This window comes from Oncorhynchus nerka, linkage group LG2, assembly GCF_034236695.1.
Source record: "Oncorhynchus nerka isolate Pitt River linkage group LG2, Oner_Uvic_2.0, whole genome shotgun sequence".
NCBI lineage: Eukaryota > Metazoa > Chordata > Actinopteri > Salmoniformes > Salmonidae > Oncorhynchus > Oncorhynchus nerka.
Genome location: NC_088397.1, coordinates 28,284,052 through 28,356,140, shown reverse-complemented (window position 1 = coordinate 28,356,140; position 72,089 = coordinate 28,284,052).

Below are 72,089 nucleotides of genomic sequence, written 5' to 3'. Positions count from 1 at the left end.
TCATTATTTGATTAATGAAAGCATAAAGATGCCATTATTAGTTACATTGTTTAAGTTTGAACGTGCAGACTGACACTAAGAACAGAACAGCGAACGTTTCCCTAGTCAGCGCCATTATTAGCGCAATGCCCCTTAATATTTTGGAGATGATTTTGCTTTCAAATAACGTAAGATGAGCGAGAAAAATGACATTCTTGAACATGGGGTGAGACATTGTTACTAATTTGTAAATAAAGCCAGCTTAGTATTTAGAATAATTGATTTATGTTTTTAGTGGGAGAAAACCAAAAACCTACAGCCATCAAATTACCTCCAAATCCCGCAGCGTAAACTCGCAATTTTTTAAAGGAGGAACCACTGTACACCCAGCCTGGTAAACAACAACATTGCAATCACAGTTTGACACAATGGTTGGCCTAGTTCAGTAATTATGTTATACTGTTAGTTTTTATTTTGAGTACGTTTTTGCTTTGCAGGGTCTTTGAGCTTGGTTCTTTGAGATTTACCAGAGAGAAATACCACATACAGATGGACCATGCAGTGCTGCTATCTATATATAGACAGGGGGAAGTTCCCTAGCCTCATACAGGGTTGCTGCTGGTGTTTCATTCGTGACTTAACTAGGCAAGTCAGTTAAGGACAAATTCTTATTTAAAAGGACAGCCTACTCCTTCCTCCCCATCGGGGAATTGAACCCCAGTCTCCTGCAGGACACTGGATTCTTTAGCTAATAAGCCCAGTACTGTACTCCCAACCGTCACGTTGTACAGCGCCATATTTTTCCTTTCATCCTAACGGAAACCAATAGGGTTTTTTGATTTCCTTGGAATAGAAACACCATAATATTAATCAAATGAATCCCAAACTCTAAAAGTAATTGGAAAGGTAGATACAAATGATTTGTGACATTGTGGTTACAATAAGGAATGTAAACAAGATGTTAAATAGATGCTGTGTTTTTATTTACAGTAGTGATGGACAGCTGTTGGCATTTTGGAAACAGGTTTTCAAACACTTGTAGCCCAAATAGCAGGACAATAGACTCTTTATAGCCTGGCTACTGTAGGTGTGAACATCCCCCTACCTGCAATGTATTCGATGCTTAAGTACTCTGAAGTGTTATATTTCTAACTAAAAACAGCAATACAGTATTTCTTCATCAACGTCTTTATACTTTCATTAATAAAATAATAATAGAAATTCTCTTTCAAAATGCTGATGTTTATTTAGTTATGGATCCATAACGAATTGCTATGGGAATAAATATCAGTGAACTACAGAAATATTGGAAAAAAGTTGTCTAATGAAGGTAAACAATTTTTACTTACTAGAAAAAACTCTTTCAAACACACAGTCACGTTGTACAGAGCCATTATGGCTATTAGCAGGGCTATATTTAGGCCTTTACACAATTTGGGAGGCCCTGCATTTCTCTCCCTCTAAAAACAGAAATAAATGTTTTGGCCTTTACAAATATTATTTTGCCCTTTATTCAGATTACAATCACTCTCTTTCGTTTAAAAAACCCCAAAATGACCTACAAAATATCGTTATATATTATCAAGTTGATGACACAGTCATATTGCCGGCACCTACAGTACATAAAGTTGAGTGACTCACTCATTCATGGCTTTGAATCAAAATAAGTACCAACATTATTTCTGATAGTCTTTAATAAAGAAATGTTTTGGTTATCCTGACCTGGACACCATGTACAGTATTATTATAGGCCATTATGGGCTATTACCAGGACAATATACCTTTACCTACATAAGGGACGCCGATGACATTACCCGTATGGTTGATGAGGATCTCAATATTGCAAATGTACGGTCCATTACTAGATGTCCACGAGTGCTATTAAAATAGGCATACGGAGGTCGTACCCCAGGGCCATCAAATAAATTCTCTTGGACATTTCGTTTTATAAAATTGTTCATTTTTGGTCATTTTTCTGCTGTTCTGGAAAATTCCACCAGATGGCGACTGGCTGCTTGTTGCAAATGGAAAAACATCACATCAAAGTGACGTGGCCATTTCTCCTAAATGGAAAGGCCTTCGAAGACGGAACTCGGTGAGCACAGGTTTGGACAAATGGGCTTTTAACCCAGAAACAAGATGGCATTGAGGCCTCAAAGATTTTTGAGTTAAGGCCCATTTTCAGGGATTAAAGGTAAAAAATGGTAATAGAACACTAATTTGACCACTTCACGTCAAAGTCAAATCAAATCAAATGTATTTATGTAGCCCTTCGTACATCAGCTGATATCTCAAAGTTCTGTACAGAAACCCAGCCTAAAACCCCAAACAGCAAGCAATGCAGGTGTAGAAGCACGGTGGCTAGGAAAAACTCCCTAGAAAGGCCAAAACCTAGGAAGAAACCTAGAGAGGAACCAGGCTATGTGGGGTGGCCAGTCCTTTTCTGGCTGTGCCGGGTGGAGATTATAACAGAATGGCCAAGATGTTCAAATGTTCATAAATGACCAGCATGGTCAAATAATAATAAGGCAGAACAGTTGAAACTGGAGCAGCAGCATGGCCAGGTGGACTGGGGACAGCAAGGAGTCATCATGTCAGGTAGTCCTGAGGCATGGTCCTAGGGCTCAGGTCCTCCGAGAGAGAGAAAAAAAGAGAGAAAGAAAGAGGGAATTAGAGAGAGCACACTTAAATTCACACAGGACACTGAATAGGACAGGAGAAGTACTCCAGATATAACAAACTGACCCTAGCCCCCCGACACATAAACTACTGCAGCATTAATACTGGAGGCTGAGACAGGAGGGGTCAGGAGACACTGTGGCCCCATCCGAGGACACCCCCGGACAGGGCCAAACAAGAAGGATATAACCCCACCCACTTTGCCAAAGCACAGCCCCCACACCACTAGAGGGATATCTTCAACCACCAACTTACCATCCTGAGACAAGGCCGAGTATAGCCCACAAAGATCTCCGCCACGGCACAACCCAAGGGGGGGCGCCAACCCAGACAGGAAGATCACATCAGTGACTCAACCCACTCAAGTGACGCACCCCTCCTAGGGACGGTATGAAAGAGCCCCAGTAAGCCAGTGACTCAGCCCCTGTAATAGGGTTAGAGGCAGAGAATCCCAGTGGAAAGAGGGGAACCGGCCAGGCAGAGACAGCAAGGGCGGTTCATTGCTCCAGAGCCTTTCCGTTCACCTTCCCACTCCTGGGCCAGACTACACTCAATCATATGACCCACTGAAGAGATGAGTCTTCAGTAAAGACTTAAAGGTTGAGACTGAGTTTGCGTCTTTTACATGGGTAGGCAGACCATTCCATAAAAATGGAGCTCTATAGGAGAAAGCCCTGCCTCCAGCTGTTTACTTGGAAATTCTAGGGACAATTAGGAGGCCTGCGTCTTGTGACCGTAGCGTACGTGTAGGTATGTACGGCAGGACCAAATCAGAGAGCTAGGTAGGAGCAAGCCCATGTAATGCTTTGTAGGTTAGCAGTAAAACCTTGAAATCAGCCCTTGCCTTGACAGGGAGCCAGTGTAGGGAGGCTAGCACTGGAGTAATATGATCAAATTTTTTGGTTCAAGTCAGGATTCTAGCAGCCGTATTTAGCACTAACTGAAGTTTATTTAGTGCTATATCCGGGTAGCCGGAAAGTAGAGCATTGCAGTAGTCTAACCTCGAAGTGACAAAAGCATGGATACATTTTTCTGCATCATTTTTGGACAGAAAGTTTCAGATTTTTGCAATGTTACGTAGATGGAAAAAAAGCTGTCTTTGAAAAGTACATGGACCTACGGTGTAAGGGAAAAAGAACCAGCCATTTATCTATCATACTTTAAGAGAAATAATTCAATGTCCGTTCGGTGATGGTTAAAGAAATGTGTTTTCCTCCCAAAAAGTCAGAGATCCAGTTGCGGCGTGTTCAGACTGTTTCTGTGATTTTCTGTACTCACACACACACACAGTCAATGGGGAGTAACATAGTGGGAGGCTTACAGACAGACAGAGCCTGCAATAGTTACCTGCGTTCAAACTATCAAAGAACTGTCAGACCTAGAGCTCTGAAACTTTATATACATGTCCTAGAGCTTAACTTCTTGCGTCGAGCCATCCCGGATCCGGGATCGTGACTACAGCCTCAAGCCCATTACCATAACGCAACGTTAACTATTCATGAAAATCGCAAATGAAATGAAATCAATATGCTAGCTCTCAAGCTTAGCCTTTTGTTAACAACACTGTCATCTCAGATTTTCAAAATATGCTTCTCAACCATAGCAAAACAAGCATTTGTGTAACAGTATTGATAGCTAGCGTAGCATTTAGCGTAGCATTTAGCGTTAGCATTCAGCAGGCAACATTTTCACAAAAACCAGAAAAGCATTCAACTAAAATAATTTACCTTTGAAGAACTTTGGATGTTTTCAATGAGGAGACTCTCAGTTAGATAGCAAATGTTCAGTTTTTCCTGAAAGATTATTTGTTTAGGACAAATCGCTCCGTTTTCTGCGTCACGTTTAGCTACGAAAAAAACCTGTATCCAGGATTGTGTAAATCTATCCGCAAGCTCATTAGCATAACACAACGTTAACTATTCATGAAAATCGCAAATGATGTGAAATCAATATGCTAGCTCTCAAGCTTAGCCTTTTGTTAACAACACTGTCATCTCAGATTTGAAGAACTTCGGATGTTTTCAATGAGGAGACTCTCAGACTCTCCAAAAATATTCTTTGTACAGGAGAAATCGCTCCGTTTGGTACATCACGTTTGGCCACCAAAAAACCCCGAAAATTCAGTCATCAAAACGCCTAACTTTTTTCCAAATTAACTCCATAATATCGACTGAAACATGGCAAACGTTGTTTAGAATCAATCCTCAAGGTGTTTTTCACATATCTCTTCAATGATTTTTCGTTCGTGGAAGTGTGCTTTCCCCTCTGAATCCCATGGGAAAATGCCTGCAGCTGAAGATTACGCACCAATTTAGACAAAGGACACCGGGCAGACACCTGGTAAATGTAGTCTCTTAGCCAATCTTCCAATGATATGCCTACAAACACGTCACAATGCTGCAGACACCTTGGCGAAATGACAGAAAGGGCAGGCTCATTCCTGGTGCATTCACAGCCATATAAGGAGACAATGGAAAACAGAGCCTCAAAAATTCTTCTCATTTCCTGTTTGAAGTTTCATCTTGGTTTCGCCTGTAAGCATCAGTTCTGTGGCACTCACAGATAATATCTTTGCAGTTTTGGAAACGTCAGTGTTTTCTTTCCAAAGCTGTCAATTATATGCATAGTCGAGCATCTTTTTGTGACAAAATATTGAGCTTAAAACGGGCACGTTTTTTTTATCTAATAATGAAATAGCGCCCCCATAGGTTGAAGAGGTTAAGTCGATAGTGCATGGTGGGTTATGTGGCTCTAGAAGGTTCTCAGGCCGAGAAACAGCCTCGTCCATTTGCATGAGTTCAATTCATTTTGATCATCGCAAAACTGACAACATTTAGAAAAGTCCCAAAATCACAAAACTAGATGAATTAGAACTGCCTCAGCCCATAGAGACAGACCCTAAAGTTTCTGTCCGATAGCTCATTCAGGGACCCCGTAGCAGCGCCCGGAAAAAATGAATTTCTAGCAGAAATTAAGGTCGCTGATCGGGCTCCGAAAGAACTATCGAGCCGAAACTCGGGATTCGGGGTTGCCGCAGCTAGGCCTACACATAATGTCAGAACTGGACCCGCAGCTAGAACGTAACTACGTGCTTTAAGTTTTTATTATGGTTTAACTTGTTGAGTGTAGGGGGCAGTATTTAGATTTTTTGGGATGAAAAACGTACCCATTTGAAACTGCCTATTTCTCAGGCCCAGAAACTAGAATATGCATATAAGTGTCAGATTAGGATAGAAAACACTCTAACGTTTCCAAAACTGTCAAAATATGGTCTGTGAGTATAACAGAACTGATATTGCAGGCGAAAACCCGAGGAAAATCAAACCAGGAAGTGGCTTCTATTTTGAAAGCTCCATGTTGCATAGCCTGCCTTCGCTCCATTTAAAGGGATATCAACCATATTCCTTTTCCTATCGCTTCCCCAAGGTGTCAACAGTCTTTAGACATAGTTTCAGGCTTTTATTTTGAAAAATGTGTGAGAAAGATAACATTGCGTCAGTGGACAGCTGGGTGTTCGCATGAGTTTTACTTGTGAAACAGAGTGGGGCAGCCATTGTCTCCCCCTCTCCTATTGAAAGAGCGATTGTCCCGGTTGATATATTATCGATTATATATTTTAAAAACAGCCTGAGGATTGATTATTAAAAACGTTTGTCATGTTTCTGTGGACATTACGGATACTATTTGGATTTTTCGTCTGCGATGTTGTGGACGCTCGAGCCTGTGGATTTCTGAACATAACGCGCCAAACAAATGGAGGTATTTTGGATATAAAAATAATCTTTATGGAACAAAAGGAACATTTAATGTGTAACTGGGAGTCTTGTGAGTGAAAACATCCGAAGATCATCAAAGGTAAGCGATTAATTGTATTGCTTTTCTGATTTTCGTGACCAAGCTACTTTGAAGCTAGGTGTTCATAATGTTTTGTCAAGTGATCGATAAACTCACACAAACGCTTGGATTGCTTTCGCTGTAAAGCATATTTTCAATATCTGACACGACAGGTGGATTAACAACAAGCTAATCTGTATTTTGCTATATTGCACTTGTGATGTCACGAAAATTAAATATGTTTAGTAATGTTGTTTGAATTTGGTGCGCTACAATTCAGCAGGTGTTGATGAAAATGATCCCGCTAACGGGATGGGGTGCATCAAAATTAAACAAGGCATTGTGAATTTTGGGCCTGCTCTGAAACGTGTTGGGCAAAGTGGGTTTGGTGTCAGTGTGTATCAGTTTGGTGTCAGCATGATATCTTATTGACTGATGGTTGACTGATGGATGCTGACTTTATGGCTGACGTTTGTCCATTTGCAATAAGTTTAAACATTGATGAGCCATCACCAAATGGATATGCTGGAATCAACACCAACGAGCGATGGAGAGGAACCACTATCACTGCTCGACCATCCCGAGTTCAACTGGCCAGTCAATTGGGAACTTCTGCAGTATATTAGAGCATGTCAAATTCGTGATGGTAAATGCCCATTGTAAGACATTGCAAATGGACAGCTGTATGCCGGGTAATCTGAACGGATTACCAGTAGCACATTTTTCGAATGGTTTTAAAATGCCTTTAGGGGGTGCAAGGGGTCCATGACCGGGTAGGGAGCACTCCCCACCCGTGCCCATCCAATAGACATTTTTCAAAAAATCTTCAGAAAACGTTCCACTTCTCTCTCATTGCACCAAATTCTTACTGCCTATGACTTCCTATGATCAAACATAGACCCAGAAAAATAGACCTTTTAGGTTGATTCATAGTGAAATACTGAAATATGTCATTTGGTCAGTATAAAGGCCATTTGGACATTTCTTATGCCATTTTGACATGGTTTACTTCCTATGATCATGTATGGCAAATGGGCATAACATCCTGATTTGGTACTTTCAATACTTATTTATGGAATTTGGACATTTCTTATGCCATTTGGCCGTGGTTCATTGACTTTTGGGTTCGGAAGCCGATTTCCTATGATCATATATTGCAAATGGACAAGACATAGGCCTTATTGACAAACTCAATAAAATAAGACAAATGTATGTTCATACGGTTAATGCATATGTATAAAAAAAAAAACATTTTTTTTTTTGATTTTCAAAACTTGCCATTTGAAAATCTACGTTGGAGCGCGCTCGCCATCTTTGGGATTTTTGGGGTATGGCACTTGGCATTTGCCATGTTCTACATGCCATATGGTTTGGATGAACTGCCATCCATTTAGTGGTATTTGCGATTGTGTATACATGGTTCACCCAATGGCAATAAGTTGCCATTAATTTTTGTCCATTTCATGGGGGTCTTCCCTTACCAACACCTCTCTATTTTGATACTTTGTGGACGGGGGCTCCGGAGTGCATGGGGGATCCCGCAGTGCAAAATGCGTTGCTACAGATGCAGGTTCGATACCCATGCTGGCCACCACCGGGAGACCCATGAGGTGGTTTTTGATTTTAATTTAGAATCCTCCAATCCTCTACATGTAATTATTGGCGGAGAGTCACGTCATATTTTTCGATATACTGTAGGCCTACCGTAGGCAACATGAGTCTCACTAGTGTTGAGTAATGTGTTGTTTATAGTGGTGTTGGTCTTATTTATTTAAAGAGCATATTGAAGTTAGAAGCAATAGGATTTGAAGCAAAAGCCTACAACTATTTTAGCACCATTTCGTGCTGCTCTGAGACAAGCATAGGTACAGGTCTTGATAAATCAATGAGATTTTTATTTTCACTTAATCTCTGTTTGTGTATTGGTTAGACTAGAATAAACAAATTAGGGTGCAGAAATGTTATTCTCTTAGTGTAAAAATGTTTTTAACTAGGCAAGTCAGTTAAGAACAAATTCTTATTTACAAGGAAAGCCTACTCCTTCCTCCTCATTGGGGAATTGAATCCCGGTCTCCCGTGAGCCCTGCCCGCACGACATGGGGATTCTTAAGCTAAATAACTGCCAACCATCACATTATACAGCACCATATTTTTTGTCCCATCCTAACGGAAACCCAGAGGGTTTTTCATTTTTCTTGGAATAGAAACACCATAATATTAATCTTATTAATTAAGCAAGTACCAATCAAAAGTTTGGACACACCTACCATTAAGATCTCCAGCCCTGGTAAGTAGGTTAGTAGTTAGTAGTCCTATGGGGTGGCATTTGGAACACATCTACAGAATCCCCTCAAACTGAAGTAGCACACTCAGATAGTTTTCAGACCAGTCTATCAAGACTAAACGATGGCTCCATCGCTGACTGACTTAGGAGGTTAAAATGGATAAAACTGGTAACAGAACATTCGAAGATATTCAAACTGCTTCTTTTTCAATCTACTGTATGTGTATGCAGTCACTCCTCTGCAAGCTCTGTCGAGCATAACATACACTAGATGCAGTTTGTGACAATTATAGAATTACTAGAATGGGCATTGCCACTCAGATTCCTTCTAGTTATAATTTTTCTATGGTGACCATACACTTGCCCTCCATGAGACCGGTCTGGCAGCTTGTCGATGTCATTATCCAATGTCTTTATTGAATTATGCTAATAGTCGGAATTCTCTGCAATCTGCAAAACACTGATTGGCTCTAATTATATCCTGCGTCTCATTAAACCCCTCTCTCTCAACACTAGCGATATAGCACTTAACTCAAAGCTTTTATATTTTATATCTGCTGCCTATAGGACCAGACCTGCATGGTGTACTTATCTATTCTCCGCATACAGTACCAGTCAAAACTTTGGACAGTCTTTAAGTAGTTCCCACATATGCTGAGCACTTGTTGGCCTTCACGAACCAGGGTCTGTAACGACGCCACTAGCACTGTGATGCAGTGCCTTAGACCACTGCGCCACTCGGGAGTCATCTGATGCAGCACTCCATCACCCTCCTTCTGGGTCAAATAGCCCTTGCACAGTCTGGAGGTGTGTTTTGGGTCATTGTCCTGTAAAAAAAATGATAGTCCCACTAAGCGCAAACCAGATGGGATGGCTTTTCGCTGCAGAATGCTGTGGAAGCCATGCTCATTAATAAGTATGCCTTGAATTTTAAATCTATCACTGACAGTGTCACCAGCAAAGCACCCCCACACCCTCACACCTCCTCCTCCATGCTTCAAGGTGGGAACCACACCTACTCTGTGTTTCACGAAGACACAGCGGTTGGAACCAAAAATCTTGAATTTGGACTCATCAGACCAAAGGACAGATTTCCTCCGGCCAGATGTCCATTGCTCGTGTGTCTTGGCCCAAGCAAGTTTTTTCTTGTTATTGGTGGTCTTTAGTAGTGCTTCTCAAATGTATTGTTTTATGCATTCTCCACAATCTTGTCCTCACAAAAATGTACTCAAGAGAACGAGGTCAGAGAATGCACTCGGAGCATGGGAGTATGGAGCACGGTAGTATGCATATTGAGAAACACCCAGTATGTAGTATTTCTCTCAAATGTTGTGAACAAATTTGTTAACATCCCTGTAAGTGAGCATTTCTCCAAGATAATCCATCACCTAACAGGTGTGGCATATTAAGAAGCTGATTGAAGAGCTTGAGCACAGGTGCATCTTGTGCTGGGGGCAATAAAATGCCACTCTAAAATGTGCAGTTTTGTCACACAAGGCCACAGATGTCTCAAGTATTGATGGAGTTTGCAATTGCCATGCTAACTGCAGGAATGTCTACCAGAACTGTTGCCAGGAATGAATTTAATGTTCATTCCTCTACCATAAGCTGCCTCCAACGTCGTTTTAGAGAATTTGGCAGTATGTCTAACCAGCCTCATAACCGCAGACCACGTGTATGGCGTTGTGTGGCTGTGCTACATGAAATGACGCTGGAGAGACTAAGCAGGTACGGGGAATAAAACATTTAATAAATAACGGACATGGAACGAGACAGGAACACTGTCAGCAAACAGGTAACACAAACAAATGATAATCAATGCAGCAATGGGGAAAAGAACTGGGGAACTGACATATAGGGGAGGTAATAACAGGTGATGAATGAGTCCAGGTGAGTCCAATATCGCTGATGCGGGTGACGAGGGAAGTCAGGTGTGCGTAAATGATGGAAGGATTGCGTGATGCAGGGCAGCCTGGCGCCCTCAAGCGCCGGGGGGGAGAAGAGTGGGAGCAGACGTGACAGTACCCCCCCCTCTCAGGGCGCCACCCAGCGTCCCACCTGGGCGAACCGGCCGAGACGTGGGCGCTGTGCAAGCCGCCTGAGGCATGGAATCCCAACAATCTGATTGAGGCTAGACGCCTGTCAATCCTGCTGCCGCAAGGGAGCCCGATGATCTGGTGGAGAGTGACATAGGATGGGAAGCCGCCGAGCCAACCGAGGCAAGGAAACCTCTCAAGCCAGTCAGGGCGTGAAAGCCCAACGAGCTGGCTTAGGCACCCCCGGTTCCATCGGCGGTGGAATCCACCCCGACGTCACCAACAAAATAATAAAAAATACATTTAAATAATCCTGGACCGGCTGGGCGAACAAGAATTTACGTTCTGGCTGAGGCCTGACGTGGGATGGGCGCCATCCAAGCCAATCGGGGCAAGGAAAACTCTCGAGCCAGCTAGGGCGTGGAAGCCCGACAAGCTGGCTAGGTACCCCCGGAGCCGATGCCACCATACCAACCGGAACGCCAGTACTCCCCGATGCATCATGTGATGGCTGCTGCATTCTGTCATGTGGTGACGCACAGCATACAAGAAAACAAAGACAAAAAACAATCAACGCAGCAGCGAGAACAGAACTGGAGAACTGACAAATATAGGGGAGGTAATAAACAGGTGATTGAGTGAGACCAGGTGAGTCCAATATTTCTGATGCGCGTGACGAAGGAAGGCAGGTGTGCGTAAATGATGGAAGGAGTGCGTGATGCAGGGCAGCCTGGCGCCTTCAAGCGCCAGGAGGGGAAAAGCAGGAGCAGATGTGACAGGGTGAGCGGTTTGTTAATGTCAACGTTGTGAACAGACTGCCCCATGGTGGTGGTGGGGTTATGATATGGGAAGGCATAAACTACAGACAATGAGCACATTTGCATTTTATTTATGGCAATTTCAATGCACAAAGATACTGTGACGGGATGCTGAGGCCCATTGTCGTGCCATTCATCTGCCGCTATCCCCTCATGTTTCAGCATGATAATGCACAGCCCCGTGTTGCAAGGATCTGTACACAATTCCTAGAAGCTGAAAATGTCCCAGTTCTTCCATGGCCTGCATACTCACTAGACATGTCATCTATTGAGCCTGTTCGGGATGCTCTGAATTGACGTGTATGACAGCGTGTTCCAGTTCCGGATAATATCCAGCAACTTTGCACAGCCAATGAAGAGGAGTGGCACAAAATTCCACAGGCCACAATCAACTGCCTGATCAACTCTATGTGAAGGAGATGTGTCACGCTGCATGAGGCAAGTGATGGTCACACCAGACACTGGCTGGTTTTCTGTTCCACGCCCTACCTTTTATCTGTGACCAACAGATGCATATTTGTATTCCCTGTCATGTAAAATCCATAGATTAGGACCTAATGAATTTATATAAATTGACAGATGTTCTTATATGCTTTGCAACTAGGTAAAATATTTGAAATTGTTGCATGTTGTGTTTATATTTTTGTTCGGTATATGTAAGCTCGGAGCATCTGAAAAAGTGCTATATAAATACAATTAACTACTATTATGTAGCTTACTGGTGCTTAGGAAAAGTGTGGAGATGGCCGATTTTATGAACAACAACAGAAATCTGAAATATGAGCAACAGTCTGGTCCACTAATGGCATCAATTATGTGATAATTTTCTTCTTGGCAGGGGGCTTCTTCGAAAGGTACAAACTGTTACTCTAAAGAGAGTAGGATGGAAGAGTGATAAAAATAGAGAGCATGCCTTTGGCGTACACAGTCAGTGATGGCTCGAAAGATGCACTTGACACAAAGAAATAGAATGTTGTGTGCAGATTGTGATAATTGTTTGGAGACCACATGCAGGCACAGTTATCCAGCGCAGCAGCCTGAATGCATCTTATAAGTCCACTATTTATGTGACACACAACCGAGTTTCTGATCATCCGATCCAGGTTTATTTCTCAGGGTAGAGGAGGGGACGGAAGAAAAGAGGAACAGCTAGGTTGTTGTTAAGGGGTGGAGTGAAGAGATGGAGAGGCAGTAGAGAGGTGAGGTGGATGGAAAAATGGAATGCTGGCTTGTTGAATAGGGAGACCCAATATCTTAGGTTGCTGTTGAGGGATGGAGGGATTGAGGAGTGGGGTGAAGGGGAGGAGAGGCAGTAGAGAGGTGAGGTGGATGGAAAAATGGAATGCTGGCTTGTTGAATAGGGAGACCCAATATCTTAGGTTGCTGCTGAGGGATGGAGGGATTGAGGAGTGGGGTGAAGGAGTGAAGGGGAGGAGAGGTGGAAGGGAAGAAGGAAAGTATATTTGTTTTTAGGGAGACCTAATATCCTAGCAGTTTGGAGGGTCAGCACATTTACAAGATAGATGAGGGCCAGAGGGCAACTTGGGTAATTCACAGTTAAATGCAACGCCGACATGCCCTTGATCTAATTTCCTAAGGAACTGGCATTTTTAATATACAGTGCCTTGCGAAAGTATTCGGCCCCCTTGAACTTTGCGACCTTTTGCCACATTTCAGGCTTCAAACATAAAGATATAAAACTGTATTTTTTGTGAAGAATCAACAACAAGTGGGACACAATCATGAAGTGGAACGACATTTATTGGATATTTCAAACTTTTTTAACAAATCAAAAACTGAAAAATTGGGCGTGCAAAATTATTCAGCCCCTTTACTTTCAGTGCAGCAAACTCTCTCCAGAAGTTCAGTGAGGATCTCTGAATGATCCAATGTTGACCTAAATGACTAATGATGATAAATACAATCCACCTGTGTGTAATCAAGTCTCCGTATAAATGCACCTGCACTGTGATAGTCTCAGAGGTCCGTTAAAAGCGCAGAGAGCATCATGAAGAACAAGGAACACACCAGGCAGGTCCGAGATACTGTTGTGAAGAAGTTTAAAGCCGGATTTGGATACAAAAAGATTTCCCAAGCTTTAAACATCCCAAGGAGCACTGTGCAAGCGATAATATTGAAATGGAAGGAGTATCAGACCACTGCAAATCTACCAAGACCTGGCCGTCCCTCTAAACTTTCAGCTCATACAAGGAGAAGACTGATCAGAGATGCAGCCAAGAGGCCCATGATCACTCTGGATGAACTGCAGAGATCTACAGCTGAGGTGGGAGACTCTGTCCATAGGACAACAATCGTCGTATATTGCACAAATCTGGCCTTTATGGAAGAGTGACAAGAAGAAAGCCATTTCTTAAAGATATCCATAAAAAGTGTCGTTTAAAGTTTGCCACAAGCCACCTGGGAGACACACCAAACATGTGGAAGAAGGTGCTCTGGTCAGATGAAACCAAAATTGAACTTTTTGGCAACAATGCAAAACGTTATGTTTGGCGTAAAAGCAACTCAGCTCATCACCCTGAACACACCATCCCCACTGTCAAACATGGTGGTGGCAGCATCATGGTTTGGGCCTGCTTTTCTTCAGCAGGGACAGGGAAGATGGTTAAAATTGATGGGAAGATGGATGGAGCCAAATACAGGACCATTCTGGAAGAAAACCTGATGGAGTCTGCAAAAGACCTGAGACTGGGACGGAGATTTGTCTTCCAACAAGACAATGATCCAAAACATAAAGCAAAATCTACAATGGAATGGTTCAAAAATAAACATATCCAGGTGTTAGAATGGCCAAGTCAAAGTCCAGACCTGAATCCAATCGAGAATCTGTGGAAAGAACTAAAAACTGCTGTTCACAAATGCTCTCCATCCAACCTCACTGAGCTCGAGCTGTTTTGCAAGGAGGAATGGGAAAAAAATTCAGTCTCTCGATGTGCAGAACTGATAGAGACATACCCCAAGCGACTTACAGCTGTAATCGCAGCAAAAGGTGGCACTACAAAGTATTAACTTAAGGGGGCTGAATAATTTTGCACGCCCAATTTTTCAGTTTTTGATTTGTTAAAAAAGTTTGAAATATCCAATAAATGTCGTTCCACTTCATGATTGTGTCCCACTTGTTGTTGATTCTTCACAAAAAAATACAGTTTTATATCTTTATGTTTGAAGCCTGAAATGTGGCAAAAGGTCGCAAAGTTCAAGGGGGCCGAATACTTTCGCAAGGCACTGTATTTTGTGAGATCCAGACAAGCCCCAACAAGGAAGTGGATGTGTGTACGTGTGTGCCAGGGTTTCCATTAAGAAAATGTGGTGCTGGACATTTGACCAGCAGCATTTTAATTTACCGGACATTTGAGAAATTTACCGGATCCATATGCATTGGGTGCATAACCTGATTAGGGCGTCCACCCATGGTGCACAGAAAGACAGTAATCACATTTAGATTATGGTAATTCATTCTACTAGAACATGCAATTCGAGGATGCAACGGTGTGCGTCCCACTTATCGAATTCTGATGCACTCTTTGAAGATATTAGAATGATTGTTCACATTTACTTTCCTCAACCAACAAGACGTGTAACAACCATCAAAATCACTAGTCTATGTCAATCTACTATCCCCCATAGTGGAACAGTTGATCTATTCGATTGGTCAGCTTGTCGTTGTGAGCGAAAAATAAATAGTCCATTCCAGACTCAGTTGTGGGACGATAGATCCCAAATTCATACAACAAGTAGGCCTAGGCTACATAATTAAAATAATGATAATAAAGTAATGAGGCTGATGCAACAGATCCAAATGTTTTGCTTAACTTTTTAATCAACTATTATTTCTTCAGAATATAAGCGCAGCAATGTTCACGTGGCAGTAGGCTGCAGCAAATGTTCAAAAGCGCACTGCAAAGTGTGAGCGTTTCATGTGACAGAGGTGAAAATATCCATTTGAAATGTAGAAATAGGGGAGATCTAAAGATGCAACAGCTAGCATGTGTTGGTATATGACTAGGATTGCGCCTTTGGCTACTGGACAATGAAAGAAAGTTGATTTGAAAACCAATAGAACATGAGAGAAATATGAAACTGGTTTCAATGGCATATGGGAGTCTTTATAAAATGTTTGCATCAACGTTTCTAAGGTTGGATTTTGGATAGGCTACTTTGATGCAAAATAAGACGTGCTTTGGTAAAATGTTCAGGTTTCACAATGTTTTCAAAATGCATACTGGCTCCAGCTCATTGCAAAGTGTACTGTAAAACCAAATAATTTGTGGCAACTGATTGCTTCCGTTTTTTTGAGTTATGAAACTTAAAAGTATTTATTTAATACAGTACTTAATAATGACTGTTAATATACAATTTTGATTACAGGTAACAAAGTAATTTGAATTATTAACTTTATTACTATGATCTACAGTAACTTAAAACAGACAACACCAGTCAAAAGTTTGGACACAGCTACTCATTCAAGAGTTTTTCTTTATTTTTACTATTTCTACATTGTAGAATAATAGTGAAGACCTCAAAACAATGAAATAACACATGGAATCATGTAGTAACCAAAAAAGTGTTAAACAAATATTTGGGAGGGGTTGAATGGAGCTGAAAGGTGGGACTAATAACAACAACAAATGTCAAATAAACTGCATTAGAAAAATGTATATCGGTTCAGAATTTTTGTGAAATAGCACAGTTAAAAATGTATGGCAAATAGAAATCAAACTGAATGGACATCAGAAATAGAGGAGGGCCAGGACTAAAAATAAACTAAATATAACTATTGTAAAATAGATTGTGTCCTTAAAATGTATATACAGTTGAAGTCTGATGTTTACATACACCTTAGCCAAATACATTCACAATTCCTGACATTTAATCCTAGTAAAAATGCAGTTTATGTCAGTTTGGATCACCACTTCATTTTAAGAATGTGAAATGTCAGAATAATAGGAGAGAGAATGATTTATTTCAGCTTTTCTTTCTTTCATCACATTCTCAGTGGGTCAGAAGTTTACATATACTCAATTAGTATTTGGTAGCATTGCCTTTACATTGTTTAACTTGGGTCAAACGTTTCAGGTAGCCTTCCACAAGCTTCCCACAATAAGTTTGGTGAATTCCTCCTGGCAGAGCTGGTGTAACTGAGTCAGGTTTGTAGGCCTCCTTGCTCACACACACTTTTTTAGTTCTACTACAAATGTTCTATGGGATTGAGGTCAGGGCTTTGTGATGGTCACTCCAATACCTTAACTTTGTTGTCCTTAAGCCACTTTGCCACAACTTTGGAAGTATGCTTGGGGTCATTGTCCATTTGGAATACCCATTTGCGACCAAGCTTTAATTTCCTGACTAATGTCTTGAGATGTTCGTTCAATATATCCACATAATTTTCCTTTCCTCATGAAGCCATCTATTTTGTGAAGTGCACCAGTCCCTCCTGCAGCAAAGCACCCCACAACATGATGCTGCCACCCCCGTGCTTCACAGTTGGGATGGTGTTCTTTGGATTGCAAGCCTCCCCCTTTTTCCTCCAAACATAACTATGGTCAGTACGGCCAAATAATAATATTTTTGTTTCATCAGACCAGAGGACATTTCTCCAAAAAGTACGATCTTTGTCCCCATGTGAAGTTACAAACCGTAGTCTGGCTTTTATATGGCGGTTTTGGAGCAGTGGCTTCTTCCTTGCTGAGCGGCCTTTCAAGTTATATTGATATAGGACTTGTTTTACTGTGGATATAGGTGCTTTTGTACCTGTTTCCTCCAGCATCTTCACAAGGTCCTTTGCTGTTGTTCTGGGATTGATTTTCACTTTTCATCTCTAGGAGACAGAACGCGTCTCCTTCTTGAGCGGTATGATGGCTGCGTGGTCCCATGGTGTTAATATTTGCGTACTATTGTTTGTACAGATGAACATGGTACCTTCAGGTGTTTTGAAATTGCTCCCAAGGATGGACCAGACTTGTGGAGGTCTACAGTTTTTTTTTCTGAGGTCTTCAACTGTAGTATGTATAAACTGGAACTATTGTTTATTAGTTTACTCCAATCAGGGGAGGGGTGGTAGGATTTGTGGGAAATAAATAAGAAAAATATGATTTAAAAGCTTATGTACAGTTGAAGTCTACACATACACTTAGGTTGGAGTCACTAAAACTTGTTTTCAACCACTCCACAAATTATATATAACAAACTATAGTTTTGGCAAGTCGGTTAGGACATCTACTTTGTGCATGACACAAGTAATTTCAATTTTCAAAAATTGTTTACAGACAGATTATTTCTGGACTTGAAGAAACTTTCAAAGTTCTTGACATTTTCTAGTTTGACTGACCTTCATGTCTTAAAGTAATGATGGACTGTCATTTCTCTTTGCTTTTTGAGCTGTTCTTGCCACCATATGAACTGCCTGGCTCGCAGTTGGCATTGCAATTCATCCCAAAGGTGTTTGTTGGGTATGAGGTCAGGGCTTTGTGCAGGCCAGTCAACAAATCATTTCTGTATGGGGTTTGCTCTGTGCATAGGGGCATTGTCATGCTGAAACAGGAAAGGGCCTTCCCACAAAGTTGGAAGCACAGAATCGTCTAGAATGTCATTGTATGCTGTAGCGTTAAGATTTCCCTTCACTGGAACTAAGGGGCTGAGCCCAAATCATGGAAAACAGACCTACACCATTATTCCTCCTCCACCAAACTCTAGTGTTCTCCGGGCATCCGCCAAACCCAGATTCGTCCGTCAGACTGCCAGATGGTGAAGTGTGAGTCATCACTCTAGAGAACGCATTTCCACTGCTCAAGAGTCCAATGGTGTCGAACTTTACACCTCTCCAGCCGACGCTTGGCCTTGCACATGGTGATCTTAGTCTTGTGTGTGGCTGCTCGGCCAAGGAAACTCATTTCATGAAGCTCCCGACGAACAGTTCTTGTGCTGACGTTGCTTCCATAGGAAGTTGGGAACTTGGTGGTGAGTGTATCAACCGAGGACAGACCATTTTTACGCGCTGTGTGCTTCTGCACTCAGCGGTCCCGTTCTGTGAGCTTCTGTGGCTGACCACTTCCCCTGCTGAGCCGTTGTTGCTCCTAGACGTATCCACTTCACAATAACAGCACTTACAGTTGACTGTGGCAGCTCTAGAAGGGCAGAAGTTTGAAGAGTGGACTTGTTAGAAAGGTGGCATCCTGTGACGGTGCCATGTTGAAAGTAACTAAGCTCTTCAGTAAGGCCATTCTACTGCCAATGTTTGTCTATAGGGATTGCATGGCTGTGTTTCTCGATTTTATATACCTGTCAGCAACGGGTGTTGCTGAAATAGCCAAATCCACTCATTTGAAGGGGTGTCCACATACTTTTGTGTATATATATATATATATGTCTAGTCCAACAATACAGGTGCTCTCATCGAATACACAACACGATCCACCGAAAACATATCGATATCTACAGTATCTTCCCTTCCTATCAGGCCATGTCTGCAGTCTCCTGTTCTGCTACTTGAACCCGTTGAGCTGGCTACAGAACAATTATTTACTGTTCGTGCTGAATATTAAATATGAATATTAACTGAAGATTAACTCTCTCTCTCTTTTTCTCTCTCTCTATAGCTCGCTCTCTCTCAACAATCCATGGCTCAGCATTTTGCTGAAAGATTTACTCCAGTCTGTGTCCCAAATGGCACCCTTATTCCCTATAGAGTGCACTACTTCCAGAACCTCATTGGCCCTGGACAAAAATGGTGCAATACCTTGAAAATAGGGTGCCATTTGCGATGCATCCCAGGATTAATGTAAAGATGGCTGTCGAGGGGGAGATATCAGTATATCATCCACCCACCAGGCTGTTGTAGATGACACTACGCCCAACACACACACTCACACACACACACTCACGCACACACACCTGCTATTTACTGCCCTACAATTGAGTGAACTAAAGCTGTCAGCTAGTGCCATCTAATCCTCACGGACAGTCAGTCACTGACTAGACTCAGCCATGGACGGACAGAGGTCAGAAAGTGACCTCAAAATCTAATTGTATTTGTCACATGCTTTGTAAACAGTGAAATGCTTACTTACGGGCCCACCCAGCAATGCAGAGAGAAAAATGAGAAATAATAGAAAAATAATAACACGAGGAATAAATACACAATGAGTAATGACATTGTGTCTATATACACAGGACACCATTACCGAGTCAATGTGCAGGGGTACGAGGTAATTGAGGTAGACATGTAGGGAGGCAGGAAGCCTAATGGTCAGCGTGTTGAACCAAAAATTTGATAGGTTGCTAGTTCTAATCCCCAAGCTGACAAGGTGAAAATCTGTCAATGTATTCTTGCGCAAGGCACTTAACCTCAATTGCTCCAGGGTTGTCATTGATAATGGCAGATCCTGGCTGTGACCCCAATCTCTGAGGTTATCTCAGGGAAAGTGGGACATGCAAAACAACCCTTTTCCAATTAAAATATGTGTATTAATGAGAACTAGGACAAATATAAGCAACCACCAGATTTATTTAACCAGGTAGGCTAGTTGAGAACAAGTTCTCATTTGCAACTACGGCCTGGTACCCTGTGGTACCCCCATAGAGACTGCCAGAGGTCCGGACAACATGCCCTCCGATTTGACACACTGAACTCTGTCTGCAAAGTAGTTGGTGAACCAGGCTAGGTAGTCATTAGAAAAACCAAGGCTTTTGAGTCTGCCGATAAAAAATATGGTGATTGACAGAGTCGAAAGCCTTGACCAGGCCGATGAAGACAGCTGCACAGTACTGTCTTTTATCAATGGCGGTTATGATATCGTTTAATACCTTGAGTGTGGCTGAGGTGCACAGCGGAGAAGGTACGGTGGGATTCGAAATGGTCAGTGATCTGTTTGTTAACTTGGCTTTCGAAGACTTTAGATAGGCAGGGCAGGATGGATATAGGTCTGTAGCAGTTTGTGTCTAGGGTGTCACCCCCTTTGAAGAGGGGGATGACCGCAGCAGCTTTCCAATCTTTAGGGATCTCAGACGATACGAAAGAGAGGTTGAACAGGCTGGTAATAGGGGTTGCAACAACGGCGGCGGATAGTTTTAGAAAGAGAGGGTCCAGATTGTCTAGCTGATTTGTACGGGTCCAGGTTGGTTTTGCAGCTCTTTCAGAAAATCTGCTGTCTGGATTTGGGTGAGGCGGATCTGTTGGCCGGGGTTGGAGTAGCCAGGAGGAAGGCATGGCCAGCTTATTGAAATTTTCGACAACAACAGCTAATCAGATAAAACAACAACAGGTAAAATGGTGATGACTGGGCAGAGAGGGTAAACAAAAAAACAGAATGGAGTACCGTGATTAATGGACAGTCCAGTGGGCATCAGCTATGTAGTCAAGTTTTCAAGGTCCAGGGGTCAGCAATAGATGGAACAGGGAAGCAGCGGAGGCTAGTAGAAGTGGCCCGGGGCTAGTAGAAGTGTCTGCTCCGACGTCCGACGGAGGCCGGTTGAAGGCCCAGCAGATGGAGTATTCGTCGGCAGACCTGTCGTGGTGGTGCGCCGTGTCGACTAAGGATCCAAGCCAGATGGCGAAAGAGGTATTGTAGTTGTAGTAATTTAGTTTTCTATCCGGGAGATGCGCCTTTCTCCTGGCTAACTGGTGCTAGCTTCGGGGCAGGGGCGTTAACCACTATAGCCACTTAGTAGCAGCGGCGATCCGGTGCCAAGGTCCAGAGCTTACGGCAAGGATCCGGTGGAGTAGTGGATTCTAGCCGTGTTTGGGTGGAGTCCGGGTGAACAACTGAGTAGGCCGGGAGGTGGGCCTCAAGGATAGTTTCGGTAACTCGGTGGGTGCTAGCTAGCTGTGAAGATCAGGAGAATGGTCCAGGGATTATGGCAGGAATCCTGCGTTGTAGTGGAGATATATATATATATATATATGTACATATAGGTAGGGATAAAGTGACTAGGCAACAGGATATATAATCAATGGTAGCAGCAGTGTATCTGATGAGTCAGAAGAGTTAGTGAAAAAAGGGTTAACTATTTAGCAGTCTTATGACTTGGGGGAAGAAGCTGTTCACGGTCCTGTTGGTTCCGGACTTTGTGTATCGGTAGCGCTTGACGTGCGGTATCAGAGAGAACAGTCTATGACTTCGGTGGCTGACGTCCTAGACAATTTTGTGGCCTTGCTCTGAAACCGCCTGGTATAGAGGTCCTGGATGATTTATCAATAAGCACATGATTTATGTATGTCGTCAAAGATGACCATTAACATATGAGACGGCAACTTGTTTCAGATCGCATAATGTATCATCAAGTCCATTACAGGACAGTTTCCCGGACTATGCCAGATTATGCTGTAAACCTATTCCTGTACATAAAAGCGTTTTCAAGGAGAATCTCCATTGAACATACGGTTTGGGTCCAGGAAACCAGCCGTAAACCAGCTGTAAATTTCCCAATCAAACTGCCATCCCTTAGAATCATGGTGATATATATGAGGTACTCCAACTGCATGCCTGTTGTCAGTGTGTGTGTGTGTGTGTGTGTGTGTGTGTGTGCATGCGTATGCGTGTGTGTTTACACATTTCCTACAGCTCGTTTCCCATTCTGTATCCATGTTTCATAGGAAAGATCTACCTAAAATAAATGATGGATTGGTGTACAGGCAATTAAATGAATGCATTACACTTTAGACTTTCCAAATCTAGATGTTTCAAAGGAACGTATCAGCATCTTGCATGTGTGGAACCCTTTTATGTTAATTAACGGTCAATGACATTTTGTGACCGCCACAGCCCTATCCATGACTCATATAAGTAATTAACACATCTGTCCAAATATAACCTATTCATTAAATAGCTTCACGTCTGTGATAGAGAGAGAATGTATCTCTCTATCATTAGTTTATCTCCAGCTGTGAGTGCATGGTCCCTAGTTAACACAGTGGCACACGAAGGGTAGGTGAAATACCTCCTCTGCATTATTATGCACTAAACAGACTGTGCCTGCATCCCAAAGGACACCCTATTCCTTTCACAGTGCAGTACTTTTGACTAGAGCCTATGGGTAGTGCATCATATAGGCAATGTAGGGTACCATTTGGGAAGCGGCCTCTGTTTACCAAACAGCTCTACAACTTTGTTGCCGTCGTTGTACTCTGTAGGTCATATTTTAAAGACACTATTCATCTTCTTTTTAATTATGGATATAATGTCATTGTATAAATCCGGATTAGATGCACAGATTGATGATTTTTTAAAATCCGCTGACAGGATGTGTGAGCATGTGTAATTAAGAGGAAGTGTAAAAAATGTTTTTGAAAAAGCTACAGTGTGTGTGTGTGTGTGTGTGTGTGGTGTTACTGGGGCGAAGAGAGCAGAGCGGTACATTCACAAGCAGCAGCTGCCATCTACTCTTCTCTTAATGAGGATTTGACAGGCTACAGTAGGTTATGTCGTCTGTATAAGGTTGGTCCACACCAGGCATGCAGGCCGTCAATCTCTTGCTACAGCCACAGGCAGACAGACAGACATACAGCCACAGACAGAAAAGACAAGACAATGTATGCATCCCAAATGGCACCCTATTTCCTGAGTGCACAACTTTTGACCGAAGCTCTATGGGTAGTACACTGTAAAGGGAATAAGGTGCCATTTGGGATGCAAAATGTGTGTCTCCATAAACGTTTCATGGACATTCTGGTTACAGAACCTTTCTTTGACACAAATCCCGTTGCCATGGAGACCGACTGACAAAAATCGACCGAGCAGCTTGTCCATTTAACTTTGAGAATCCCAATCTGTCCATCTTTGATTATGCATGTCACACTGACTGTCTGAAATCTGAAACATCACTATCCCATTCCCTTGTCAGCTATAGAGAAGTAGTGTTTTTGTTCATATGGCTGGGGGAGAAAAACGGTCTTCTGTAGCTTAACCCTTGTGTGGTGTTCATGTCTTTGTTATTCTCCCAATGTTCGCGGGTCTGATGGACCCACAACATTATTGGGTTTTTCAAACAATACAGCCATAACAATTTAGGTAATACTTAGACGTTGACTTATATCAATTACAAGCAATATAGATAGCATACATGGTGACTATTGGCCATTTACCTTAGCTAGATCACATTTATCAATAAAAGCGCTATTTGTTTTTTGGGCATAAAATTTGATTGTTGTAAACAAAAATCTATTATACTCAAGACATGGGTGGAATAAATCATGTTTATTTTTAACAAATATCAATTAAACAAGGTTTTCATCACTATTGATGTTTCTTGCTTTGAACTGAACAAATTGGACAGTATTTTATGGAAATGATAAATGAGCCCCATTGAACACAAACTAAGGCCGGTCCTAATTAAGGCCGGTCTTAACACACCACATGAGGGACAGAGTTTTACTGGTTGTGTGTTGCAAGTGTATTTCTTACACATGTGTACTGTGTCTTCCTGTCCTTCTTGGGTCCACATACACCGCAGCGCTTCTTCTTGTTGCTCCCGGCTGCAATCTAGAATGATGAAAACACTTAGTTCAGGACTTTTACGAACATCTCACTCACGTATATAGTTACAGCAGGCCAAGGTAGGAGAGTCAGACACACACATGCGAACAACATCACTCACACGTATTTCCGGTATTGGAGTTGTTGGTTCCGTGGGTTCGGGTGGATGGGGCACCAGCATTACCCTGAATCCTCCTCGTGATGGCTGCAGAAGCTGGGGTCCTTGGGATATGTTGCCTCCTCTGGATTTGAGGTCTTACCAATGCCTTGCCCAACTCCACTAGAAAGAGCCGTCTCCTCTGGAGTTTCCCTCTGTTCCAATCTGGTTCAACGCCATCTAGATGACAAACGTGTTGTACACCGAGATGTCCAAGATGATGAAGAATATCACAAGTGGCCAGCGTAGGGTTCTTCTTTTCAAGCTGTAGCCAGTCACCAGCTTATGTAAATTGTTCCCCCACTCCTTTTGTGGCATAGTAAACCATTATGAATTCTGGGTTTTGATGTTCCTGGCTGGTCCTAGGGCTGGCTGAGGGTCAATCTCACTCTCTTCTTCCAACTCACTGTCCGACTCCGAATTGACAGAGACATATTCAGAAAATTATTTGTCTTCCAAAGTGGAAGATGCTCCTTCCACACTAGCCTTGTCACACCCTGACCATAGTTTGCTTTGTATGTTTCTATGTTTTGGTTGGTCAGGGTGTGATCTGAGTGGGCATTCTATGTTGGATGTCTTGTTTGTCTATTTCTGGCCTGATATGGTTCTCAATCAGAGGCAGGTGTTAGTCATTGTCTCTGATTGGGAACCATATTTAGGTAGCCTGGGTTTCACTGTGTGTTTGTGGGTGGTTGTTCCTGTCTCTGTGTTTTACACCAGAAAGGGCTGTTTTTGGTTTTCCACATTTATTGTTTTTGTTAGTTTATTCATGTCTAGTGTCTTTATTAAAAAACATGAATAACCACCATGCTGCGTTTTGGTCCGCCTCTACTTCACCTAAAGAAAACCGTTACAGAATCACCCACCACAACAGGACCAAGCGGCGTGGTAACGAGCAACAGCAGGAGAGGCAGCAATGTCTGGACTACACTACTTGGGAGGAAATAGACAGGTGGGCGGTCGACCCAGGAGGAGTGCCGGAGCCTGCCTGGGATTCGCTGGAGCAGTACGAAGAGGGGTATAGAAGAATGGAGTTGGAGAAGCAAGCACGGCGGCGCGGTAGGAAGCCCGAGAGTCAGCCCCAAAAATTTCTTGGGGGCCCAGAGCCCCTCTGCCCAGAGCTGCCGGAGCCCCTCTGCCCAGAGCTGCCGGAGCCCCTCTGCCCAGAGCTGCCGGAGCCCCTCTGCCCAGAGCTGGCGGAGCCCCTCAGCCCAGAGGCGACGGAGCCCCTCAGCCCAGAGGCGCCGGAGCCCCTCAGCCCAGAGGCGCCGGAGCCCCTCAGCCCAGAGGCGCCGGAGCAGCCGCCCCTCTGTCCCGAGCAGCCGCCCCTCTGTCCCGAGCAGCCGCCCCTCTGTCCCGAGCTGCCGCCCCTCTGTCACGAGCTGCCCCTCTGTCACGAGCTGCCCCTCTGTCCAGTGGGGTCATTAACCTCATAGTCCGACCCATCCCGGATCCGGTATCGTGACTACAGCCTCAAGCTCATTACCATAACGCAACGTTAGCGATTTCTAAAAATCACAAATGAAATGAAATAAATATGCCTGCTCTCAAGCTTAGCCTTTTCTTAACAACACTGTCATCTCAGATTTCAAAATATGCTTTTGAACCATAGAAAATCAATCATTTGTGTAAGAGTGTTGATGGCTAGCTTAGCATTTAGCATAGCATTTAGCACGCAACATATTCACAAAAACCAGCAAAGGAATCAAATAAAATAATTTACCTTTGAAGAACTTCAGATGTTTCAATGAGGAGACTCTCAGTTACATAGCAGATGTCCAGTTTTTCCTGAAAGATTCTTTGTGTAGGACAAATCGCTCCGTTTTGTTACTACGCATTTGGCTACCGAAACTAACCGAAAATTCAGTCACCTAAACGTCGAACTTTTTTCCGAATTAACTCCATAATATCGACTGAAACATGGCAAACGTTGTTTGAATCAATCCTCAAGGTGTTTTGTCATATATCTCTTCATTGAAATGCCGTTCGTGGAAGCATGGTTTCTTGTCAGAATCCCATGGAATTGCGCACCAATTTCCACGCAGGACACCGTGCGGACACTTGGCAATTGTAGTCTATTATGGTCAATCTTCCAATGATATGCCTGCAAATACGTCACAATGCTCCAGACCCCTTGGGGAAACGATAGAAAGGGTAGGCTCATTCCTGTCGCATTCACAGCCATATAAGGAGATCATGGAAAACGTAGCTTCAGAAATCCTGTTCATTTCCTGGTTGCAGAAACATCTTGGTTTTGCCTGAAGGTTTTGTTCTAGGGCACTCACAGCACTCTTTGCAGTTCTGGAAACGTCAGAGTGTTTTCTTTCCAAAGCTATCAATTCCATGCATAGTCGAGCATCTTTTCGTGACAAAATATTGCGCTTAAAACGGGCACGTCTTTTTATCCAAAAATGAAATACTGCCCCTAGAGTCTTATGAGGTAGGGTCGCCGTGGCTAGGAGGCCACGGAAGCGGACAAGGTGGGGGACTAAGACTACGGTGAAGTGGGGGCCACGTCCAGCACCAGAGCCGCCACCGCGGACAGATGCCCACCCAGACCCTCCCCAATAGGTTCAGGTTTTGCGGCCGGAGTCCGCACCTTGGGAGGGGGGGGGGGTACTGTCACACCCTGCCCATAGTTTGCTTTGTATGTTTCTATGTTTTGGTTGGTCAGGGTGTGATCTGAGTGGGCATTCTATGTTGGATCTCTTGTTTGTCTATTTCTATGTCTGGCCTGATATAGTTCTCAATCAGAGGCAGGTGTTAGTCATTGTCTCTGATTGGGAACCATATTTAGGTAGCCTGGGTTTCACTGTGTGTTTGTGGGTGATTGTTCCTGTCTCTGTGTTTTGCACCAGATAGGGCTGTTTTTGGTTTTCCACGTTTATTGTTTTTGTTAGTTTATTCATGTCTAGTGTCTTTATTAAAAAACATGAATAACCACCACGCTGAGTTTTGGTCCGCCTCTACTTCACCTAAAGAAAACCGTTACAAGCCTCTTATGGCTGTGATCCCCGTACAGGGATCAACATCAGGGGAAATTTCAGAGTGGCTAACTAAAAATACAACGTCGTAACATTAAACATTCTTGAAAATGCAAGTGTCTTACATCCTTCAAAAGATTAGAATCTTGGTAATCAAACTATGTTTTCCGATTTAAAATAGCTATTACAGAGAACAAATACCATGCTTTTGTTTGAGAAGAGTGATCAACAACAAAAAACATTTTCCGCCATGACAGTATTGACACATTCACATCTGAAGGTAAAATTATGACTTACATACTGATATCTTGCTCGTATTTCTCTTCCTGAGGGTCCCAGTGATCAAATGAAGTGCCGTTTTCTTTGCTAAAATTCATTTTTATAGTCTAAAACGAAACATTTTGTAAACCGTTTGTGTCGTGAATTCCATCTCTATCAACTTTTTACGGAGCATTCGACGTAATTACACACACTAAACAATCGTTTATCTAGTCATAGTTGCTTTCAGTGCAAACCTCTGGATGTTTGCAATACAGCCAAACTTGATTTTTTTTTCCCGGGGAATATTGACCGAAGTGAACTGATTTGAAGACAACAAGCAATGACTTCATTGCGCACCAATAATATCAGCGAAGCTTCGTTGATTGACTGTATTTCTGCCCAATGACCACTGATCTTCTTGAAATCTAGCTGGGTAGATAGCCAATGAGCTGAGGTAAACGCCAGTATGTGATGGTTATGGGTTGGACCACCATCCCTTGTTTGTAAACGCACGCGTAACGAACTTCATTCTCGCCTTGACCATCAGAGTTGTTGCAGTCACGCTTGTTACGCACAGCAGTGTTTTGGAAAGTAGTATTTTGAAAAGTGTTTTTTCAACTATTTCATTGAAGACATCATGGCGAATAAATCAGGAAAAGCGAAGTCCAAGTCTAAGTATACAGATTTGCACCCGATTATAGAAGAGATTGATCGGGAAAGTGAGACAGATTTTTTGTTTGAGGATTCTTTGTGTGTTGTGATTCAAACATTGAGGAGCTGTTTCTGCAAGGACAGGATGTACTTCTGGACGGGTAGGTGCTAATGCCGTTTTATGAAGTGTAAATATATATATTTTTAAATTGTTGCAAAAATATGTATATATTTTTTGCAATTTGCAATGAAATGTGTAAAGTACACATTGGCTATGGTGTATGTGTACGACCCATAACCTGTGTGTGTGTGTGTGTTTGTGTTTGTTGGTTTGTTTGGGTGTGTGTATGTATATATATATATATATATATATATATATTTTCCATTTTTTTATTCAAATGGAATGGAGTAGAACAGCAATCACACACATGGCCACTGCGCCTGCTACTCCTCTCCATTTCCATATGAAATAGCCATTGGGTGCTGTTGGGGGAAGGGCAGTTCCACAACAATGGCCGGAGTTGAATGGAACAGCACTTCACCTTAGTGACTGTTCCCTCTGCTCTATACAATACATATCTGTTTATTTTATGTGATGATAATGTTTTCTTTCACAGTGATAGCGACTCTGACTGGGAGCCCCCGGTGCCAAGCTACCCGCTCTACTTCTGCCCCCTCTACTCCTGCCTCCAGTGGTGTTCATATGCCACAGTTCATTACTGCAGGCATGACTGTGCCTCAGGGCCAAAAGGGCACAGCATGGAGGCGTCTTTGTGTTCTGTGTCACATGAAGTCCCCCATCACCTGCACCACTTATTCAGTTTGCCTCTGCTTTACATCAGAAAGAGACTGATATGGGACATGTTACAGGCAGCAAAATATTGTGTAGAGGACTTCCAAACGGTCTACCCCTGTTTTTTTAAATGTTTTTTTTTCTAATATTTTTTTAAACATTTTTATAAAAAAAATGGTGTGTTAGAATTTATTTTTGATATGTTGTATATAGTTATTTGCACTGTTGTATATAGTTATAGGTCATTTCACCAATTCGGCCACTTGGGTACATTTGGGCAACTTGTGTGGGACACCTGGGTGACTTCATGCTAAATGTCATGTAGCTCACCCATTCCTGAAGTTATCAGTCTGAAACTTTGCACACCTACAAAATTATCTCCAGCATCCTATCTGACTGTGTGGCTATTCTAGTACATGTGAAAGATGATGCTACAACAATAAAAAACTGAAAATGTATGCTCTTTCTTTGTCTTTTCTTCCACCAGATCTACTGTGTTATATTCTCCTACATTCAATTAACATTTCCACAAACTTCAGAATGTTTCCATTCAAATGATACCAATAATATGCATATTCTTGCCTCTGGGGCTGAGCTACAGGCAGTTAGATTAGGGTATGTCTTCGGGCGGAAATTGAGAACAAGGGATGCAGCCATAACAGGCTAGCTTCTCTCTCTGCAAAAATTATTTCTAAGGCAGGTTCCCGCAAGACATTGTGTAGTTTCACACACTACAAAGGGTAAAAAGTGTGAGAAAAGCAGGAGACAGGCAGACAGGCAGGGAGACAGACAGACAGGTTCTTGGTGCTATGTTGAAACAGCAGACCCAGGGAGGACGAAAACAGAGTGAAGGCTCACAGCAAACCTTTTGTTTCGTTTTTACTTGTTTTCACCAACACACACACTGTTCCACACTTTTATTACCCCCATATCCAGTGGACACAAACACCACATAAGTAATATAAAGGTGTAGGGGGGTGCTCGGTGTGCACTCATTGAAAATGTGTTCATTTGAATGCTCTTCGCAGAAAATGAGCCAAGGCCAATGAGTCTCAGGTTGAAAAAATAATAAATTGTATCATTTTTATTTGAGTAAACATTGAAAATGGGTCCCACAGACCCAAACACCACACAAGTGTTAATTGATTTCATCTTTCACACAGTGTGTGGTCTCAGTCAGCACATACTGTATACCTTAATAATTCACACACTCTATTAGAATTATATAGGTATTATCTAGGCATTAGTCAGTATATGCACACTCCTGGTGTCACGTTCTGACCATAGTTCTGTTATTTTATTCTTTGTTTTAGTATGGTCAGGGTGTGAGTTGGGGTGGGCAGTCTATGTTTGTTTTTCTATGTAGGTTTTTGTGTTCGGCCTAGTGTGGTTCTCAATCAGAGGCAGGTGTCGTTAGTTGTCTCTGAGAATCATGCTTAGGTAGCCTGGGTTTCACTTTTGGTTTGTGGATGTTTGTTTCCGTGTGAGTGTTTGGGCCACACGGTACTGTTTTGGTTTTGTATATTTCACGTTTATTATTTTGTTCCAGTGTTCAGTTGTGGTTTTGTATAAATCAATATGGACACTTACCACGCTGCGTTTTGGTTCGATCCTTACTACTCCATAGACGAAGAGGAGGAAATCCGTTACACCTGGGTTAAAAATAACCCAACGTGGGTACATATTGGAGAGAACACGCGTTGGGTAATTTTGGCTCATCCAGTTGGGTCACGAACAACCCATTGTTTTCTTTAAATTGGGTTGTTGATGATGAGTTATTGAGCTATGATCCACCGAGTCAAATCAGAAGACTGGAGGTGTGGCTTAGTAGGGGCATGGCTTTCAGACAGGTATTTTTGGCCACCGGTGCAAGTAAATGTAAATCTGGTTCATCTGTTATTTTGTACTGTCAACACCTGTTAAGGTTGAGCACGGACACTTTTGTAGCTTTAATAAGGCTTACACAAGAGTATGAGTTCCTTAATTAAGTGCCTATTCAAATTTTCAGTGTACAAACTTAAAAGGATGAACATAAATTACATTTAGTCTCACGGGTGGCCATAAAGAACTATCTGAAATCCAAGCCCCAATAGGCATGTTTCTCTACTATCGCCACAAGCGTCACGGGACTGGTCTGAATTTGGTACCGCCGATCTGCCAACTTCTGTCTGTATTGTCCGAACAGATTAGGCTACACACTAATATGACCCCTCTATGTAAAGGTGAGACTCTCCCAAACAGGTATGTTGTTTTCTTCTATGACGCTCACAAGCTCACAAGCCTCACAAGACTTGTATGAAGGTAGCCCGGTACCAGTTTGAAAAAATTTATGGAAGTATATATAGAAGTAGTTTAGTGCCTAAAAAAGGGGCTAAATATGGGTATTCTTTTTTATATTAATTTCCTGATCTTTCATATCTCTCAGATAGAGAACAGACACTTCAAAACAAATGTTATTTTAATTGATTTTGTTATTCTCTGTTTTTCCATGTATCAATCTGTTATTCAATGCATTTCTATGGGCTAATAGCAGTAAGGCCAATTTCAATGTTTCATCAAATCATCTGTTTATATTTTTGGGGGATACCTAAGTATCCTACATTTCAAAATCAAATAGCTAAATGATCCTTGGTATGACCATCTTAAAACAATTCCATACAGTGAGCTAGAAAAGTGTTGGGACAGTGACAAGCGTTTTGTTGTTTCGGCTCTGTCCTCCAGCACTTTGGATATGAAATGATATAATGACTGTTTTTAAAGTGCAGACTGGCAGTCTTAATTTGAGTGTACCATATCAGGTAAACCGTTTAGAAATTACAGCACTTTTGGTACATAGTCCCCCATTTTAGGGGACCAAAAGTATTATTTACTATATTTCCAGCATGCAATGATTGCATCAAGCTTGTTGGATGCATTTGCTGTTTGTTTTGGTTGTGTTTCACATTATTTTGTGCCCAATATAAATGAATGGTGAAGAATGTATTGTGTCATTTTCAAGTCACTTTCTGTGGAAATAAGAATAGAATGTTTCTGAACACTTTCACATTAATGTGGACGCTACCATGATTATGGATAGTCCTGAATGAATCATGAGAAAAAGTTTCAGATGCACAAATATCGTACCCCAAAGACATGCTAACCTCACACCATTGCAATAACAGGGGAGATTAGCATTTTGTGGGGAGGGGGGGGGGGTATGATATTTATGCCTCTGTAACTTTCTCAACTCATTATTCACGATTCATTCAGGATTATTCATAATCGTGGTAGCATTCGCATTCATGTAAAAGTGTTTAGAGCATGTGTGTCACTGTCCCAATACTTTTGGAGCTGACTGTATGTTATCTAAGTAGAACTCCCTCCCTCCCTAGGGAGCTAAGGAACCCAACTGGCTGGGTGGAAAATAACTCAACGTGTGTTGTGTCCACTATTTGCCCAGCGCTCGGTTGTTTATAACCCAGCATTTTGTTGGAGTGCAATTAGCATGGACCAAGTTTGACGGTTTTGCTTAGTACATGCACAGTATGCCTTTGCCATGAGCAATGTCTCCTTTGGGTGTAGTAGTAGTAGTAGAGGCTATTTGGCTATTTGTCACATGAACTGCGAGAAGAGTGTGTGTATAACACAACTCGGTGTAAACATGAATAAATCAGGAGAAGACCAAGGCCTTCCAATGGAACTCCCAGAGGAGACCTAAAGAGAAGTCGATGACGTGATACTAATACGCTGAACAAAAATGTAAACATACAAACGTGTCAAAGATTTTACCGAGTTACCGTTCACGTAAGGAAATAAGTCAATTGAAATTAAATCATTAGGCTCTAACCGATGAATTTCACACGACTGAGGATACAGATACGCATCTGTTGGTCACAGATACCTTTAAAAAAAGGCAGGGGCGTGGATCAGGAAACCAGTCAATATCTGGTGTGACCACCATTTGCTTATTGCAGCGCGACACATCTCCTTCACATAGAGTTGATCACATATAGTTGATTGTGGCCTGTGGAATGTTGTTCCACGCCTCTTCAATGGGTGTGTGAAGTTGCTGGATATTGGCGGGAACTGGAACACGCTGTTGTACATGTCGAACCAGAGCATCCCAAACAGGCTCAATGGGTGACATGTCTGGTGAGTATGCAGGCCATGGAAGAACTGGGACATTTTCAGCTTCCAGGAGTCGTGTACAGATCCTAGCGACATGGGGCTGTGCGTTATCATGCTGAAACATGAGGTGATGGCGGCGGATGAATGGCACGACAGTTGGCCTCAGGATCTCATCACGGTATCTCTGTGCATTCAAATTGCCATCGCTAAAATGCAATTGTGTTTGTTGTCCGTAGCTTATGCCTACCCATTCCATAACCGCACCGCCACCATGGGGCACTCTGTTCACAACGTTGACATCAGCAAACTGCTCGCCATCTGCTTGGTACAGTTGAAACCGGGATTAATCCATTAAGAGAACACTTCTCCAGCATGCCAGGGGCCATCAAAGGTGAGCATTTTCCCACTGAATTTGGTTACAATGCCAAACTGCAGTCAGGTCAAGCCCCGGGTGAGGACAATGACCACGCAGATGAGCTTCCCTGAGACCGTTTATGACAGTTTGACAGTGATGCCGGTTGGACGTAGTGCCAAATTCTTTAAAACGACATTGAAGGTAGCTTTAGGTAGAGAAATGAACACTACATTCTCTTGCAACAGCTCTGGTGGACATTCCTGCAGACAGTGATGCCAATTGCACACCCTCAAAACTTGAGACATCCGCGGTTATTGTGTTGTGTGACAGAACTGCACATTTTAGAGTGGCCTTTTATTGTCCCCAGCACAAGCTGTACGTGTGTAATGACCAAGCTGTTTAATCAGCTTCATGATATGCCACACCGGTGGATGGATTATCTTGGCAAAGGAGAAATGTTCACTAACAGGGATGTAAACAAATTTGTGCACATTTGAAAGAAACAAGCTTTTTCTTTGTGCGCATGGAGCATTTCTGTGATCTTTATTTCAGTTCATGAAACATGGGACCAACACTTTACATATTGCATTTATATTTTTGTTCAGAATAGAACATGCTAGGAGGTTGGACATACTGGCAGGGTTGTGTGTAATTAAAGTACATGGTCTAAGGCTATTCGACTAAAGGGAGATCCTTTTTTACAGTTGAGATTCTAACCTTGTGGCCACAATACACATTTCCTCATTTCAAGCAACAAACCAGAAGCTCAAACACTTGATGTGATTGGAAGAAGTAAGAAGATCTGAAAGCTACTGGTGGGCGTCATCCCAAACTCAAGAGATTTGGGATGAAGCTATGCAAAGACCAAACTCAAGAGATTTGGGATGAAGCAACGACAAGACCAAAGTCAAGAGATTTGGGATGAAGCTATGCAAAGACCAAACTCAAGAGATTTGGGATGAAGCAACGACAAGACCAAAGTCAAGAGATTTGGGATGAAGCTGTGCAAATACCAAACGCAGCATTTTATTCAAAGGAGGAACCAATTCAATGGGGGAAATGGGAATATTGTTTTAAAGTCTTGTTTTACAAAGTGCAGCCATTGGTGTTTTTAATTAGTAGACATTAGCGTATTTCTGCCTGATAAGGCGTCGGGACACAGCTGGGTAAAATGTTGAGTTATTCTGTATGGAAGAAATCCAGAGGAAGGTCAGAGGGGACTCAGAGGCACCAAGACATCGAGGCAGAAATCTTAAATCAACTGACTTCGCATCTCAAATTCCATTGAATGATGAATGTTGAGTCATTTCTTTTCCCCCTCAATAAAGCAACGAGCTGGAAGATGTGCTAGGTGCTTTAGGTAATTACCATAAGTCCCTGCGATGAATGCATACGTTAATTATTTTTGAATTAGCTGAAAATGATCTTTATAGGGAAAAATGCAATGCGGCAGAATGTAATTGTGTGATCATGAAATGAATATATAAAATGTTCTCTTTTTTTTAAACAGAGGTTACAGATTAAAGGTTTACAATAGGAATGTTCAAGTGTAGCTTTTTGTAGCGTACAATGGGCCAGTGATGATAGGCTGAATACGTAGAATTGAGTTGTACCAAAGGCTACTTAGAAAGGGGAGTCAAACTCACTAAGTGCATCACAGCATTGGAGTATATACTTTATCTACATGATCTGTACATTATGTATAGGACCCATAGTCCATAGACCAGGGCTGTTGTCAACACTCGTGAAATATATACTGTAGGGAAATAGGATGCCATTTGGGATACACATAATCATTTATTAGTCATTACACTCCAGCCAGACTCTTTTTTTCTTCTTTTTTTTACGTCAGCAAACAGTATATTTGTTATATTCTTTTGTTGCATTGCCTCCAGTAATTTCATGAATTCAAAATGATAGGAAATGCCAAGTAAATAACCCGAATGGCTTTTTATTCACTGTGAAAAAGATCATACAGATCAGAAGAGAAAAGGTTGACAAGGTTGCAGCGTGTGTGTGTGTGTGTGTGTGTGTGTGTGTGTGTGTGTGTGTGCGTGGTTGTAGCTGACATCTCACAGCAGGCAACAGGAGTGAAATGAATAGCAGCGTCTCCGACCTAGCCTCTACCCCTCCAAGCCCTCTCCATGTGATGTGAGTGTGCTGTACATTAGGTATTACAGCAGCAGGACAGGGATAATTACCACAATCAGACGCGAAGAGCATCAATCTCAGGTGAGCCATGGGGAGTAAATTAAGCAGAAAGAGGGGGGGGGGTGGAGAGAGGGAGCGAAACCCCACTCAGGGGGAGAAGTAAGTAGTTGTGAGCACCCGATTGTTCGAAGTAAGTAGTTGTGAGCACCCGGTTGTTCGTCGCCTCTCAAGTTCTCTGACATTTGCTGTCAGAAATTTGCCACTCGCAGAATGAATCACACAGATAGAAAATCTATTTATCTACACATCCATCCATCCATCTTTCTCTCTCTCTCTTTGCATTTTTCTCTCTCTTTTCATTTCACACCCCTCCCTCTCTCATATCTATTACATGGTCTAGGTAAAACATCACGCTTAGTCTCTCACTATGAGAGGAGGATTGTTCCGGAGTGCTGTTATTATTTCCGGAATTTCTGGAGTGACATTTCAGAGTGACACGCTATGACATTCAACCTTTTAAAAGTCCAGCAGCCTGCTGTGCATAATAGTATGATCCTTCTCATCATAACAGAAAAAGGCTCAACGACAGACAGTCATGTACTGACCAGATTCCCACAACACAACTGAGACGGAGGGCTAGCCCACTTTGAGGCCTGTTTTGGATGGCATATATCTGTGTCTGCATATTTCCTCTGCCTCAGGACTCATCACTCTCTTTCCACCACAGCGATCTGCTGAGTAAGAGAAACTGCAAAGTTACCGAGCTGATTCTCCCACTGGTAAAACCACTGTTTCAAAATAGAAGGAATCACCAACACTACAAATGGAGTATCTTTATGGAAACTAAAAGCCACTTTTCCAAATGTATAACGCCTCGAGCAACAACTTCACCCCCTATTGTTATAAAGCTGGCGAGAGACCAGAGCCCTATACTACAAATGTAGTTTGAGGAGTTAGCGAGGTAACTTTGGTCAACTCTGAGTTCAACCTGGGATAACCAGTAACACGAAAGTGGCTCACCTTTTAGCCAGGTTCATTTCTATGGCAACGAATCCTTCAGATCTAATCTAACTTGCTCCGGGACAAGCTAACTCTGCGCCAACTCTATTTATCATTGAATTAAGTGTCTGAGCTGAGAGTTGAGTACCAATGAAAACAGATTCCCTCCCGCTAGCAAAGATAGTCATCATCCACTTCATTTGAATATATTGTTAATCAAATATACTATTAATTAAATGCTGTTGTGTGTTAAAAAAAGAGTCATGTCAAAATATTACACATTTAGTAATGACAAATGCTTTTGAAACTTCACACAAAGTAAAACTTTTGCATGACTTAATACAAATATTTTATTGTAAAGAGTGGGGAAAAAATATGTTTGTGCATTGATAACCACAGCAGAGCAAAGATCAAGACAGCACATCTAAACGTCTATAGCCTGCTGAATTTACAAGATAACTTTTCCTCATTTTGATTTTGGCACATCTAAAAATGTGGCACTGACTTACCCATGGATTGTCGTTTCAGCATTGTCATAATGAAGAGTTCAGGGTTCAACTAGCCACATACAACATACATCGCGCAGTTACAACCCCGCTAGAGTCAGCCGCAGGTGGACGAGCAATATCCACCGTCGTGGTATGGATGAAGCCTAAACTAAAATGGGAAGCTAACTTTAGAAAACCCTGAGTAGATGTAGCTTCCTTTGTAGTATACCCCTCAGGCTGTAAGGAAATGTTTGTGTTTAGGTATGAGCAAGTTTTGTATGAGGTAAATATCTAGTATGTTTAGGGACTATTCCTTCCATCCCTTATAAAGACTGCGTCCCAAATGCCACCCTATTCCCTATATAGTGCACTACTTTTTGTCACATGAGTTGACGCTGGAGCGACGAAACAGATACGGGGAGTAAAACATTTAATAAAGAACGGACATGGAACGAGAAAGGAACAGGGTCAGCAAACAAGAAAACAAAGACAAAAAACAATCAATGCAGAAGCGGGGAACAGAGCTGGGGAACTGACAAATATAGGGAAGGTAATAACAGGTGATGAGTGAGTCCACGTGAGTCCAATATCGCTGATACGCGTGACAAAGGAAGGCAATGGATAATGGGAGTGCGTGATGCAGGGCAGCCTGGCGCCCTCAAGCGCCGGGGGGGAGGATAGGGTGTCTTTTATTTGTTTATCTAACCTTTATTTAACCAGGTAGGCCAGTTGCAAACAAGTTCTCATTTACAACTGCGACCTGGCCAAGATCAAGCAAAGCAGTGCGACAAAAACAACAACACAGTGTTACACATGGGCTCAACAAACGTACAGTCAGTAACACAACAGAAAAATCTGTATACAGTGTGTGCAAATGAAGTAAGGAGGCAAGGCAATAAATAGGCCAATAGCGGCAAAGTAATTACAATTTAGCAGAAAAACAAAAACACATATGGGGATGAGGTAGGTAGTTGATTGGATGGGCTGTTTACAGCTATATAGGGAATACTGTAGTATGCCATTTGGGATGCAAACAAGACCTCATACTCCACAAAACATCACAGGACATGTCTGTTTGGCAGAGAGATTAGAGGAGGTTGGATGAAGAGTAGAGTGTGACAGAGGAAGAGACAGAGCCCCATCCCAGTAGTGATAAGACTGGAGAAGAGAAGAAAAGAGAGCCACAGCTCCATCCCTATCCACTCCCTCTCCCTCTCCTCTCTCTGTTGTGATGGGTGATGGTGAGGAGGGAAACTGGATCAGCACAGCAGCACGGCTGGGTTCTCCTCCCCAAAGCCTCACGGGCTACGAGCTTATTAGAGGGCCCATTATTACCAGAGGGGTACACACACATACACACACGCACAAAATGTATATTCATGTACAAATGACCTCAACTAACCTGTTCCCCCGCACAGTGACTCAGTACCGGTACCCCTTGTATATAGCCTCGTTGTTATTTTATTGTGTTACTTTTGATTATTTTTTACCTTAGTTGATTTGGTAAATATTTTCTTAACTCTTCTCGAACTGCACTGTTGGTTAAAGGCTTGTAAGCAAACATTTTGCGGTAAGGTCTACACTTGTTGTATTCGGCACATGTGACAAATAAAGTTTGATTGGATATTCCCACCCAAATACACCAACACTACGGGGAAGTGGAAACACTCGCATGACACCCTGTGTTCCTGCCAGGGTGCCTGGTTGTGGCCGTGCCATTTGAGGGCCACTCGAGATTTGCTCAACTAGGAGCTGTGTAATGGCTTGTCAGGGCTCTGGTCAAAAGTAGGACACTACAGTATATAGGAAATAGAGTGCCATTTGAGAGGCAGCTCACGTCTAGTAATAATGATCATGTTTATGACAACAATGACTAACACACTGTAGAAGGAATTACACCAAACGTGTGTGTGATTTTAATACTCTGGAGGAAACGCAGGAGAAGTGTATTTATTGCACTAAATATGAAGTCATAATATATTATTGTCTTGATATGTTTTTCTAGTGTGAGCGTGTAGATAAAGTACTATCGATTTGTTGCTGCGGGTATAGCCTTAGTCATTTAGCAAGTAGCTTATAATATAGCACTATTTACTCTAGCCTATATTATGTGATTGAATTGAGTTTCCCTTTCCCTATCGTCAGCTGTTTTGTGAATCTGGCATCATTATGGAAGCCCATTCAGGAACATGTTTCCATGGAAATGCGTAACTGTAACACTCTCTCCAGTTACAGAAGGACATCTATTAGTCTTAACGAGGAGTCTGGCTAGAGTGTAATGGCTGATGCACATCTGAATGGGATAAATCATTAAGTGTATCCCAAACCGAACCCTATTCTCTATCTAGAACACTAGTGTTGACCACAGCCCTGGTATGTGGACTGGGTCCTGGTCCAACATATTGTTCTTTCTGTGGAAAACGGCCTCTTTTTGAGATGCAACTGTTGGACTAAATAGCTTTGCTTTAATGGATTGGTGGTTTATTTTTATTTGGTGGTCATTTTCTCAAGCTATGTTTCATGAAGCTATAGACCTACGGTGTCGCAATGCTGCTATTAAGAATGCTTGCTGGTGGCAAAACATGTATTTACTTGTTCGGTAATTCAAGTGGTAAATTCAAACGCTGCAGATTGTAAAATGAACTTTCGATGCAACAGCAAACGAATTAGTAATGAATTTCCAGGCCCACCAATACATAAAATGTATGCATGCATGGTAAAAGTGGATGAAAGTGTCTGCTAAGTGGCATGTATTATTAAAATACAATTGTCCTGTAGGCCTATGGCCTCCCTTAGCCATCCTCGCACTCTCTCAAAGCTTGGATACGCCGAGTCAGTATTCACCTCATAATAAGGAATTCCCCTCGACCAGGCACACAAATTGGGGGGGGGGGAATATTATTTCCTATTGGCCCCCATTGTAAAAGAGACAACGTCGTAGTATATTTTTTGTTATAGATAAATAACAAAATACACCAAAAAAGTTGCTGTGTTGTACATTGTACAATGTAACCAGGACAAATATCCGGACCTACGGTTGGCAATGAGCACACATAGGGAAATAGAGACTGTGAGAAGAGCCCTGTGGCTACATGCTATGTGGCGTGGCAGAGTGGGAAATGTGGGGACCCGTTGTCCAAGTAGGCTACAAGTATCTTTGTGTATGGAAAACATTTAATCACAGGTAAACCATGTAACTTGTTAAGTATAGTCTGTAACTCCATTCACCACTTGTAGCTGTATAGTCTGTTTGTTTGTGTTGTTGGTCTTGGCTAGCTTAATGTTCCGGGTCAGGGAAATCTTTAGACATGTTGTACTTTTCTTAAATGCAGTTTTGTAATCGACTAAAACAAGCAGAGCACCAGATAATTGCATTTGAAAAAGGTGAAGTATTTGCTGTGAGCCAATGGGGTAACCACAGGTTGTTTTCCACAAAGGCGGGCGGGGCTGTGACGTTCTATCTAATATCGACTGGGACTGTAGAAGGTTTCTGATGTGTAAAACCAGTCTACTAATGCCAAATGATACAATATTACACATTGAAACTCAGATTCCACGCTGTCAGGGCTATCCTTCTCATCACTCGTAGGCTTACCAGTGTTCACAGAAGGGGTTTCTCTAGTGAGCGCGGCTAGGTCTCTGGGAGAGGAGGACTGGGACTCTCACTAGACTAGAGGAACTGCCACTATTCTTGATTGGGAGTAAGAAGAGGAGGAGCAAGGCCACTGTCATTGCTGGGCCTGGGAAGCGAGGCCTCTGTCCGGACTGCTAGTGCTGGCTGCTGCATAAGTAGGCCTATAGCTTCTACCTGTGATGGTGTTTCGTCAGTCGAGGACGAGGTGGTAGTTTAGCTGATGTGGTTATCTTCGGTAATGTGGCACAAGCTTCATCCGATAAAGTTTTTTTTTGCGGCGTTCTTATTGACCACTTGGTCTTGCCGTTTTGTATTTCCCGTCTTGAGCAACGCACGCACTCTCCTGTACGACCTGATTTCACCTAGCTTTTTTAAAACTCGGTAGCCAATTAGGTGAAGAGGCCGAGGCAGGCGGCCGCCAACGCAGCCGAGAAATAGGCTAATTAGATGCATGAAAACTATATTGTCTGCCTGAGTCACCTACTACCCATGCAAATTGGACAACACAAACACTTTGCTTGCTACAGGTGGAAATTAAAAAGGAGGGTTACTGTCAGAATGATTTATACTTCAAAACAGATCAACTTTGACAGACAGTGCCTTCAGAAAGTATTCACACCCCTTGACTTTCCACATGTTGTTGTGTTACAGCCTGGATTTAAAGTTGATTAAATTGATTTCGCGTCACTGATCCCATAATGTCAAAGTGGAATTTTGTTTGTCTACATTTTTTGACATTTCCAGAACATGAAAAGCTGAAATGTCTTGAGTCAATAAGTATTCAACCTCTTTGTTAAGGTAAGCCTAAATAAGTTCATGGAGTAAAAATGTACTTAACAAATCACGTAATAAGTTGCATGGACTCATTCTGCGTTCAATAATAGGGGTTAAAACATGATCACCCCATTTCTGTACCCCACACATACAATTATCAATTCAGTAGTGAATTTCAAGAACAGATTCAACCACAAAGACCAGGGAGGTTTTTCAATGTCTTGTAAAGAACGGCACCGATTGGAAGATGTGTAAAAAAATTAAAAATAAAGCAGATGCTGAATATCCCTTCGAGCAAGCATTTCGCTACACTCGCGTTAACATCTGCTAACCATGTGTATGTGACAAATAAAACATTTTGATTTGAAGTTATTAAATAGGCTTTGGATGATGTATCGATACACCAAATCACTACAAAGATACAGGCATCCTTCCTAACTCAGTTGCCGGAGAGGATGGATTTCACCATGAGGCCAAAGGTGATTTTGAACGTTTAATTTTTACCTTCATTTAGCTAGGCAAGTCCGTAAAGAACAAATTCTTATTTTCAATGATGGCCTAGGAACAGTGGGTTAACTGACTTCTTCAGGGGAAGAACGACAGATTTTTACCTTGTCAGTTCGGGGATTCGATCTTGCAACCTAGTGGTTGTTATATGAGAAAAATTAGGAAGGTTCAACAACATTGTAATTACTTCACAACACTAAAGAAGGACGTGAAAAGATAGAAGCCTGTACAGAATAAAACTATTCCGAAACATTCACTTAAGTAATACTGCAAAATGTTGGCCAAGAAATGCACTTTTTGTCCTGATTACAAAGTGTTTTGTTTGGGGCAAATGCAACACAACACTACCACTGTTCATATTTTCAAGCAGGTGGCTGCATCTTGTTATGGGTATGCTCGTCATCAGCAAGGACGAGGGAGTTTTTTAGTATAAAAGGAAGGGAATAGAGCTAAGCACAGGCAAAATTCTAGAGATAAACCTGGTTCAGTCTTCTTTCCAACAGACACTGGGAGATTAATTCATCTTTCAGCAGGACAATAACCTAAAACACAAGGCCAAATATACACTGGAGTTGCTTACCAAGATGACATTGAATGTTCCTGAGTGGCCTAGTTACAGTTTGACTTAAATTGGCATTGCAAATTCTATGGCAAAACTTGAACATGTACTGTCTTTCTAGCAAGGATCAACAACCAACTTGACAGAATTTGAAGAATTTAAAAAAGAATCATGGGCAAATATTGTACAATCCAGATATGTAAAGCTCTTAGAGACTTACCCAGAAAGACTCAAAGCTGTAATCGCTGCCAATGATTTATCCCATTCAGATGTGCATCAGCCATTACACTCTAGCCAGATTCCTCATTAAGACTAATAGATGTCCTTCTGTAACTGGAGAGAGTGTTACAGTTATGCATTTCCATGGAAATATGTTCCTAAATGGGCTTCCATAATGATGCCAGATTCACAAAACAGCTGACGATAGGGAAAGGGAAACTCAAATCAACAAATGACAGGGAAAGGGAAACTCAATTCAAGCCATAATATAGGCTAGAGTAAATAATGCTCTATTATAAACCGCATGTTAATGGACTGTGTGTGTGTGTGTGTGTGTGTGTGTGTGTGTGTGTGTGCGTACCCCTCTTGTAATAATAAAAATAGCGGGGACCTTCTAATAAGTTCGTAGCCCATGAGGCTTTGGGGAGGATAACCCAGCCTTGCTGCTGTGCTGATCCAGTTTCCCTCCTCACCATCAGTCTCACCCATCACAACAGAGAGAGGAGAGGGAGAGGGAGTGGATAGGGATGGAGCTGTGGCTCTCTTTTCCTCTCTTCTCCAGTCTTATCACTACTGGGATGGGGCTCTGTCTCGTCCTCTGTCGCACTCTACTCTTCATCCAACCTCCTCTAATCTCTCTGCCAAGTTTGAGTTCAAGGTGTCAGCTATCTCCAGGGACTGCTGTTGCTTCAACTTGTACAGTATATCTGTGATGTGGTTTCAACTGACTTACCTGCTAAAAATACCCTTATTAAAGCACCTCATATCTGAGTGAACAGCACATTAATCACACTTCTCGCTCAGACATACTGACACATTGAAACATGTTCAAAGATTTGGATATGAGAATATATAGAATAAGGATAAACTGGAAATAAACTCCGTATAAGTGAATAATTTTGCATGATGTATTAAACCACCCAGACTCATCAAAGATACAGTCGTCCTTCTGAACTGAGATGCAGGACAGGAAGGAAACTGCTCAGGGATGTCACCAAGAGGCCATTGGTGATTTTAAAACAGCTACAGAGTTAAATGGCCGTGATGGGAGAAAACTGAGGATGGATCAACAACATTGTAGTGATTCCACAATAATGAAGGCACTTTAGGTGTGAGATGATGGGCGCATTGGCCCCCAGAGCTGCCCCCAGAGCTGCTAGCCCCCCTTGTGGGGGCTGCGGGGGTTTCTGTTATCCCAGTGAAGAATGCTCACACACTATACTGTGTTATCCAGGTAATGCAGAGGAGAAGATAACACTTTGTTTACAAAAGTGTCTTAGAAAAGTGCTGTTCCTTCAAGCCCCGGTCTTGTGTCCTTTAACAGTAGTGCGTTAAGCCGAGGCAAGGCCATGTTTGGTGCTTCAACAAATGATGTCCCTGGTAAAAGAACAATAATATATGCCTGCCTCTGTTGGAAATTCAATAAGGATGTTGGATGAGGATGTTGAATATGATTACAGATCAAATCCACTCCAGATTGCCATTCGCCCAGCTTTAAAAGGCGTCATCCTCTCAAATTGGTTGTGAGCAGTTGTGTGCAAAGTAGAGCACAGTGAATATATTGTTGAACGTTTTTCTTGGAAAGGAAAAATAAATGAATAAATACATAATTATTTATTCAATATTATACCATTTTATTTTTCAGTCCCTGTCAGAAATGTTGTTTATTTAATCTCATTTACTTAATTAATTATCTAATAGCCAGACTATTATACAGTGGGCCAAAAGTATTGGGACAGTGACACATCTTTTGTTGTTTTGGCTCTGTACTCCAGCACTTTGGATTTGAAATGGTACAAATACTACAGTATGAGGTTAAAGTGCAGACTGTCAGCTTTAATTTGAGGGTATTATCATCTATATCGGGTGAACCGTTACAGCACTTTTTGAACAAAGTCCCCCCATTTTAAGGGACCAAAAGTATTGGGACAAATTCACTTCTAAATCAAATCGAATCAAATTTTTATTTGTCACATACACATGGTTAGCAGATGTTAATGCGAGTGTAGCGAAATGCTTGTGCTTCTAGTTCCGACAATGCAGTAATAACCAACAAGTAATCCAACTAACAATTCCAAAACTACTGTCTTATACACAGTGTAAGGGGATAAAGAATATGTACATAAGGATATATGAATGAGTGATGGTACAGAGCAGCATAGGCAAGATACAGTAGATGGTATTGGGTGCACTATATACATATGAGATGAGTATGTAAACAAAGTGGCATAGTTAAAGTGGCTAGTGATACATGTATTGCATAAGGATGCAGTCGATGATATAGAGTACAGTATATACATATGCATATTTTTATTTATTTTACTAGGCAAGTCAGTTAAGAACAAATTCTTATTTTCAATGACGGCCTAGGAACAGTGGGTTAACTGCCTGTTCAGGGGCAGAACGACAGATTTGTACCTTGTCAGCTCGGGGGTTTGAACTTGCAACCTTTCGGTTACTAGTCCAATGCTCTAACCACTAGGCTACCCTGCCGCCCCTGAGATGAATAATGTAGTGTAAGTAACATTATATAAGGTAGCATTGTTTACTAGTGATATATTTACATAATTTCCCATCAATTCCCATTATTAAAGTGGCTGGAGTTGAGTTGTGTCAGTGTGTTGGCAGCAGCCACTCAATGTTAGTGGTGGCTGTTTAACAGTCTGATGGCCTTGAGATAGAAGCTGTTTTTCAGTCTCTCGGTCCCAGCTTTGACGCACCTGTACTGACCTCGCCTTCTGGATGATAGCGGGGTGAACAGGCAGTGGCTCGGGTGGTTGATGTCCTTGATGATCTTTATGGCCTTCCTGTAACATCGGGTGGTGTAGGTGTCCTGGAGGGCAGGTAGTTTGCCCCCGGTGATGCGTTGTGCAGACCTCACTACCCTCTGGAGAGCCTTACGGTTGAGGGCGGAGCAGTTGCCGTACCAGGCGGTGATACAGCCCGCCAGGATGCTCTCGATTGTGCATCTGTAGAAGTTTGTGAGTGCTTTTGGTGACAAGCCAAATTTCTTCAGCCTCCTGAGGTTGAAGAGGCGCTTCTGCGCCTTCTTCACGATGCTGTCTGTGTGAGTGGACCAATTCAGTTTGTCTGTGATGTGTATGCCGAGGAACTTAAAACTTGCTACCCTCCCCATTACTGTTCCATCGATGTGGATAGGGGGGTGTTCCCTCTGCTGTTTCCTGAAGTCCACAATCATCTCCTTAGTTTTGTTGACGTTGAGTGTGAGGTTATTTTCCTGACACCACACTCCGAGGGCCCTCACCTCCTCCCTGTAGGCCGTCTCGTCGTTGTTGGTAATCAAGCCTACCACTGTTGTGTCGTCCGCAAACTTGATGATTGAGTTGGAGGCGTGCATGGTCACGCAGTCGTGGGTGAACAGGGAGTACAGGAGAGGGCTCAGAACGCACCCTTGTGGGGCCCCAGTGTTGAGGATCAGTGGGGAGGAGATGTTGTTGCCTACCCTCACCACCTGGGGGGCGGCCCGTCAGTAAGTCTAGTACCCAGTTGCACAGGGCGGGGTCGAGACCCAGGGTCTCGAGCTTGATGACGAGCTTGGAGGGTACTATGGTGTTGAATGCCGAGCTGTAGTCGATGAACAGCATTCTCACATAGGTATTCCTCTTGTCCAGATGGGTTAGGGCAGTGTGCAGTGTGGTTGAGATTGCATCGTCTGTGGACCTATTTGGGCGGTAAGCAAATTGGAGTGGGTCTAGGGTGTCAGGTAGGGTGGAGGTGATATGGTCCTTGACTAGTCTCTCAAAGCACTTCATGATGACTGAAGTGAGTGCTACGGGGCGGTAGTCGTTTAGCTCAGTTACCTTAGCTTTCTTGGGAACAGGAACAATGGTGGCCCTCTTGAAGCATGTGGGAACAGCAGACTGGTATAGGGATTGATTGAATATGTCCGTAAACACACCGGCCAGCTGGTCTGCGCATGCTCTGAGGGCGCGGCTGGGGATGCCGTCTGGGCCTGCAGCCTTGCGAGGGTTAACACGTTTAAATGTCTTACTCACCTCGGCTGCAGTGAAGGAGAGACCGCATGTTTTCGTTGCAGGCCGTGTCAGTGGCACTGTATTGTCCTCAAAGCGGGCAAAAAAGTTATTTAGTCTGCCTGGGAGCAAGACATCCTGGTCCGTGACTGGGCTGGATTTCTTCTTGTAGTCCGTGATTGACTGTAGACCCTGCCACATGCCTCTTGTGTCTGAGCCGTTGAATTGATATTCTACTTGGTCTCTGTACTGACACTTAGCTTGTTTGATAGCCTTGCGGAGGGAATAGCTGCACTGTTTGTATTCGGTCATGTTACCAGTCACCTTGCCCTGATTAAAAGCAGTGGTTCGCGCTTTCAGTTTCACGCGAATGCTGCCATCAATCCACGGTTTCTGGTTAGGGAATGTTTTAATCGTTGCTATGGGAACGACATCTTCAACGCACGTTCTAATGAACTCGCACACCGAATCAGCGTATTCGTCAATATTGTTATCTGACGCAATACGAAACCTATCCCAGTCCACGTGATGGAAGCAGTCTTGGAGTGTGGAGTCAGCTTGGTCGGACCAGCGTTGGACAGACCTCAGCGTGGGAGCCTCTTGTTTTAGTTTCTGTCTGTAGGCAGGGATCAACAAAATGGAGTCGTGGTCAGCTTTTCCGAAAGGGGGGCGGGGCAGGGCCTTATATGCGTCGCAGAAGTTAGAGTAACAATTATCCAAGGTTTTTCCACCCCTGGTTGCGCAATCGATATGCTGATAAAATTTAGGGAGTCTTGTTTTCAGATTAGCCTTGTTAAAATCCCCAGCTACAATGAATGCAGCCTCCGGATAAATGGTTTCCAGTTTGCAAAGAGTCAAATAAAGTTCGTTCAGAGCCATCAATGTGTCTGCTTGGGGGGGGATATATACGGCTGTGATTATAATCGAAGAGAAATCTCTTGGTAGATAATGCGGTCTACATTTGATTGTGAGGAATTCTAAATCAGGTGAACGGATTTGAGTTCCTGTATGTTTCTTTCATCACACCATGTCTCGTTAGCCATAAGGCATACGCCCCCGCCCCTCTTCTTACCAGAAAGATGTTTGTTTCTGTCGGCGCGATGCGTGGAGAAACCCGCTGGCTGCACCGCCTCGGATAGCGTCTCTCCAGTGAGCCATGTTTCCGTGAAGCAAAGAACGTTACAGTCTCTGATGTCCCTCTGGAATGCTACCCTTGCTCGGATTTCATCAACCTTGTCAAGAGACTGGACATTGGCGAGAAGAATACTAGGGACTGGTGCACGATGTGCCCGTCTCCGGAGTCTGACCAGAAGACCGCCTCGTTTCCGTCTTTTTCGGAGTCGTTTTTTTGGGTCGCTGCATGGGATCCATTCCATTGTCCTGTTTGAAAGGCAGAACACAGGATCCGCGTCGCGAAAAACATATTCTTGGTCGTACTGATGGTGAGTTGACGCTGATCTTATATTCAGTAGTTCTTCTCGACTGTATGTAATGAAACCTAAGATGACCTGGGGTACTAATGTAAGAAATAACACGTAAAAAAACAAAAAACTGCATAGTTTCCTAGGAACGCGAAGCGAGGCGGCCATCTCTGTCGGCGCCGGAAGTACAGTATATTAAAGTAGTCAAAGGTGTAGTATTTGGTCCCATATTGTCACGCCCTGGCCATAGAGAGGCTTTTATTCTCTATTTTGGTTAGGCCAGGGTGTGACTAGGGTGGGCATTCTATGTTCAATTTCTATGTTTTATGTATTTCTTTGTTGTTTGGCCGGGTGTGGTTCTCAGAGGCAGCTGTCTATCCTTGTCTCTGATTGAGAACCATACTTAGGTAGCTTTTTCCCACATGGGTTTTGTGGGTAGTTGACTTCTGTTTAGTGTTTTTCACCTTTCAGGACTGTTTTGGTTATTCCCTTTATTATTTTTGTATTTAGTGTTCAGGTGTCAATAAACAAACATGAACACGTACCACGCTGCGCTTTGGTCCTCACCTTCTACCAACAGCCATTACACATATTCCTAGCACGCAAACATTACATCAAGCTTGTGACTCTACAGACTTGTTGGATGCATTTGCTGTTTGTTTTGGTTGCGTTTCACAATATCTTGTGCCCAATAGAAATTAATGGTAAATAATGTTTGTCATTTTGGAGTCACTTTTATTGTAAATAAGAATATAATATGTTTTTAAACACTACATTAATGTGGATGCTACTATGATTATGGATAGTCCTGAATGAATCGTGAATAATGATGAGAAAGTTAGACACACAAATATCGTACCCCTAAGACATGCTAGCCTCTCACCATTACATTAACAGGGGAAGTTAGCATTTTTGGAGGGGATATGATATTTCTTCTTCTGTGACTTTCTAACTCAACATTATCCATGATTCATTGAGGAAAATCCTTAATCATGGTAGAGTCCATTCACAGACTCCAAAAATATTTCTACGCCTGCTCAAATTTTTTTTCTCCCATCTTTATCTTTAACTCTGCATTGTTGGAAAGGGACCCATAAGTAAGCATTTCACTGTATGTCTACACCTGTTGTTTACGAAGCATGTGTCAAATAACAATTGATTTGATTAACCCTCCTGTTGTGTTTGTTTCATGTTAATTAATTCTGTGTTCCCGGTCCAAAATGACCGCCCCCATTGTAGCTGATTATAAATCCATAATAATACATATATTATCACCGAATGTTGTGTTAGATCTTTTTATCAACTTAGGTTCTTGTGAACATTACAAGGTTTGAACTTCTATTTGCTATTTATGGCCTGTAGGCCTCAAAACAACTCGTTTTTGAGTTAAAAAAAAAAAAGCATAATGTATGGATTATTTTGACTTTAAATACTCGGATGAAATATGTTGTGCTATTCATCACACACTACTTAGTCTCAAAGTTTAACAAGACTCTCTCCTCATCAGTGTCATGATCAAGAGCCTCACATAGAGTATATCGTTTGGTCATTGTGCTGCCACAGAAAGAATTTGGAGCAAGGCCTCAAAAAAGCTTTATATACCAGAGCTGCGAGAAAAGTTCTATCTATTATTAAAACATGTTGCGATTGTTTGTGAGAATGCCAACAGGTGTGGTTCCCGTGGGAGAAAGATTCTATTAGGGAAAGGTACTGTGGGGGTTGCCATGGAAGCCAAGAAGGGGAGTGGTGTGTGTGTGTGTGTGTGTGTGTGTGCATGTGGGGGTCTGGGAGAGGAAGTGTGCCCATCTGATGAATGAGAATGCGCCTGATCTAAATACACTATTTGTGGTCTCACCCATTCATTTCTATTGACCGGGAAACCACAGGTGTACAAACATTTAATGAACATCATCAAAATGTATTTTCTGTGTTCCAATGCCCTGTGTGGACAAAGTCAGGGAACCTTATGAATCAGATTAAATGAACTACATTTTTCAGAGAGAACTTGTAAATCGGTCCAATTCGACCGGAACACAGCAGGAGGGTTAAGATCATTTTTTGTTGTGAATGCAACACTATTTTTACGTAAATTCATTATTTGTCTAAAAACATGCATTTTCCCTGATTTGGGGACTCAGACTGGCAGCCGTCTGCAATGTTGTCGCCCGTGGACAATGTTCTGATAATGTCCCTCACCCTCATCACGACTTCCCACCCACTTCTTTAGGTGCTAATGTCCCTCACCCTCTTCACGACTTCCCACACACTCCTTTAGGTGCTAATGTCCCTCACCCTCATCACGACTTCCCACCCACTCCTTTAGGTGCTAATGTCCCTCACCCTCATCACGACTTCCCACCGACTCCTTTAGGATGATAATGTCCCTCACCCTCTTCACGACTTCCCACACACTCCTTTAGGTGCTAATGTCCCTCACCCTCATCACGACTTCCCACCCACTCCTTTAGGTGCTAATGTCCCTCACCCTCTTCACGACTTCTCACCCACTTCTTTAGGTGCTAATGTCCCTCACCCTCATCACGACTTCCCACCCACTTCTTTAGGTGCTAATGTCCCTCACCCTCATCACGACTTCCCACCCACTCCTTTAGGTGCTAATGTCCCTCACCCTCATCACGACTTCCCACCCACTCCTTTAGGTGCTAATGTCCCTCACCCTCTTCACGACTTCCCACCCACTTCTTTAGGTGCTAATGTCCCTCACCCTCATCACGACTTCCCACCCACTCCTTTAGGTGCTAATGTCCCTCACCTTCATCACGACTTCCCACCCACTCCTTTAGGATGATAATGATCCGCTGACGGAAGAAAATGTGAGTGATATCGCTCATGGCTGTCACCCTTCCTGTCAGCTCTTGGCTGATTGGACGCCTCCAGGCATAATGAAACTCTGTACTGGGTTTATTTCCAGTTTATCCTTATTCTATATATTCTCATATCCAGATGTTTTCAATATGTCAATATGTCTCAGCGAGAAGCGTGACTCATCTGCTGTTCACTCAAATATGAGGTGTTTCAATAAGGGATATTTTCAGCTGGTAACTCAACATGTGATATACTATACAAGCTGAAGCAACAGCAGCCCCTGGAGGTAGCTGACACCTTGAACTGAAATCCCAGGCTTTCCTCTTCTCTCTCTCTTTTCAGTGAAATTTCTCCTCCATTTCTTCCCTCTGCCAGTTTCCTTTACACTCTCTGACTGTCCAGTTATTAGATCAAATAAAAGCAATGCTTTGGTGTTTGCCGGCGTGACCGACATTACTGTGATGTTTTGCAAGACATTTGAGTATTGCTTTTATGTCAACTGTTGGACAATTTCACATAAAGTTCTGTTTTGGTTTTGTGTGAGTTCATTTTTCCCTACTGGGTATTCTGGTTGCCGTGGATGGTGAGTGAGAATGAATGGTTGGGCATTATTGAAAGTGACTAATCATCATGGTGCCTTGTCTTTTCAGCTCTCTGCTGTCCACAGCGCCTGTTGTAGCACCCTGTCCCCTACGGGGACTGTAGTCCTCTCTTCGTCTCATCCATATCTCACCCAACAGCAACTCTACTGGAAACGCACACAGACACATGCACACATCGCAGGCACACAGACACAAGTCCAAACAGTGTAAGATGTAATGGATGTGAGCACGTTGACGAGCACAGCTTAGTAGACAGCACATCTTCTAACACCAGTAGAAGTGAAGTGACGTAGCTACCTGCTAGATAACTCCTCTTCCAGACCAACGCAGTCGAGGCAATCAAATCAAATCAAATTGTATTTGTCACAGGCGCCGAATACAACATGTGTAGAACTTACCGTGAAACGCTTACTTACAAGCCCTTAACCAACAATGCAGTTCAAGAAATAGAGTTAAGAAAATATTTACCAGATAAACCAAGTTAAAAAATGTATTAATAAATACAAAAGTAACACAATAAAACAACAATAACGAGGCTATACACAGGGGGTACCGGCACCGAGTCAATGCGCGGGGTCACAAGCCAGTCGAGGCAATTTTACATGTAGGTAGGGGCGAAGTGACCCTTGGTCCTAGACTTGGCGCACCAATACCGCTTGCCGTGCGGTAGAACAGTCTGTGACTTGGATGACTGGAGTCCTTGATAATTCTTTAGGCCTTCTGACACTGCCCAGTATATAGGTCCTGGATGGCAGGAAACTTGGCTCCAGTGATACAGTGGGCCACACACACCACCCTCTGCAGCGTCCTACAGTCAGATGCCGAGCAGTTGCCATACCAGGCAATGATGCAACCGGTCAGGATGCTCCCAATGGTGCAGCTGTAGAACTTCTCAAGAACCTGGGAACCCATGCCAAATCACCCTGAAACTCTCGAGCCGCTCCACTAGAGCCCAGTCGATGTTAATGAGGGCTTGTTTGGCCTTTTCCTGTAGTCCACGATCAGCTTTTTTGTCTTGCTCACAATGAGGGAGAGGTTGTTGTCCTGGCACCACACTGCCAGGTCCCTGACCTCCCTATAGGCTGTTTCATTGTTGTCTGTGATCAGGCCTACCACTGTTGTGTCATCAGCATACTTAATGATGGTGTTGGAGTTGTGCTTGGCCATGCAGTCGTGGGTGAACAGGGAGTACAGGAGGGGCCTATCACACACCCCTGAAGGGCCTCAGTGTTGAGGATCAGCGTGGCAGATGTGTTGTTGCCTACCGTTACCACCAAGGGGGCGGCCCGTCAGGAAGTCCAGGATCCAGTTGCAGAGAGACGTGTTTAGTCCCAAGGTCCTTAGCTTACTGATGAGCTTTGTGGGCACTATGGTGTTGAACGCTGAGCTGTAGTCAATGAACAGCATTCTCACATAGGTGTTCCTTTTGCCCAGGTGGGAAAGGGCAGTGTGGAGTGCGTTCGAGATTGCGTCACCTGTGGATCTGTTTGGGCGGTATGCGAATTGAAGTGTGTCTAGCATTTCCGGGATGATGGTGTTGATGTGAGCCATGACCAGCCTTTCAAAGCACTTCATGGCTACCGACGTGAGTGCTACGGAGCAGGTAATCACTTAGACAGGTTACCTTCGCCTCCTTGGGCACTAGGATAATGGTGGTCTGCTTGAAACGTAGATAAGTTGTCTGAGTTATGATCCGACAGACTGTGGACTTCACCATGGAAAATCAATGCAATAGATTGAATGTTAAATATTTTCACCCAGGAGGGCATGAGTTCACGAAGATACCCTTATGCCAATCTTCCTTGTAGATTGGCAACATTGACAGGAACTGCCGTGCTAATTTGTTTGGGGAGGGAGGAGATCCCATAGTCCATCTATTTTCCAGCGTCTGAACTCCCTGACATGCTGATATTGAAATATCTTCAGCACAAATGTGAACTGTGCCATGGCAGCTCTTTATGGGGGCATGATTTTCACATTTTCGTAAATTCCCTGATCTCTCAGCTCAGCCAGGCTGTCCATTCGAGGGCCCGGGCAAGTGACAATTTTCCCTTATTTGGGGATTTAGACTGCCCAGCGGACCGTGAAATGAGTTCATTTAATCAGACCAAGTAGCAAATGACTGAAATGACTGGTGCTGCGGTGATATCACACACCGTCATAATCATTTATGCATTTAGAAAGGGAAAAAATGTGTAATTTCCCAACTGTTGTGTCTGTGTGTTGAGAAGGAATTTATCTACTGAAGCCTACCATGCAGTCAGATATAGGGGAGTTGGCTTGTAGGACCAATCTGGTAGTCAGTCATTTATTGTAACTTTAAAGCACAATAACAAAGGTTAGCTGAAATAGTAACCACAGATATCTGTAGTACAAAAACAAATTGCCATATTTAATTTAGAACTTCCAGTTGTTTTCCTATTTCCTTGCTTTTCTTCTTAATCAATCATACTGTTTCAGAGACCATGCTGTGGCAATCTGGATCTATCATCCAGTCACTTTATCTACATCAAAAACCGAAATGGTTCTCCCCATCACACGGCTCCTCATTTCACAGGCGGATCCAGATCCATCCTCATCATCATCAATCTGTGGATGAATGCTCACGTTTCCATATGCCAACGAAGGAGTCATCCATCCATAACCGGACAGGAGCAGATGATCAGGCAGTGGAGTGAGGGATAAGCACCACTGGTTTTTCCTCTTACTCCAGATCTCAAATATTGATTGACTTTTGAGACTCACTCACATAGCCTCAGCCTCAGACTGTGATTGCTGATCAGCGTCAAAATGAAGCAGCTTTCTCTTTGAAGGTGAAGAACTGTCTGTAGGCAGTTGGGATTTTGGTCATTATAAGAAAGCAATGTGTTTTATTGTCGGTCTAGCCTACTCTGGGTACAGACGTCAGTTCAACATCCAGTTTTGATTTACATTTGATTGAGTTGCCAGTCAACGTTGAATTTAACATGAAATCAACTAAAGAATGGCATTTGATTTAGGTAAAAAATTTGATTAAAAAAAATGTCCCTTACGCTTTTGAAAAAAATATTGATTCAACCAGTTTTTGCCTATTAGGTCTTTGTTTTTGAAGGCTAAGTGTTTGTTGTTATCATACCCTCGTAAAACTGACCATCCTACCGATCCTCGACTTTGGTGATGTCATCTATAAAATAGCCTCCAACACTCTACTCAACAAACTGGATGCAGTCTATCACAGTGCCATCCGTTTTGTCACCAAAGCCCCATACACTACCCACCATTGCGACCTGTACGCTCTCGTTGGTTGGCCCTCGCTTCATACTCGTCGCCAAACCCACTGGCTACAGGTTATCTACAAGTCTCTGCTAGGTAAATCCCCGCCTTATCTCAGCTCACTGGTCACCATAGCAGCACCCACTCGTAGCACGCGCTCCAGCAGGTATATCTCACTGGTTCACCCCCAAAGCCAATTCCTCCTTTGGTCGACTTTCCTTCCAGTTCTCTGCTGCCCATGACTGGAACGAATTGAAAAAATCTCTGAAGCTGGAGACTCACATCTCCCTCACTAGCTTTAAGCACCAGCTGTCAGAGCATTTTACAGTTCACTGCACCTGCACTTAGCCTATCTGTAAACAGCCCATCTATCTACCTACCTCATCCCCATACGGGTATTTATTTATTTATTTTGCTCCCTTGCACCCCAGTATCTCTACCTGCACATTCATCTTCTGCCGATCTACCATTCCAGTGTTTAATTGCTATATTGTAATTACTTCGCCACCATGGCCTATTTATTTCCTTAACCTCATTTGCACTCACTGTATATAGACTTTTTGTTTTATTTTGTTCTACTGTATTATTGACCGTATGTTTTGTTTATTCCATGTGTAACTCGGTGTTGTTGTATGTGTCGAATTGCTACGCTTTATCTTGGCCAGGTCGCAGTTGCAAATGAGAACTTGTTCTCAACTAGCCTACCTGGTTAAATAAAGGTGAAATAAAAAAATAAAAAAATAAAAAAATGAGGAAAACAAAGTCAGCTCAGATTGTTTTTTTAACAAAATTCCTCCATTGCTCCAAGGTGTTGGTTTCCCTTCGTTATCAACTGATATGTGCATGACATTCATGAGGAGAACATTTATGTTTCTACATTTGTCTTGTGGTTTAATTGTATGCCTGATACATGTTAATTGTATGCCTGATACATTTGTTTATCGATTCATAAAACATGATTATCAGACCACAATCCAAGCAGTTTTTCTAACAATTGACCTCCTTTTGCTTTGCCACCTCGTCAGAAAATGGCTGCTCTCTATGTAGATAAATGAGCACTGTTAGCATCATGCTCTGTGTTCTTAGAACGTTGTCTGGTAATGGGCACAAAAATAAAATGACTAGAATGGGAGTCTCTATTCAAGTCAATGGTGGTAGGTTAAAAGGCCACTCTAGTGATTCTATTTCTATGATTATGGTTTCACTGCACAGTGCATTGGCTTCAGTTGCAGATTCTCTTCACCCTGTCCGTAGTATAACAATGAGCCGAGCAGCGTGCTCAATGAGACACAGAGGAGGGCCAGCCCAGTGTACGGCTCTGTGAGCAGTAAATTGACAATCTCGGTTCTCTCAGAAATGTCAGACGGAAGTTATTAGCCTGGCAGGCAGCCATTTTCTATAAATAGAAAATGACACATTTTCATAGGCACATTATCATTTGCCAACAGATGAGCAGAGGAGAGGAGCGAGAGGAGAGAGAACCAGAATCCTGCAAATGAAACAGTCAATTTAGTGTGAGAAATAAAACTATTTGTTTTTTTAATCATTAAACAAGGGGGAGGAAATTGAAATGAAAAATGTGCAGTGATATTATGTAGCCCCCTAAATTGCTTAGTTCCAAAGTGATGAATTTGGTGCACCAAGAAGTCATGAAAAGGGCAACAACAGAGTATATATGGGTAGGCATCGAAAATCAGCGTGGGTGAGATGATGACTGCATTCTCATTAAAACCTCTCTAATTTGTCTCCCCTTTTTTTCAGCATCCCCATTGAGATGAAGGCTTGAACTGAAGGTCCATGCGATTCAATGTGAGGGATAAATTGCTACTACTATAACTCTCCCATGTAGTCACCTTGGCTGACACTGAAACCTCAGAACTAGAATTAGACCATTCACGTTCTAGTAATTCTAGTTCTACGGCTAAAATGGAACTCCATCCTCAACTCTCCTTTCGAATAAAGATTGGCATCTGAGACAGTTTAGTGTCAGCACAAGTACCCACTCATAATGCAATGCATAAATTATCGTACCACACAACACAGGAAGGAAGGAAGGACGGAAGGAAGACCCTATGGGCCCTAGTCAAAAGTAGTGCACTATATAGGGAATAGGGTGCCATTTGAGACACCGACCAAACCATTCTGACTCGCTGTGGGATCAAGCACCATAATGTTGATGTTTCCTCCCGTCTCAGACTCAGAGACATCAGATGTAAACACTGTGTACAATCTGCTGTGGATGTGCATATGTACAGTGTCGATGTAGGGATATCATCCCTCATCCACGACAGCTTAGTCAGAGGTAGCAGGGCTGAGGTCACAAAGAGCATGCATCATAGTCGCACCCAATATCTATCATCTGAGATTCATTCAGAAACGTCCTATTGACATGTTTTGTTGTCGGTGATAGTGCGGTTATTCTTGTCATTTTGACAAGCCTTTGTCTAGATACGATCCCATCATAATCCTATTGGATTTGACTTTGAACGTGATAAAAATGACTGATTATTAAATCATTACATTATATTTTTATAATTGAGGGCCCAAGTGGAGACACACTGGACAGTTCCTTTTCTCTGTATGCATTGTTGAAAATATACAAAATGTCTATTCTTTACACCAAACATTAGCCTTCTCCTTTTCTCTCTCAGTGGCCTCTAATGGGAGCTTAAGTACAGTGTGTAAGAGCTTATTTTACTCTGTTCCTTCAGAGTATTTCTTCCATCCTATATCTGGTGTAATAATGAGTCCAGTGGGGACTGGATTAGAGTGAGAAAGAGACTCAGGATCTGAGAAACTCAGGGCTCCTCTCTTCTAGAGGAGATCCTTCTACTACACTGAACACATGACTCACAACACACACACACACACACACACACACACACACACACAGCACCACCACAGCTACCGTTGTTTCATTTCCTGATTGACTCCAACTCCCAACCCAACGGACAGCTGAGAATCAATCTGTATGCTAAGTTTCTCTGCACCGAACCTGAAAATGACAGCCATTATCCAGATTTAAATTTGATCCCCCTGCTAGAATAATGACAATATATCATCAGGGGTGTCCCTGGCGTTGATAATTACAAACGGAATGGCTGGTGAGGAATTTGCTCTTAGGAGAGCCTGGCGGGACGCCACGGTAACAGCAGAGTAAGGGGGAAAAGATGACAGTGAAAAATGGGATTGATTCATACACATGGGGAAACCGATATAAGATGAAATGGATAACTTCTCTTAGGTCCTTTATGAACTAATATGGTCTTTTTTCATTCCCACTTGCAGTTGTTTAGACAAGCTCAGCAAAAGGACGAATAAGACAATTTCATAGAGATACAGTAAACCCTGATAATCCAGTCAAGGGTTACAAAATATATAAAGATATAACAGCTCTTGCTGAGATGGGACAGCATTAGTTGGAATCTAGATTGAACAACTACATATCATTATCTGCCATGGCAACATGACATGACAACCGGTTCAGACACATGCTGTATCCATGAGTTTCAGGAGTCCTATTCATGAGTCAGCTCTCTACGGGTAACGTAAGAGACATGAGGTACAGGGGGTGCAGAGGTCCTTCTGGACTGATCAGCATGTATTGTCTTTTGATTGGTTTGTGTGGGCTGAAGGAGGTGCTTGAACTGTGAGGTAAGAGAAGAGAGTGTGCTGAGTGGTGGCTTAAGTGGAGGGGGAACTTTTAAAAGTACAATGAATGGATGTTTGTGTGTGCGTGTGTGTGTGTGTCTCCTTCAAACAAGCTGTTTTTCAGTAATGACTAATTGAAACTACTTACCATTAGCATCGGAGCGGTCTGTTGTTTTTCTGACGTGGCGTCAACTGAGAAAGAAAAGCCAGCAATATTGCTGAAATTGGTCTCTGTTGGACAACATTTCAACGAGACAACGATGCTTTCCCCGAAAGAGACGAAGGAATATATATGATGGAACTTCTAGAGAAAGAAAGGAAAAATGAGAGAAAATATAAGACTTTTTTACAAAAGCATCCGTTCACACCGAAGCAGAAAAGAGATTGCCCGTATCCCATCAACACAAACCAGGGATGTATTCTACTTTACAACCTGTGAGAAGTTTAACCTGAAAATAATAAAACATGTCGGGCCCAAGTATCTTAATCCAGAGGTAACAACCACACACGGATCAGAAACTGAAACACCATGATTAATAGATAGGGTCAAACTGTTGTGACCCACTGAATAACAACCATACATCCTCTCTGTCTACAAGACTGCAGGTGAATGCATGGGAGGGTTTATGCTCAGCGTGAGCAATGAACATTGACAACCTAGTCTCTATACTACTGTACATGCATTATTGCATTATTGCATTATTGCATTATTACATGCATTATTGATCTACCCAGCAGGTGAATGTATTTATTTGATAGAAACATGTTCTGTTTTACAGCAAGGACCAAGGGAAGAGTTAAGGGAGGAGGAGGGGGGACGAACGAGCCAATCATGAATCAATCATTTGGCTTGCTACCGAATGCATCTCCCGCTGAGAGCAGTTTAGAAAAACATTAGAGGTATGCGCTCAAGTAAATGATGCATTATTGTTTACTGTGGATGTTTTGTCATGAAGTCTGATGAACTCTCACCCTGTCAGCTCGACAGTTACAACATACTGTACAGTAGAAGTGACAGGTTTTGTTACAGCCCGGTTTGAGCTGTTAATTACCTGGAATGTACAAGGTGTTAATTCAACTTCTGATACTAACCTCGAAGAATTCAACGCAATTGGTTACTCCCTGGTACCAATAACATAACACTTGGGCCAATGGATCTCAAAGAAACCAAAGTATAATCACTATGCAATAGGGAGGTATAAAATGATGCGTCATTCCAAGTGACTAATTCTCTGGAGCATCCATGGTCATGCTACCACATCTGATGCATCCTCTAGCCAGGCATCTGTCAGGGCCTGCTGGCTCATAAGGAGAAGCTACATAAATCAGAGTTGCTTCATAACTCATCAGACCTTGGTCCAGATTAAAAGGGGCAACCAGGCGAGAAGATTCTCTTTCAGAAACCTTCAACAAGAGAGAAGGTAGGGCACATTGTGGCATACTGATTATATGTAAAAATACATGATCGATTTAGGATAACTAGCTTGTGGAGTTATTGGTATAAATCTACAAATCTAACACGTCAAGTGAGTTCCGCTCAACTGAATATGCCTTGATATTCCCCTCAGTATCACTTAAAATACAGTGAGGAGGGGATAAAAGGAGGGAAAGGAGAAAATGTCCCCAATTCTGACGTTGAACAGACACCTTCTCACTTATCTGGCTTCTGTGAGGGCTCCCTGTCACTCATTTTATCTTGGGCTCTCTGTGCGGACCAGTAGTTCCTCTCAATTTGCTAAATGTCAACATCACCTCTCTCTTTCTAGTGCCTCCAGAGAGGCTTGACCTCTATGCTGCTGTATCTCTATTGAACCTGTTCATCTCTATTGAACCTGCTCATCTCTATTGAACCTGTTCATCTTTTACCTCTACTGAACCCGTTAATCTCTATTGAACCTGTTCATGCCTATTGAACCTGTTCATCTTTTTCCTCTATTGAACCTTCTCATCTCTATTGAACCTGTTCATCTCTATCGAACCTGTTCATCTGGGGCGAACCTGTTCATAGTGGTTAGAGCGTTGGACTAGTAACCGAAAGGTTGCAAATTCATATCCCCGAGCTGACAAGGTACAAATCTGTCATTCTGCCCCTGAACAGGCAGTTAACCCACTGTTCCTAGCCCATCATTGAAAATAAGAATTTGTTCTTAACTGACTTGCCTAGTTAAATAAAGGTAAAAAATAAAATCTCTATTGAACCTTTTCATCTTTTACCTCTATTGAACCTGTTCATCTCTATAGAACCTGTTCATCTCTATTGAACCTGTTCATCATCTACCTCTATAGAACCTGTTCATCTCTATAGAACCTGTTCATCTCTATAGAACCTGTTCATCTCTATTGAACCTGTTCATCTCTATTGAACCTGTTCATCATCTACCTCTATAGAACCTGTTCATCTCTATTGAACCTGTTTATCTCTATTGAACCTGTTAATCTCTTTTGAACCTGTTCATCTTTTACCACTATTGAAACTATTCATCCAGAAACAACTCTGTAATAACTTAATACAGTACATTTGGTACATACTGCACTGTGTACTCCATTCATCTAGTGTATCATGCATTTGTTATGGTATGGATATTTATTCAAGGTTATTATTGGTTTTGAATGAACGAAGCTTTTAAAATGAAAGAAACATCATTTGATTTATCTAAACACAGTTCCCCATTCATTTTTACGTCAAGCGATTGCAACAACTCCAGATGCTCAAGGCTCAAATCAAATCCAAATCAAATGTTATTGGTCACATACACATGGTTAGCAGATGTTCATGTGAGTGTAGCGAAATGCTTGTGCTTCTAGTTCCGACAGTGCAGTAATATCTAACAATTCCACAACAACTACCTAATACACACAAATCTAAAGGGATGGAATAAGAATATGTACATATAAATATACAGATGAGCGATGGCCGAGCGGCATAGGCAAGATGCAGTAGATGGCATAAGATATAGTATACACATATGAGATGAGTAATGTAAGATATGTAAACATTATTAAAGTGGCATTACTTATAGTGACTAGTGATCCAGTTATTAAAGTGGCCAGTGAGTTGAGTCTGTATGTAGGCAGCAGACTCTCTGAATTACTGATTGCTGATTAACAGTCTGATGGCCTTGTGATAGAAGCTGTTTTTCAGTCTCTCGGTCCCAGCTTTGATGCACCTGTACTGACCTCGCCTTCTGGATGATAGCGGGATGAACAGGCAGTGGACCGGGTGGTTGTTTTCCTTGATGATCTTTTTGGCCTTCCTGTGAGATCGGGTGCTGTAGGTGTCCTGGTGGGCAGGTAGTTTGCCCCCGGTGATACGTTGTGCAGACCGCACCACCCTCTGGAGAGCCTTGTGGTTGAGGGAGGTGCAGATGCCGTACCAGGCAGTGATACAGCCCAACAGGATGCTCTCAATTGTGCATCTGTAAAAGTTTGGCAGGGTTTTAGGTGACAAGCCACGTTTTTTCAGCCTCCTGAGGTTGAAGAGGCACTATTGCACCGTCTTCACCACACTGTCTGTGTGGGTGTACTATTTCAGTTTGTCTGTGATGTGTACGCCGAGGAACTTAAAACATTCCACCTTCTCCACTACTGTCCCGTTGATGTGGATAGGGGGTGCTCCCTCTGCTGTTTCCTGAAGGGCCTTAGCAGTCATATGTGACCTAGCCATAGCAGCCATATGAGACCTGGCCTTAGCAGTCATATGAGACCTGGCCATAGCAGCCATATGAGACCTGGCCTTAGCAGTCATATGAGACCTGGCCTTAGCAGTCATATGTGACCTGGCCAAAGCAGCCATATGAGACCTGGCCTTAGCAGTCATATGAGACCTGGCCATAGCAGTCATATGAGACCTGGCCATAGCAGCCATATGAGACCTGGCCTTAGCAGTCATATGAGACCTGGCCATAGCAGCCATATGAGACCTGGCCTTAGCAGCCATATGAGACCTGGCCTTAGCAGTCACATGTGACCTGGCCTTAGCAGTCATATGAGACCTGGCCATAGCAGTCATATGTGACCTGGCCTTAGCAGTCATATGAGACCTGGCCTTAGCAGTCATATGTGACCTGGCCATAGCAGTCATTTGTGACCTAGCCTTAGCAGTCATATGTGACCTAGCCTTAGCAGTCATATGTGACCTAGTCATAGCAGCCATATGAGACCTGGCCTTAGCAGTCATATGTGACCTGGCCTTAGCAGTCATATGTGACCTAGTCATAGCAGCCATATGAGACCTGGCCTTAGCAGTCATATGAGACCTGGCCATAGCAGTCATATGTGACCTAGCCATAGCAGTCATATGAGACCTGGCCTTAGCAGTCATATGAGACCTGGCCATAGCAGTGATATGTGACCTAGCCATAGCAGTCTTATGTGACCTAGCCATAGCAGTCATATGAGACCTGGCCATAGCAGTCATATGTGACCTAGCCATAGCAGCCATATGAGACCTGGCCTTAGCAGTCATATGTGACCTAGCCATAGCAGTCATATGTGACCTAGCCATAGCAGTCATATGTGACCAGTCATATGTGACCTAGCCTTAGCAGTCATATGTGACCTAGTCATAGCAGCCATATGTGACCTAGTCATAGCAGCCATATGAGACCTGGCCTTAGCAGTCATATGAGACCTGGCCATAGCAGCAATATGAGACCTGGCCTTAGCAGCCATATGAGACCTGGCCTTAGCAGTCATATGTGACCTGGCCTTAGCACTCATATGAGACCTGGCCATAGCAGTCATATGTGACCTGGCCTTAGCAGTCATATGAGACCTGGCCTTAGCAGTCACATGTGACCTGGCCTTAGCAGTCATATGAGACCTGGCCATAGCAGTCATATGTGACCTGGCCTTAGCAGTCATATGAGACCTGGCCTTAGCAGTCATATGTGACCTGGCCATAGCAGTCATTTGTGACCTAGCCTTAGCAGTCATATGTGACCTAGCCTTAGCAGTCATATGTGACCTAGTCATAGCAGCCATATGAGACCTGGCCTTAGCAGTCATATGTGACCTGGCCTTAGCAGTCATATGTGACCTAGTCATAGCAGCCATATGAGACCTGGCCTTAGCAGTCATATGTGACCTGGCCTTAGCAGTCATATGAGACCTGGCCTTAGCAGTCATATGAGACCTGGCCATAGCAGTCATATGTGACCTAGCCATAGCAGTCATATGAGACCTGGCCTTAGCAGTCACATGTGACCTGGCCTTAGCAGTCATATGAGACCTGGCCATAGCAGTCATATGTGACCTGGCCTTAGCAGTCATATGAGACCTGGCCTTAGCAGTCATATGTGACCTGGCCATAGCAGTCATTTGTGACCTAGCCTTAGCAGTCATATGTGACCTAGTCATAGCAGCCATATGAGACCTGGCCTTAGCAGTCATATGTGACCTGGCCTTAGCAGTCATATGTGACCTAGTCATAGCAGCCATATGAGACCTGGCCTTAGCAGTCATATGAGACCTGGCCATAGCAGTCATATGTGACCTAGCCATAGCAGTCATATGAGACCTGGCCTTAGCAGTCATATGAGACCTGGCCATAGCAGTGATATGTGACCTAGCCATAGCAGTCATATGAGACCTGGCCATAGCAGTCATATGTGACCTAGCCATAGCAGCCATATGAGACCTGGCCTTAGCAGTCATATGTGACCTAGCCATAGCAGTCATATGTGACCTAGCCATAGCAGTCATATGTGACCTAGCCTTAGCAGTCATATGTGACCTAGTCATAGCAGCCATATGTGACCTAGTCATAGCAGCCATATGAGACCTGGCCTTAGCAGTCATATGAGACCTGGCCATAGCAGCAATATGAGACCTGGCCTTAGCAGCCATATGAGACCTGGCCTTAGCAGTCATATGTGACCTGGCCTTAGCACTCATATGAGACCTGGCCATAGCAGTCATATGTGACCTGGCCTTAGCAGTCATATGAGACCTGGCCTTAGCAGTCACATGTGACCTGGCCTTAGCAGTCATATGAGACCTGGCCATAGCAGTCATATGTGACCTGGCCATAGCAGTCATATGTGACCTGGCCTTAGCAGTCATATGAGACCTGGCCTTAGCAGTCATATGTGACCTGGCCTTAGCAGTCATATGTGACCTAGTCATAGCAGCCATATGAGACCTGGCCTTAGCAGTCATATGTGACCTAGTCATAGCAGCCATATGAGACCTGGCCTTAGCAGTCATATGTGACCTGGCCTTAGCAGTCATATGAGACCTGGCCATAGCAGTCATATGTGACCTAGCCATAGCAGTCATATGAGACCTGGCCTTAGCAGTCATATGAGACCTGGCCATAGCAGTGATATGTGACCTAGCCATAGCAGTCATATGTGACCTAGCCATAGCAGTCATATGAGACCTGGCCATAGCAGTCATATGTGACCTAGCCATAGCAGCCATATGAGACCTGGCCTTAGCAGTCATATGTGACCTAGCCATAGCAGTCATATGTGACCTAGCCTTAGCAGTCATATTTGACCTAGTCATAGCAGCCATATGAGACCTGGCCTTAGCAGTCATATGAGACCTGGCCATAGCAGCAATATGAGACCTGGCCTTAGCAGCCATATGAGACCTGGCCTTAGCAGTCATATGTGACCTGGCCTTAGCAGTCATATGAGACCTGGCCTTAGCAGTCATATGAGACCTGGCCATAGCAGTCATATGTGACCTAGCCATAGCAGTCATATGAGACCTGGCCTTAGCAGTCATATGAGACCTGGCCATAGCAGTCATATGTGACCTAGCCATAGCAGTCATATGTGACCTAGCCATAGCAGTCATATGAGACCTGGCCATAGCATTCATATGTGGCCTAGCCATAGCAGCCATATGAGACCTGGCCTTAGCAGCCATATGAGACCTGGCCTTAGCAGTCATATGTGACCTAGCCATAGCAGCCATATGAGACCTGGCCTTAGCAGTCATATGAGACCTGGCCATAGCAGTCATATGAGACCTGGCCATAGCAGTCATATGTGACCTAGCCATAGCAGCCATATGAGACCTGGCCTTAGCAGTCATATGTGACCTAGTCATAGCAGCCATATGAGACCTGGCCTTAGCAGTCATATGTGACCTAGCCATAGCAGTCATATGTGACCTAGCCATAGCAGTCATATGAGACCTGGCCATAGCATTCATATGTGGCCTAGCCATAGCAGCCATATGAGACCTGGCCTTAGCAGTCATATGTGACCTGGCCTTAGCAGTCATATGAGACCTGGCCATAGCAGTCATATGTGACCTAGCCATAGCAGCCATATGAGACCTGGCCTTAGCAGTCATATGAGACCTGGCCATAGCAGTCATATGAGACCTGGCCATAGCAGTCATATGTGACCTAGCCATAGCAGCCATATGAGACCTGGCCTTAGCAGTCATATGTGACCTGGCCTTAGCAGTCACATGTGACCTGGCCTTAGCAGTCATATGTGACCTGGCCTTAGCAGTCATATGAGACCTGGCCTTAGCAGTCATATGAGACCTGGCCTTAGCAGCCATATGAGGCATGGCCCCAAGCAGACGGAATCTCTTATTAGGAGGGCAGGATGAGCCCCCGGCCCAGTCTGCTGTTGGTGTGTTCAGCAGGGTGCCCTACAGAAGAGCCATATAGACTGGGGGATCTCCCACACACACACACACACACTGATGTGTGCCCTCTAGTGATGCCCTCTTACCAGTCAGGAATAACTGGGGATTCTTAATTTTCTTCTTCAGGTTTTAAGAAGCATTTAGGCAGCTGTTTTGGGGAAATAGGAAACATTGGGAAACTCCCACTGGAGGTGAACAGCATGGCATTCTGCTGTTGTAAGATGCTGAATCTGTTGAACGATGGGGCTTCACATCTGAATATTATGGTTCCTTCAGAGTTTAACGACCCCCTTCCCTCTCACAATCACTCCGGATTGGGAGGTGATATGATTAAAACAATGATTACTATAATGCTTGAAAGTTGGTTACTGTAATGGCTTAAAAATGGTTTACTGTAAAAATGTTGTTTTACTAAAGATGGAGGGAATCCATCTGGAGAGATGATGTATTCATCCTCTATCTTCGAGTCTCCCAGGGATCAGAAGGCAGTCAGTTAGGGAGGGTTTCCTGGATGTCTGCTCTGCTCACAGCTACAGGGTCGGCGGCCAATCCCCCGACAGCTGCTCTCCTGCTCCCTAACTGAGGTGGAACAACTCCTACCATACGCTCCTAGAGTCTCCCCATCTGTAGTCAAGACAGAGGGATCTACTTGGGCGGCGTTACTGTAATAAAATATGGGCTAACTTAATACCCATTTCCCAGTGTCTCTGTACAGTCAGATCTTATTAAGATCATAATGCACTCTCATTAGAAAAGGTAGTGAATTGTACCATTACTTATAGGTACACTTGCAGTTGGAACCCTAAAAGAGACAAAATATGGTTTGCCTTTTTCGGGTACCAATACAGTGACAAAAGCCGTTTGTTCCTTTTAAGTGGCGAAAACGTACCCTTTCTCTATACCAAGTCCCTCACATGTACGCGCCACTTCTGACACCAATGTAATGAATTCAGTGGGTAGCCCCGACCGGGATGCGAACACTTTAACCATTACACCAAGAGGTCTGTACCTCTTGACTAGGTTGCTCAGTGTTGGGTGAAGGTCACTGCAATATTTATTACAGCTCTTCATTGTCACATGCTTTTATGTAAGCCTTTATTAAGACTTCAGAACCAGCAGTGGATATGCTCTAAATTAACATAACAATAGACTACTTAAACTGGTACAACACTTCCACTCACGGGTAGACAAAAATAACTGAAGGCCACTCCCCCACTAAGCCATGCCTCCAATGACTGTACCTTTATATTGAAAATATTAGGTACAAAAATGTAGCATTACACTACATTATCTACACATGTGGATAATCAGTGTAGATGACGGGGAGGAGACAGGTCAAAGACGGATTTTTAAGCCTTCAGACAGCTGAGACATGGTTGTGGGTCACATGGAATGACACTGGAGAGACGAAGCAGGTACGGGGAGTCAAACATTTAATAGAACGGACATGGAACGAGACAGGAACAGCGTCAGCAAACAGGTAACACAAACAAAAGACAATCAATGCAGAAGCGGGGAACAGAGCTGGGGAACTGACAAATATAGGGGAGGTAATAACAGGTGATGAGTGAGTCCAGGTGAGTCCAATATCGCTGATGCGCGTGACGAGGGAAGGCAGGTGTGCGTAATGGATGAAAGGAGGGGGCAGACGTGACATTGTGTATGTGTGCCATTCAGAGGGTGAATGGGCAAGACAAAATATTGAAGTGCCTTTGAACAGGGTATGGTTGTAGGTGCCAGGTGATCCAGTACGAGTATGTCAAGAACTGCAACTGTCACACCCTGATCTGTTTCACCTGTCCTTGTGCTTGTCTCCACCCCCTCCAGGTGTCACCCATCTTCCCCACTTATCCCCTGGGTATTTAAACCTGTGTTTTCTGTCTGTCTCTGCTAATTATTATTGTATGTTCCAAGTCAACCAGTGTGTTTTTCCCGTGCTCCTGCCTTTTCTGTTCTCTTCTGCTAGTCCTTCCGGTTTTGACCCTAGCCTGTTCTCTGGACTCCGTACCCGCCTGCCTGACCATTCTGCCTGCCTGACCATTCTGCCTGCCTGACCATTCTGCCTGCCTGACCATTCTGCCTGCCTGCCACACTGTACCTCCTGGACTCTGAACTGGTTTTGACCCTTGCCTGTTCTCTGGACTCCGTACCCGCCTGCCTGACCATTCTGCCTGCCTGACCATTCTGCCTGCCTGACCATTCTGCCTGCCTGACCATTCTGCCTGCCTGACCATTCTGCCTGCCTGACCATTCTGCCTGCCTGCCACACTGTACCTCCTGGACTCTGAACTGGTTTTGACCTTTTGCCTGTCCACGACCATTCTCTTGTCTGCCCCTTTTTGGATTATTAATAAATATCAACGACTCAAACCATCTGCCTCCCGTGTATGCATCTGGGTCTCGCCTTGTGCCCTTACAGCAACGCTGCTGGGTTTTTCACGCAACAGTTTCCCGTGTGTATCAAGAATGGACCACCACCCAAAGGATATCCAGCCAACTTGACACAACTTTGGGAAGCATTGGAGTCAACATGGGCCAGCATCCCTGTGGAACACTTTCAACACCTCGCAGAGTCCATGACCTGACAAATTGAGGCTGTTCTGAGGGCAAAAGGGGGTGCAACTCAATATTAGGAAGCTGTTCCTAACGTTTTGTACACTGAGTGTATACTTCCTTCCCCCTGTCATTAATTAGACTATTTCATTGAAACTGCAGGAAGTTAATATTGAATAAATTCTCACAATCAAACTAAAAAAGAAACATCACACCTTATCCTTTTCCTTATTCATTATTGCTCACTTTTTACAATTTCATTTGTCAGAGAATCCTGCTGCATTGCTATGGGATTGAAACAAACATAAACCTTGGAACAGTTTGGTAAGCATCGGTAAGTCTCTTACCAAGCTAAAGATTCAAATCATCATAGACTCTAATGACAGAAATGAGTTATCATGCTAATAGGAAACAAACAGGAGACACTGCAGCCAGCCTTAATCAAGGCTCCGAGTCCTCTTGAATACTCACATGCACATCTAATTATAAGTATCATAATAAATGGGGTGATTATAATAATGAACCGTAATTAAAATTAGCGATAAGCACGCTTTAACCGGAAACAAGTTGTAGAACTGTTTTTAAAAGTGCTCTCCTTATCCATAGAGTGCTTAACCAAGTACACAGAGGTCACATGTTTACAGTATAGTGCTTGAGAAATCCTTGTAACACTAGGTCAAGTCAAACTTAATAACACTCTAAATAAAAATCTGTTTTCAGGGTATTTTACTGGAAAAGTTATAAACAAGATACAGGAACAAACCTGTCAGTTTAGCGATGACCAAAGCAAATAGCCTTTTTCAGGGAAAAAGTGAGGCTGGTAATGGTTGGGGAAAATTGTTGCGCCCACTCTATTTTCCACAGCGCCCAACGCGTCAACACATGGGCTTGTTACAAACAAATGAAACAGATTTCTGGGTAAAGCCAGGGTCACTCAGTGAAGGTTATGGCTAATTGGGACTATTTATCACCACACTCCAGCCAACAGTGACAAGTACATGCTTTTCCCTGTTTCTCATTACCACTATCAGTAATGAGAGCAGAAAGTATCTGGGAATTTACATAGAAACAGAGGACATCCTGTGAATAAGGGAAAAGGTAGAGCAGTTTCCTGGATCCAGTAAATAAAGGACACTGGGTTGTGATAGCGTTGTGATAGCGTTGTGATAGCGTTGAAATATATGTATAGTTTAAATCAGTATTAAACCGTTATAACCCATCACTGGAAATAATGTGATTTTCATTTGTCTATAATGACCAACCTACATCAATGTACATGATTTATGATGTGAGGGTTTAGGCTATAACACAAGCTCATGCATATTGATTTTGATTAAAACCATGGGTTATCTTTATGTGCTAATATACCCATTATAGATATCCATGTCGCCACATTTCATGGGCAATTCATTTTATTAGTAATAGTAGCTCAGGGGATCTTTCCCATCCACCTTCAAACAGAACTCTATAAAATGCTCTCTATGAAATAATGATTTCATCAATGTGTTACCTTGGTAACAAATGATCCCCATTGATCGCTGATGTCTGAAGATGTAATCAAAACAGAAGACCATTGAGCTACTGTGTTTTAACGTCATTGTGCACCGGAAACATCTCCATATGGACATATGGATTTAAAGCAGAAATCCCTGTGTAGTCTTTTCATTACACACCCTATTTTCTACAAAGAGTACCTGGTGCCACGTTTGATTGAATCACCCCACATTATCTGAACTAATTACGATTTCTCAGCCGCATGCTGTCGCCAAAGGGACCTTGGAATAGAATTACCTTCAGACGGTTATTTGTCCCCCCGGCTATTGCTATTCAGGGTGCAGTCCCATCCTCCCATCCCCTCACCATGTCTGACAAGTCTTATCTTCGCTAGTCGTCCACAGGTGTTCTCTAACAGTGGAGTGTGATCAAAATGCTGTGCAGGGCCTGGGCCAGCCAAATGCTGTTTACTCTGAGAGATTACAGGTTACCCCGTCGGTCTCTGAAAGTAAAGCATCCCACATACCCCTACCAACGCTTTGATGTGACATATGGACAGGAGTGGTAAGCCCGTCTTTAAGCAGTAGGCTGACAGAGTTGCATTGGCAGCTAGCTAGCATCCCATTCACCACCGCATGCATCTCTCTCTCTCTCTCTCTCTCTCTCTCTCTCTCTCTCTTTCTCTATTTGACTCTGGCTGGGTTTGCGTATGATGAGTTCAGTTTATACATTTCCGAGAGAATTACATCTACTTTGGAGAGACAGCCTTGTGTAATCTCTGCAGTGGCATTAGTGGTATGAACAAATAAAAAACAGTCCAGCGGACTTCAGAGGATGTTATTGACTAGGAAGGAAACTTGTATCAGGATCAAGGTCAACTGCTAATAATGCAAACCCTAATAAAAGCCTGACTGATAGAAGAGGTTTATATCAGGCCCCTCCACAGTTTGGGATTTTGGTTTGTACTGCCTTTCCACTGTTAACAATATAATATGGCACGTAATGTGTTGAATTGAACATTTTGTTAGACGACAACCATTTTAACTTCTTATGGCTGCAGGGGCAGTATTAGCTTGGATGAAAGGTGCCCAGAGTAAACGGCCTGCTCCTCAGTCCCAGTTGCTAATATATGCATATTATTATTAGAATTGGATATAAAACACTCTGAAGTTTCTAAAACTGTTTGAATGATGTCTGTCAGTATAGCAGAACTCATATGGCAGGCAAACACCTGAGAAGAAATCCAAACAGGAAGTGAGAAATCTGAGATTGGTCGATTTTCAACCCAGACCCTATTGAATTCACAGTGGCATATGGATGTAGTTGCACTTCCTATGGCTTCCACCAGATGGCAACCGTCTTTAGAAACTTGAATGAGGCTTCTACTGTGTTGTGGGGCTGAATGGGAGCTGAATGAGCCAGGTGTCTGGCAGAGAGCCAAGGGCTGGTCACGTGCAATTCACATGATAGGGACCTGCGTTCCATGGCTTCTCTACACACAAAGGAATTCTCCAGTTGGAACTTTATTGAAGATTTATGATAGCAACACCCTAAAGATTGATTTTATACTTAGTTTGACAAGTTTCTTCGACCTGTAATATAACCTTACGTCCGACGTTCGGATGGACCTGCACGAGCGTCTGGATCTGTGTACTAAACGCGCTAACAAAAGTAGCTACTTAAATAATGGACATTATCGAACAAATCAAGCATTTATTGTGGAACTAGGATTCCTGGGAGTGCATTCTGATGAAGATCATCAAAGTTAAGGGAATATTTATAATGTGATTTCTGATTTCTGTTGACTCCAACATGGTGGATTTTATTTTTTTCTGAGCGCCGTCTCAGATTATTGCATGATTTGCTTTTTCCGTACAGTTTAAAAAAAATCTGACACAGCGGTTGCATTAAAGGAGAGGTATAT